General features: G+C 40.7%; 1 protein-coding gene across 1 annotated transcript in view; it reads left to right on the plus strand.

Moving 5' to 3' along the window:
• Window positions 1-71,696: 71,696 nt before the first annotated feature.
• LOC127300713 (bidirectional sugar transporter SWEET13) overlaps window positions 71,697-72,089 on the plus strand; it is a 1,932-nt gene continuing 1,539 nt past the window's right edge. Inside the window, exon 1 of the mRNA XM_051330870.2 lies at window positions 71,697-71,910. Within this exon, the coding sequence (XP_051186830.1) occupies window positions 71,859-71,910 (52 nt within the window). The 5' untranslated portion in view covers window positions 71,697-71,858. The remainder of the gene's footprint in view (window positions 71,911-72,089) is intronic.

A 72,089-nucleotide genomic window follows, 5' to 3' on the forward strand; every position in this document is an offset into this window, starting at 1 on the left:
TCGTCATAAGACAGAGTTTAGGGGTTAGGGGTAGATACATGATTTGTCTAGCTAGTTTGAATATGTCCAGACCTTGTTTATCAACTTTAATGCTTACTATATGACATATAAGAAGACTATGTGCGCTTTGGTTTTTCATTTTTCTGTTTTTTTATTTTATGCCCATTTGAATCTTGGTCAAATCCTAGAGATTGACTTCACAAGACATAGTTTAGGGTTAGGGGTAGATATACACATGATTTTTCTGGTTTGAATATGTCTAGACCTTGTTTATCAACTTGAGTGTTTACTATATGACATAATTAAGAAGGCTATGTGCTTTTGTTTTTCATTCTTTAGATTTTTTGTCTGAATTTTTATGCCCATTTGAATCTTGGTCAAATCCTAGCTAGGTTTGACCAAGATTTAAATAAGTTTAAAACAAGGAAATGAAAAGGTAAGCATCGATCCTTCTTAGTCGCTCTAAAATGAAGCTGAATTTTGGGAGGTTTTTGAAATTTCCATGTTTGAAACCCAAAACCACTTCTCTTCATGCTTGACTTCATAAGACGAAGTTTAGGGTCGATAGGGGGTAGATACATGATTTGTCTGGTTAATTTGGATATATCTAGACCTTGTTTATCAACTTGAATGCTTACGATATGACATAAGAACACTATGTGCTTTTTTTTATTTTTTGTGCCCATTTGAATCTTGGTCAAATCGTACGTTTGACCAAGATTTAAACAAGTATAGAACATGAAAATGAAAAGGGAAGCCTGTATCCTTCTTAGTCACCCTAAAATGAAGTTTTGGGAGGTTTTTGAAATTTCCATGTTTGAAACCCAAAACCACTTCTCTTCATTCTTGACTTCTTAAGACATAGTTTAGGGGTTAGCGGGTAGATACATGATTTGTATGGTTTGAATATGTCTAGACCTTGTTTATCAACTTTAATGCTTACTACATGACATAAGAAGACTATGTGCATTGGTTTTTCATTTTTCTGTTTTTTTTTTAATTTTCTGCCAATTTTGTTTGACCAAGATTTAGACAAGTTTTACACGTGAAAACGAATAAGTAAGCCTGGATCCTTCTTAGTCACTCCAAAATGTACCAATTGATAGGTGCGTTAACTTTGCTTCATGGAAAAAATAATGTCATGTAAATGAGTTAACTTGGATTTCCTACCCTTGAATCCATAGGAAACTTTGTTCTAATGCACTATAATAATCAACCGAGTTTTTACACCAACAGGTCTGTCACTTACGTGTGGTGCCCATGCGTGAGGTCCCACACTTCAGTGAGCACAAGTCACGTGCAATAGGTACGCAAACTCCCAGACATTTTCTTTGTCAAGAGAAGACGCATCAGGATGCGTATTGGAAGTCTGTGGGTCCTTCTGGATCCTTCGGTCGTCCCTCTCAAAAAAAAACAAATCTCTCTCATTCTCGGCCTCGCTCGACTCGCTCGCTCGCTCGCTCGCTCGCACCTCCTGCTCACTGACAAACCCTGCACAAAAGTCAACATCATCACCCGAAAAAGGGGAGACACCATAATTCTCTCCCTTCTTCTCTCCTTCCGAGTGATCCCTCTTCCTCCGAGTTTCACTCGACGGGCAAACACACATGTGCTGCATAGTAATAATAAAAAGGTAGAAAAATCGACCTACGAATCTATAATTAAATAGGTTAAACTAGGGCTTTGCCCAAGATTACAGATCAAGGTTCAAAAAATCCAACTACGGGGTTCGAACAACCCCATTTCTAATCCAAGATTTTTTTCGACCTCATCCAATGGCCTCAAACTATAGGCCGGGTTAGCATCTAGTGCAGTATGTGTGAGAATGTATGCACTATGTGTGCTATAACTTGTGTGTCTTTCAAATTTGAACCAAATTTGAATAAGTTTGAAATATTTGAAATGGGGCTTTTGGCTTAAACGTTTGAAACCCAAAACGACTTCTCCTCATGCTAGACTTCATAAGACCGAGTTTAGGGTTAGGGGTAGATACATGATTTGTCTGGTTTGAATATGTCTAAACCTTGTTTATCAACTTGAATGCTTACTATATGACATAAGAAGACCATGTGCTTTTGTTTTTCATTTTTCTATTTTTTTTAAAGAATTTTATGCACATTTGATTCTGGTCAAATCCTAGGTTCAACCAAGATTTAAACAAGTTTCAAGCATGAAAATGAAAACGTAAGCCAAGATCCTTCTTAATTAGTCACTCTAAAATATATGAAGCTTTTGGGACGTACTTGAAATTTCCATGTTTGAAACCCAAAACCAATTCTCTTCATGATTGACTTCATAAGACAGAGTTTAGGGTTAGGGGTAGATATACACATGATTTTTCTGGTTTGAATATGTCTAGACCTAGCTTGTTTATCAACTTGAGTGTTTACTATATGACATAATTAAGAAGGCTATATATGTGCTTTGGTTTTTCATTCTTTAGATTTTTTGTCTGAATTTTTATGCCCATTTGAATCTTGGTCAAATCCTAGCTAGGTTTGACCAAGATTTAAATAAGTTTAAAACATGGAAATGAAAAGGTAAGCATCGATCCTTCTTAGTCGCTCTAAAATGAAGCTGAATTTTGGGAGGTTTTTGAAATTTCCATGTTTGAAACCCAAAACCACTTCTCTTCATGCTTGACTTCATAAGACGAAGTTTAGGGTCGATAGGGGGTAGATACATGATTTGTCTTGTTTGAATATGTCTAGACCTTGTTTATCAACTTGAATGCTTACTTTATGACTTAAGAGGACTATGTGCATTGGTATTTCATTTTTTGATTTTTATGCCCATTTGAGAATCTTGGTAAAATCCTAGGTTTGTTGAGCAAGATTTAAACAAGTTTAACATGTGAAAATGATAAGGTAATTAAGTCAGGATCTTTCTCTTAGTAACTCTAAAATGAAGCTTTTGGGAGGTTCTTGAATTTACCATGTTTGAAACCCAAAACCACCGTACTTCTGTTCATGCTTGACTTCATAAGACAGAGTTTAGGGTTAGGGGTAGATACATGATTTTTCTGGTTTGAATATGTCTAGACCATGTTTATCAATTTGAATGCTTACTATATGACATAAGAAGGCTATGTGCTTTTGTTTTTCATTCTTTCGATTTTTTACGAATTTTTATGCCCATTTGAATCTTGGTCAAATCCTAGGTTCGACCAAGATTTAAACAAGTTTAAAACATGACAATGAAAAGGTAATTAATCATGGATCCTTCTTAATTAACCAGCCGGTCTAATTAAAATGAAGCTTTTTGGGAGGTTTTTGAAATTTCCATGTTTGAAACCCAAAACCACACTTCTCTACTTCATGCTTGACTTCATATATAATTAAGACAAAGTTTAGGATTAGGGGGTACATGATTTGTCTGGTTTGAATATGTCTAGACCTTGTTTATGAACTTTTGAATGCTTACTCTATGACATAAGAAGAATATGTGCTTTGGTTTTTTATTTTATCTATTTTTTTATTTTATGCCCATTTGAATATTGGTCAAATCCTAGGTTTGACCAAGATTTAAACAAGTTTAAAACATGAAAATGAAAAGGTAAGCCTGGATCCTTCTTAACTAGTCACTCTAAAACGAAGCTTTAATTTTGGGAGGTTTTTGAAATTTCCATGTTTGAAACCAAAAACCACTTCTCTTCATGCTTGACTTCATAAGACAGAGTTATTTATGGTTTTAGAGGGGTAGATACATGATTTGTCTTATTTGAATATGTCTAGCTAGACCTTGTTTATCAACTTTTGAATGCTTACTATATATATGTATGTGACATAAGAAAACTATGTGCTTTGGTTTTTCATTTTTCTGATTTTTTTTGGAATTTTGATGCACATTTGAATCTTGGTCAAATCCTAGGTTTGACCAAGATTTAAACAAGTATAGATCATGAAAATGAAAATGGAAGCCTGTATCCTTCTTAGTCACCCTAAAATGAAGTTTTTGGGAGGTTTTTGAAATTTCCATGTTTGAAACCCAAAACCACTTATCTTCATGCTTGACTTCGTCATAAGACAGAGTTTAGGGGTTAGGGGGTAGATACATGATTTGTCTAGCTAGTTTGAATATGTCCAGGACCTTGTTTATCAACTTTAATGCTTACTATATGACATATAAGAAGACTATGTGCGCTTTGGTTTTTCATTTTTCTGTTTTTTTATTTTATGCCCATTTGAATCTTTGTCAAATCCTAGAGATTGACTTCACAAGACAGAGTTTAGGGTTAGGGGTAGATATACACATGATTTTTCTGGTTTGAATATGTCTAGACCTTGTTTATCAACTTGAGTGTTTACTATATGACATAATTAAGAAGGCTATGTGCTTTGGTTTTTCATTCTTTAGATTTTTTGTCTGAATTTTTATGCCCATTTGAATCTTGGTCAAATCCTAACTAGGTTTGACCAAGATTTAAATAAGTTTAAAACATGGAAATGAAAAGGTAAGCATCGATCCTTCTTAGTCGCTCTAAAATGAAGCTGAATTTTGGGAGGTTTTTGAAATTTCCATGTTTGAAACCCAAAACCACTTCTCTTCATGCTTGACTTCATAAGACGAAGTTTAGGGTCGATAGGGGGTAGATATATCTAGACCTTGTTTATCAACTTGAATGCTTACGATATGACATAAGAACACTATGTGCTTTTTTTTATTTTTTTGTGCCCATTTGAATCTTGGTCAAATCATAGGTTTGACCAAGATTTAAACAAGTATAGAACATGAAAATGAAAAGGGAAGCCTGTATCCTTCTTAGTCACCCTAAAATGAAGTTTTGGGAGGTTTTTGAAATTTCCATGTTTGAAACCCAAAACCACTTCTCTTCATTCTTGACTTCTTAAAACATAGTTTAGGGGTTAGCGGGTAGATACATGATTTGTATGGTTTGAATATGTCTAGACCTTGTTTATCAACTTTAATGCTTACTACATGACATAAGAAGACTATGTGCTTTGGTTTTTCATTTTTCTGTTTTTTTTTTGAATTTTCTGCCAATTTTGTTTGACCAAGATTTAGACAAGTTTTACACGTGAAAACGAATAAGTAAGCCTGGATCCTTCTTAGTCACTCCAAAATGTACCAATTGATAGGTGCGTTAACTTTGCTTCATGGAAAAAATAATGTCATGTAAATGAGTTAACTTGGATTTCCTACCCTTGAATCCATAGGAAACTTTGTTCTAATGCACTATAATAATCAACCGAGTTTTTACACCAACAGGTCTGTCACTTACGTGTGGTGCCCATGCGTGAGGTCCCACACTTCAGTGAGCACAAGTCACGTGCAATAGGTACGCAAACTCCCAGACATTTTCTTTGTCAAGAGAAGACGCATCAGGATGCGTATTGGAAGTCTGTGGGTCCTTCTGGATCCTTCGGTCGTCCCTCTCAAAAAAAAAACAAATCTCTCTCATTCTCGGCCTCGCTCGACTCGCTCGCTCGCTCGCTCGCTCGCACCTCCTGCTCACTGACAAACCCTGCACAAAAGTCAACATCATCACCCGAAAAAGGGGAGACACCATAATTCTCTCCCTTCTTCTCTCCTTCCGAGTGATCCCTCTTCCTCCGAGTTTCGCTCGACGGGCAAACACACATGTGCTGCATAGTAATAATAAAAAGGTAGAAAAATCGACCTACGAATCTATAATTAAATAGGTTAAACTAGGGCTTTGCCCAGTACTACAGATCAAGGTTCAAAAAATCCAACTACGGGGTTCGAACAACCCCATTTCTAATCCAAGATTTTTTTCGACCTCATCCAATGGCCTCAAACTATAGGCCGGGTTAGCATCTAGTGCCGTATGTGTGAGAATGTATGCACTATGTGTGCTATAACTTGTGTGTCTTTCAAATTTGAACCAAATTTGAATAAGTTTGAAATACTTGAAATGGGGCTTTTGGCTTAAACGTTTGAAACCCAAAACGACTTCTCCTCATGCTAGACTTCATAAGACCGAGTTTAGGGTTAGGGGGTAGATACATGATTTGTCTGGTTTGAATATGTCTAAACCTTGTTTATCAACTTGAATGCTTACTATATGACATAAGAAGACCATGTGCTTTTGTTTTTCATTTTTCTATTTTTTTTAAAGAATTTTATGCACATTTGATTCTGGTCAAATCCTAGGTTCAACCAAGATTTAAACAAGTTTCAAGCATGAAAATGAAAACGTAAGCCAAGATCCTTCTTAATTAGTCACTCTAAAATATATGAAGCTTTTGGGACGTACTTGAAATTTCCATGTTTGAAACCCAAAACCAATTCTCTTCATGATTGACTTCATAAGACAGAGTTTAGGGTTAGGGGTAGATATACACATGATTTTTCTGGTTTGAATATGTCTAGACCTAGCTTGTTTATCAACTTGAGTGTTTACTATATGACATAATTAAGAAGGCTATATATGTGCTTTGGTTTTTCATTCTTTAGATTTTTTGTCTGAATTTTTATGCCCATTTGAATCTTGGTCAAATCCTAGCTAGGTTTGACCAAGATTTAAATAAGTTTAAAACATGGAAATGAAAAGGTAAGCATCGATCCTTCTTAGTCGCTCTAAAATGAAGCTGAATTTTGGGAGGTTTTTGAAATTTCCATGTTTGAAACCCAAAACCACTTCTCTTCATGCTTGACTTCATAAGACGAAGTTTAGGGTCGATAGGGGGTAGATACATGATTTGTCTTGTTTGAATATGTCTAGACCTTGTTTATCAACTTGAATGCTTACTTTATGACTTAAGAGGACTATGTGCATTGGTATTTCATTTTTTGATTTTTATGCCCATTTGAGAATCTTGGTAAAATCCTAGGTTTGTTGAGCAAGATTTAAACAAGTTTAACATGTGAAAATGATAAGGTAATTAAGTCTGGATCTTTCTCTTAGTAACTCTAAAATGAAGCTTTTGGGAGGTTCTTGAATTTACCATGTTTGAAACCCAAAACCACCGTACTTCTGTTCATGCTTGACTTCATAAGACAGAGTTTAGGGTTAGGGGTAGATACATGATTTTTCTGGTTTGAATATGTCTAGACCATGTTTATCAATTTGAATTAATGCTTACTATATGACATAAGAAGGCTATGTGCTTTTGTTTTTCATTCTTTCGATTTTTTTCTGAATTGTTATGCCCATTTGAATCTTGGTCAAATCCTAGGTTCGACCAAGATTTAAACAAGTTTAAAACATGACAATGAAAAGGTAATTAATCATGGATCCTTCTTAATTAACCAGCCGGTCTAATTAAAATGAAGCTTTTTGGGAGGTTTTTGAAATTTCCATGTTTGAAACCCAAAACCACACTTCTCTGCTTCATGCTTGACTTCATATATAATTAAGACAAAGTTTAGGGTTAGGGGGTACATGATTTGTCTGGTTTGAATATGTCTAGACCTTGTTTATGAACTTTTGAATGCTTACTATATGACATAAGAAGAATATGTGCTTTGGTTTTTTATTTTATCTATTTTTTTATTTTATGCCCATTTGAATATTGGTCAAATCCTAGGTTTGACCAAGATTTAAACAAGTTTAAAACATGAAAATGAAAAGGTAAGCCTGGATCCTTCTTAACTAGTCACTCTAAAACGAAGCTTTAATTTTGGGAGGTTTTTGAAATTTCCATGTTTGAAACCAAAAACCACTTCTGTTCATGCTTGACTTCATAAGACAGAGTTATTTATGGTTTTAGAGGGGTAGATACATGATTTGTCTTATTTGAATATGTCTAGCTAGACCTTGTTTATCAACTTTTGAATGCTTACTATATATATGTATGTGACATAAGAAAACTATGTGCTTTGGTTTTTCATTTTTCTGATTTTTTTTGGAATTTTGATGCACATTTGAATCTTGATCAAATCCTAGGTTTGACCAAGATTTAAACAAGTATAGATCATGAAAATGAAAATGGAAGCATGTATCCTTCTTAGTCACCCTAAAATGAAGTTTTTGGGAGGTTTTTGAAATTTCCATGTTTGAAACCCAAAACCACTTATCTTCATGCTTGACTTCATAAGACAGAGTTTAGGGGTTAGGGGGTATATACATGATTTGTCTTATTTGAATATGTCTAGCTAGACCTTGTTTATCAACTTTTGAATGCTTACTATATATATATGTGACATAAGAAGACTATGTGCTTTTGTTTTTCATTTTTCCGATTTTTTAATTTTATGCCCATTTAAATCTTGGTCAAATCCTAGGTTTGACAATGATTTAAACAAGTTTCAAATATGAAAATGAAAAGGCAAGCATGGATCCTTCTTAGTCACTCTAAAATGAAGCTTTTGATAGGTTTTTGAAATTTCCATATTTGAAACCCAAAACCACTTCTCTTCATGCTTGACTACATAAGACAAAGTTTAGGGTTAGGGGGTAGATACATGATTTTTCTTGTTTGAATATGTCTAGACCCTTGTTTATCAACTTTAATGCTTACTATATGACATAAGAAAACTATGTGCTTTGGTTTTTCATTTTTCTGATTTTTTTTGGAATTTTGATGCACATTTGAATCTTGGTTAAATCCTAGGTTTGACCAAGATTTAAACAAGTATAGATCATGAAAATGAAAATGGAAGCCTGTATCCTTCTTAGTCACCCTAAAATGAAGTTTTTGGGAGGTTTTTGAAATTTCCATGTTTGAAACCCAAAACCACTTATCTTCATGCTTGACTTCGTCATAAGACAGAGTTTAGGGGTTAGGGGGTAGATACATGATTTGTCTAGCTAGTTTGAATATGTCCAGACCTTGTTTATCAACTTTAATGCTTACTATATGACATATAAGAAGACTATGTGCGCTTTGGTTTTTCATTTTTCTGTTTTTTTATTTTATGCCCATTTGAATCTTGGTCAAATCCTAGAGATTGACTTCACAAGACAGAGTTTAGGGTTAGGGGTAGATATACACATGATTTTTCTGGTTTGAATATGTCTAGACCTTGTTTATCAACTTGAGTGTTTACTATATGACATAATTAAGAAGGCTATGTGCTTTGGTTTTTCATTCTTTAGATTTTTTGTCTGAATTTTTATGCCCATTTGAATCTTGGTCAAATCCTAGCTAGGTTTGACCAAGATTTAAATAAGTTTAAAACAAGGAAATGAAAAGGTAAGCATCGATCCTTCTTAGTCGCTCTAAAATGAAGCTGAATTTTGGGAGGTTTTTGAAATTTCCATGTTTGAAACCCAAAACCACTTCTCTTCATGCTTGACTTCATAAGACGAAGTTTAGGGTCGATAGGGGGTAGATACATGATTTGTCTGGTTAATTTGGATATATCTAGACCTTGTTTATCAACTTGAATGCTTACGATATGACATAAGAACACTATGTGCTTTTTATTTTATTTTTTGTGCCCATTTGAATCTTGGTCAAATCATAGGTTTGACCAAGATTTAAACAAGTATAGAACATGAAAATGAAAAGGGAAGCCTGTATCCTTCTTAGTCAACCTAAAATGAAGTTTTGGGAGGTTTTTGAAATTTCCATGTTTGAAACCCAAAACCACTTCTCTTCATTCTTGACTTCTTAAGACATAGTTTAGGGGTTAGCGGGTAGATACATGATTTGTATGGTTTGAATATGTCTAGACCTTGTTTATCAACTTTAATGCTTACTACATGACATAAGAAGACTATGTGCTTTGGTTTTTCATTTTTCTGATTTTTTTTTTTGAATTTTCTGCCAATTTTGTTTGACCAAGATTTAGACAAGTTTTACACGTGAAAACGAATAAGTAAGCCTGGATCCTTCTTAGTCACTCCAAAATGTACCAATTGATAGGTGCGTTAACTTTGCTTCATGGAAAAAATAATGTCATGTAAATGAGTTAACTTGGATTTCCTACCCTTGAATCCATAGGAAACTTTGTTCTAATGCACTATAATAATCAACCGAGTTTTTACACCAACAGGTTTGTCACTTACGTGTGGTGCCCATGCGTGAGGTCCCACACTTCAGTGAGCACAAGTCACGTGCAATAGGTACGCAAACTCCCAGACATTTTCTTTGTCAAGAGAAGACGCATCAGGATGCGTATTGGAAGTCTGTGGGTCCTTCTGGATCCTTCGGTCGTCCCTCTAAAAAAAAAACAAATCTCTCTCATTGTCGGCCTCGCTCGACTCGCTCGCTCGCTCGCTCGCACCTCCTGCTCACTGACAAACCCTGCACAAAAGTCAACATCATCACCCGAAAAAGGGGAGACACCATAATTCTCTCCCTTCTTCTCTCCTTCCGAGTGATCCCTCTTCCTCCGAGTTTCACTCGACGGGCAAACACACATGTGCTGCATAGTAATAATAAAAAGGTAGAAAAATCGACCTACGAATCTATAATTAAATAGGTTAAACTAGGGCTTTGCCCAAGATTACAGATCAAGGTTCAAAAAATCCAACTACGGGGTTCGAACAACCCCATTTCTAATCCAAGATTTTTTTCGACCTCATCCAATGGCCTCAAACTATAGGCCGGGTTAGCATCTAGTGCAGTATGTGTGAGAATGTATGCACTATGTGTGCTATAACTTGTGTGTCTTTCAAATTTGAACCAAATTTGAATAAGTTTGAAATATTTGAAATGGGGCTTTTGGCTTAAACGTTTGAAACCCAAAACGACTTCTCCTCATGCTAGACTTCATAAGACCGAGTTTAGGGTTAGGGGGTAGATACATGATTTGTCTGGTTTGAATATGTCTAAACCTTGTTTATCAACTTGAATGCTTACTATATGACATAAGAAGACCATGTGCTTTTGTTTTTCATTTTTCTATTTTTTTTAAAGAATTTTATGCACATTTGATTCTGGTCAAATCCTAGGTTCAACCAAGATTTAAACAAGTTTCAAGCATGAAAATGAAAACGTAAGCCAAGATCCTTCTTAATTAGTCACTCTAAAATATATGAAGCTTTTGGGACGTACTTGAAATTTCCATGTTTGAAACCCAAAACCAATTCTCTTCATGATTGACTTCATAAGACAGAGTTTAGGGTTAGGGGTAGATATACACATGATTTTTCTGGTTTGAATATGTCTAGACCTAGCTTGTTTATCAACTTGAGTGTTTACTATATGACATAATTAAGAAGGCTATATATGTGCTTTGGTTTTTCATTCTTTAGATTTTTTGTCTGAATTTTTATGCCCATTTGAATCTTGGTCAAATCCTAGCTAGGTTTGACCAAGATTTAAATAAGTTTAAAACATGGAAATGAAAAGGTAAGCATCGATCCTTCTTAGTCGCTCTAAAATGAAGCTGAATTTTGGGAGGTTTTTGAAATTTCCATGTTTGAAACCCAAAACCACTTCTCTTCATGCTTGACTTCATAAGACGAAGTTTAGGGTCGATAGGGGTAGATACATGATTTGTCTTGTTTGAATATGTCTAGACCTTGTTTATCAACTTGAATGCTTACTTTATGACTTAAGAGGACTATGTGCATTGGTATTTCATTTTTTGATTTTTATGCCCATTTGAGAATCTTGGTAAAATCCTAGGTTTGTTGAGCAAGATTTAAACAAGTTTAACATGTGAAAATGATAAGGTAATTAAGTCCGGATCTTTCTCTTAGTAACTCTAAAATGAAGCTTTTGGGAGGTTCTTGAATTTACCATGTTTGAAACCCAAAACCACCGTACTTGCTCATGCTTGACTTCATAAGACAGAGTTTAGGGTTAGGGTAGATACATGATTTTTCTGGTTTGAATATGTCTAGACCATGTTTATCAATTTGAATGCTTACTATATGACATAAGAAGGCTATGTGCTTTTGTTTTTCATTCTTTCGATTTTTTTCTGAATTGTTATGCCCATTTGAATCTTGGTCAAATCCTAGGTTCGACCAAGATTTAAACAAGTTTAAAACATGACAATGAAAAGGTAATTAATCATGGATCCTTCTTAATTAACCAGCCAGTCTAATTAAAATGAAGCTTTTTGGGAGGTTTTTGAAATTTCCATGTTTGAAACCCAAAACCACACTTCTCTGCTTCATGCTTGACTTCATATATAATTAAGACAAAGTTTAGGGTTAGGGGGTACATGATTTGTCTGGTTTGAATATGTCTAGACCTTGTTTATGAACTTTTGAATGCTTACTATATGACATAAGAAGAATATGTGCTTTGGTTTTTTATTTTATCTATTTTTTTATTTTATGCCCATTTGAATATTGGTCAAATCCTAGGTTTGACCAAGATTTAAACAAGTTTAAAACATGAAAATGAAAAGGTAAGCCTGGATCCTTCTTAACTAGTCACTCTAAAACGAAGCTTTAATTTTGGGAGGTTTTTGAAATTTCCATGTTTGAAACCAAAAACCACTTCTCTTCATGCTTGACTTCATAAGACAGAGTTATTTATGGTTTTAGAGGGGTAGATACATGATTTGTCTTATTTGAATATGTCTAGCTAGACCTTGTTTATCAACTTTTGAATGCTTACTATATATATGTATGTGACATAAGAAAACTATGTGCTTTGGTTTTTCATTTTTCTGATTTTTTTTGGAATTTTGATGCACATTTGTATCTTGGTCAAATCCTAGGTTTGACCAAGATTTAAACAAGTTTAAAACATGAAAATGAAAAGGGAAACATGTATCCTTCTTAGTCACTCTAAAATGAAGTTTTTGGGAGGTTTTTGAAATTTCCATGTTTGAAACCTAAAACCACTTCTCTTCATGCTTGACTTCATAAGACAGAGTTTAGGGTTAGAGGGGTAGATACATGATTTGTCTTATTTGAATATGTCTAGCTAGACCTTGTTTATCAACTTTTGAATGCTTACTATATATATATGTGACATAAGAAGACTATGTGCTTTTGTTTTTCATTTTTCCGATTTTTTAATTTTATGCCCATTTAAATCTTGGTCAAATCCTAGGTTTGACAATGATTTAAACAAGTTTCAAATATGAAAATGAAAAGGCAAGCATGGATCCTTCTTAGTCACTCTAAAATGAAGCTTTTGATAGGTTTTTGAAATTTCCATATTTGAAACCCAAAACCACTTCTCTTCATGCTTGACTACATAAGACAAAGTTTAGGGTTAGGGGGTAGATACATGATTTTTCTTGTTTGAATATGTCTAGACCCTTGTTTATCAACTTTAATGCTTACTATATGACATAAGAAAACTATGTGCTTTGGTTTTTCATTTTTCTGATTTTTTTGGAATTTTGATGCACATTTGAATCTTGGTCAAATCGTAGGTTTGACCAAGATTTAAACAAGTATAGAACATGAAAATGAAAAGGGAAGCCTGTATCCTTCTTAGTCACCCTAAAATGAAGTTTTTGGGAGGTTTTCAAAATTTCCATGTTTGAAACCCAAAACCACTTAATCTTCATGCTTGACTTCGTCATAAGATAGAGTTTAGGGGTTAGGGGGTAGATACATGATTTGTCTAGTTTGAATATGTCTAGACCTTGTTTACCAACTTTAATGCTTACTATATGACATATAAGAAGACTATGTGCGCTTTGGTTTTTCATTTTTTCATTTTTTTATTTTATGCCCATTTGAATCTTGGTCAAATCTAGGATTTGACCAAGATTTAAACAAGTTTAAAATATGAAAATGGAAAGGTAAGCCTGGATCCTTCTTAGTCGCTCTAAAATGAAGCTTTTGGGATGATTTTGAAATTTCCATGTTTGAAACCCAAAACCAATTCTCTTCATGCATGCTTAACTTCATAAGACAGAGTTTAGGGTTAGGGGGTTAGATACATTATTTGTCTAGTTTGAATATGTCTAGACTTTGTATATCAACTTGAATATATTATTGTACCATGTCTCCACACAGCCCAAAATGCACATATTTTCAAAAGTTTTCATGCATGAGTACTTGTAACTAGTAAAAATAGAAAGTAAAAATAGGAACCCATGTATGAAGGATACTAAAAAGAACTCTTTCACATTTTTTTGGTATAGATTATGAGTTTGCTTGGCTTCATACACAAGTGAGTACATGTCATGCAAAAATTAACACGAAATTTAGTTATCATGACCCATTTTTGGCAGGCATTGTGCATATCGCCTTGAGAAACATCTTTGCGAGCTAGTGTATTAAACGTTTATTCACATATAATGGATTTTTTACTTTATTAGTGCACACAATGACAGAATCGGCCAAATGTGTATGATTTTTGTGAAGGTGCTAGAAAAACAAGATGCACTACGATGAAGCATGAAAGGAGGCAAGGGGAGGGATAGTGAAGAGGTGGGAGAGACCGAGAGATGAACCGCAAGGTAATTAAAAAATTGGGGCCAAAACGATTCCAACTTCCTAGGCATTGACCAACTTTGCCCCTCTTAACCCAACGTGGCAGTGAACCCGTATAAGCAACAACTTCCTCTTACTCCGCTTCTCCGAAATGGTAAGAGAACCTCTCCAGCTTAAGTGACCAATCGACATATCTATGGCCTTCCGACTTGGCTCTGGTCGCCGCGCGCGTAGTCCTACCACCGACGAGGAAGCGGAGCATCAGCGCCGCCTTCGCTTCGTCCATCGCGCACCAAGGCATAACCCGCCCGCTGCACCTGGCCGGTTGTTCAGCCCGCGGCGGCGGCGCTGGCCGTGGAGCCCCTCGCCAGCCGCTTCCCGTGCGGGCCGATGGATGCAGAGGCAGGGATCTCCCACGCAACCCCGCATGCGACGCCCGCTCGGCCCTGGCCGGCTTTTCCGCCCGCGCATGCCGCATGGTTTTCTTTGCCAGCAGGTGAGATCCCCTTCCCGGCCGGCGCGAACGATGCGGAGGCGAGGGAGCTCCCGTGGCCAGCCGCCTAATCCGACCGCACTTCAGGCGGTGCCGGCCGTGGAGCCAGGCCGTTCTTTCGAAGCGCATCACGGCGACGCCCTTTGCAGGAGCAACACCGCCAAGGAGCTCGTATATAACGTGATGTTCCCGACACTCTATAGATGCCGGGATGCTCTGCAAGCTTTCGTGCAGGCTAAGAATGCGGCGGCTGCAAATCCCAGGGACGCAGCATTGCAGCGGCGCGCCGATGAGGCTAAGGTGGCGCACGCTTTCCACCAGGCGTGCCTCGACAGGCTTAACATCCAGCACGGCTTCGTGCAACCGCCAAACGCCGCTCCAGCTAAGATCCAAAAATACTCCGGTGAGCATATCACTCCGGAGTAGAACAATCCAATTTCTAGTACTGTAGGAGTACTTTATTAGTGCACAAACCTGGCGAAATTAAAGGTGTGTTCTTTGTGTGTGATGTAAATCTAAAAATTTGAAGGTTCTAGCAAAAACATTTCTTCAGAAATATTCGATGTGTTTGCTTGGCCTTATCTATATATCCGGTGAGCATATATGGATGCCAAATCCTTTACAAACTTTATATTTTTTAAGTGATCGATGTGCATGCATCTATCTCGCCATGGTAAATTAATGAAACAAGTTGCATATTTGCCAGAATTCCAAACTTCGTGAGCAGTATAGAGATCGAGACCTTAATTAATTATTATGAGTAGGATGCATGCATGCATGGCCATTTTCTAGGGTTTTAAAGGATACTAGAGCTTTTCTAGGTTAATTTGAAACTATATGTATATATGTTTTCTAGTTCTGGGCTGATCATTAAACTCAAGTTGAGTTGTAGATTATGTGAAATTAGTACATGCCATAAAATATAGTATAATTTTTTATGTACCCTACGAGGCAGTACGTGTGGTGTACCCTTAATTATTAATTGGTAGACATGTACCGTTGGCATGTTTGAAGAAAATTTGAATTTGGAAGAAGTTTTTAAAGTAAAATTAACGCAAGCACAAAATCATGTGTGATGGTGAAATTTCTTGAACAAATTAATACAAACCTAGTAATATGAGTTTGTTTGGCTTTCTTCCCACAAGTGAGTATTGTGCGCATGTACTTTGATGCAAAATCCCGCCATATAAAACTTTTTAGTTATCATATGACCTCAAGTTTGGAAGAGATCGTATTTTAAGCAACTTCACAAACAAGAGATTCTAACAATTATATGCATGCATGAAAGAATGATTTCCCTTTTTTATTACTGTACAAAAATGGCTAGATGTGTGTTAATTGTGAAGGAGGGCTACCAAATTTTAACAGTTGCACATTATTGTCATAATTCCACCTTTTGGAAGCAGTAGGGTAGACATGCTTTCCGCTTGGTAGGATGTGTTAGTGCCATCAATTTTGTAGATATAGGTTCAAGGATTTGTTCATCTTAATCTGGAACTATATATGGATTTTTAAGCTTTTGCCTAGTAATTAAACTCATAATTGAAATAATGTAGGTTATTTAACTACATACATGCCATAAATTCTGACAGGAAATACTTGGACGTGCCTTGCGAGGGTGGTAACAAACAAGAACACAATGACCAAACTTCAAATGCCAATCCACCCACCAAGCTATACGATTGGCATGTACAATCGATCGACTCCTTCTAATCAAATTTGAATACAATAGAAGAAGTTTTAAAAAATTTCAAAATGAGATCAACTTGTGCATTGAGTCATCCTTTGTTATTTATTTGCTTGTAAAAATAGAAACATAGGCATATGAATGTATTCGAAACACTTCACTTTTCAACGGGGAAGGGACCCGAAGGTCCCAGAAAAACAAAAAAAAGATTACAATAGTAGTACTCCTTTGAGAAGGCAGTAGAAGAAGGATCCTCGAAGAGCCAAATGCTTTTATTATCCACAGCTGTTCGGCTCTTTTCCTTCTCGTGTAAGCTATCGCGCAATGATTATACTAGGCTGCTCGATTATACTAATGGTCGGATGGTAGTACAACCATTTTCGCAAACTTCTGCGCCCTTCGTCATGTCAGCATCGTATCCCAGTGTGCAAGCAGTCTGCTCGAATGAAATACTCCTAAGTACGTACGGTATTCCCTCCAAAGACACACCACACGGTATTCCCTCCAAAGACGCACCGTCGCCCCGATCTGCTCGAATGAAATACTCCAAAATACTTCTGCGCCCTTCGTCATGTCAGCATTGTATCCCAGTGTGCAAGCAGTCTCCTATGAAATGGAGACGACATTTTGTTGAAAAGTGTCGGTGCATGCTATATATACCACACTAGTATGAGAGTTTTTACAGCATTATTCCGATTTCCACAGAATGCATTAAATTTGGACGCGATGCCACACTGACAAGAGTGGTTTAAACAAGGCCATTATTTTTATTATGTTATATTACTACAATACTCCAAGGTAGCCCTAGTAGCCTTCGGTTGTACTCTGCCGGTCGCGCTGCCTCATTCGACCAGACTTTATTCTTCTTCTCATATATATATACAAAACACTGTCTGCCGAGGTTCGATGACCGCACCGTCGCCCCTCTCCGCGCCGCCGTCTTGGGCCGCGCCACCATTCTCCCCGCCGAGTTCTCCCCCGTCCCCGACGCACCACCGTCAAGCACCACCGGACCGATCTTCGCAGGTATGTACATCTCCAACCTCCGGCGAGTACAGAGGTTCATCGGTCATTGTGTTCGATATAACCTTAATTTGGGGATTGCAATGTGAGTAACTTACTGGGTTTTCTAGGAAATGAAAACGGCGTTGCTCGATGCCTACACTGCGTCGGCGGATACATGGAAAGCGGAGACGGATGCTCTGCATGCATCGGCGGAGACATGTAAAGCGGATGCGGAGGCAAAGGCGAAGGCGGTGGCTAGGACGGGCCCGGGCGCTGTGGCGCTGGCAAATGCTCGTATCGAAGCTGCATTTTGTTGGAAAGTCTTGGCGCGTGCTTCGAGAGTTTTGGCGGCGCAGCCGGGAGAACCGTCGGAGGCTTCGAAGCTGGCTGCTTTGAACGCGTCGAGAGCTTGGATGGTGACTTCATCTAAGGCGGCGCTTGTTGCATATGATCGTGACTCGTCAACCCCTTTGTAAGTTCTACCTTCCCCAACTGCAATGAGGTTAGATCTGGTGGATTGGGGTTTTTTGCCCAAACCAGACGTGATGATGCATTGAGATGTTTTTGTATTTTTGATGATGCATTCTGCTTCTTTTGTAATTTGGGTGATTCATTATGCTTTTTAGGTAGTAATTTTTCTGATGCACTCACCTCTTCAGGAATTTTTCATGGTTTTTTTTGTTTTTGTTTTTCTGTCAACTTAGCTAATGCTCTCTGCTGTTTAGCCAAAAGTTGGATGATGCATTGTACTGTTTACATATATTTTACTCTGATGATGCATTTTGCTCTTTTAGCCTTTTAGGTAATTTTTCTGATTCCTTGAACAGTGTGGGAAATTTCGATGAAGAATTTTGCTGTCAACTTAGATGATGTATTGTGCTGTTTACATTTTATTACCTATATCAAAGCTAACCCCATCTGATGTTACCACAGCGTTTTGGGTCCTGTAGAGGTCTCTTTTTCCTCCAATCGTGTTGACACGTTAGCAATTATTACTGTATATGCGAGATTGCCTTCCGTTGGTGCGTCCTATTTTTGTGGTGTTTTTTTTTGCAAATTAAGGGCTTCATTGATTATGCAACAGGATTACAATTGCATTGTCCTGTTTACAATATTTTGATTTTGCTGATGCATTGTGCTGTTCACATTATTTTGATTTTGCTGATGCATTGTCCTGTTTACATTATTTTGATTTTGCTGATGCATTGTGCTGTTTACACTATTTTGATTTTGTCGATGCACCGTGCGCTTTAGGAAACTTTGATGATGAATTAGATGATGCATTTTGCTGCTTAGTCAAATTAGATGTTGCATTTTGTTTTAAAAAATAGATGATGCAGTGTGCTGTTTACATAATTTTGACGATGCATCGTGCGATTTGCATAATCCTACCAGCTTCAGTCGAAGGACACCCACAACAATCAACGATCTGCCTGGAGATGTAGTCTCTCAGATTCTTGTCAGGCTTCCTCCCCATCCAACCTGCTTACTAGCTGCATCAGGCACCAAGAAAGCATGGAGGCAATGTATGGGAAGCAATTATTTCAGAAAGCTAACTGTGTCACACAACGGAGGAAACCCGTTGCTAGGGTTTTTCACCAACAACTCCGAGGACAATCGATTCATCACAGAGCATGATCTTCACCCGGCCATCTTGAAGATGCTGGCAATCCCGTCTCAAGTGAACGGTCCCAAAATCTATGTCCTGGGATGCCGCGATGGTATGGTGCTACTCCATTCTAATGTATCCAGAGGGTATATATCAGTCTGGGATCCAATTAGGCAAGTTCTCACAGCGATACCAGAACCACCATTGTGGCGCAATCACACAATTGAAAGCAGCGGCTCAATTCTCTGTTCGAGAAACAACTCTGAACCGTTTACACATTGTGGCAAGTTCTCGGTTGTTTGGATAACAACTAAACGTTACGATGCACAGGCTCATATCTACTCACCAGATTCAAAAGAATGGGAGTTTCTAGCTCGATCAACTCCGATCTTTGTCGAGAGATTGACCGTAGACCGGCAACTCTCATAGGGGTATTTTGTATCGGCCAACGAAGTCTAGATATATCATTGAGCTTGACCATGCAAAGAAGACTCTGAAATATATTCAGTGCCCTCATGAGACGCATGATATATTCATGCTTAACATTCACATCTTCAAGGGACATAATGGAGATGTTGCCCTTGCTGTTATAAGAGACTTCACCCTACAAACATGGACCAGTACAAGATCATCAACAGGCGATCACGAGTCATGGACATGTCATATAAATTTTGAATTGGATACTTTTTTTGGCCTTGACACATCATTTCCATACAATTGGAAACATGCAGTAAGGTTACGCTGCGTATTTGAGGACAAAAATGAGCTGGTTGTACGGGCAAAGGAGGGAGTATTCCAATTAGATATGAGCAACTGGCAGTGGAGAAAGTACAATTCTGCTAGACGTTGGTGCACTTTACATCCCTACTCAGTTAGACCGGGTTAGTCATTCATATGTAACCTTTGCATTCATTTACATATGACTTTTGCTGATCAATTTGTTCATTTCCTGACAAGAACCGACCTGATCCGTAGTGCAACATCAAGGACACGAAAAAGAACGCGCTGTCAGAACCCATCTAATTCAAAGTTCAACATCCATAAGAGAAAAGGAAGTCGCATATGAAGGAGCAAGGCTTGTTTGGGCAAGAAGTGATAGCCCAGCTTTTGTTTGGTCCGATGTCTTTTAGTTTTCGTTACGGTGGAAATGTCGCTGCACCATTTGTTTGTACCGCAGCTCCATAGTGCTAGCTGCTAGTACGTTGGCGCTGTCTTACGTCTCGTTTGTTTTGGGGGCATAAATATGCCACGAAACCTTTGTTTTATGTGATCAAACGGTCATTTCTGCATGTATATGTTCGGGTTACGATGAAACCTTTTTTGTGATCTGTACATATATTTGAGTCAGTCTGTGTTTTGTTTTATGATGGGCAGGAGTATTTGTTTTACTACACCATTGTTTATCCGAATTGTATTACTCACTCTATTCAAAAAGTTAGCGGCTCACCTTTTTCCTTCAAGATACGGATGTATCTACACACTAAAAACATATATAGATGAAACATCTTCAGACAAAGTTTAGTCACTTATGTATGGACGGGGGTAGTATTATTTATGTTGTGCTCCCAAACAAGCAGACATCGGACAACGCCTGTTTAAAGTTCATATGTGTAATCTTATTCCCTTTGGAAGTTAAGCATTAAACTCTACTAGTACAACGGTGGTGGTCTTGTGATGTAGTACTCTTTTGATGCATTTGTGATGTAGTAGTACAGTACTTTTTTTTGAACTGGTATAGTACTATCTAAGAAGAGTACTCCCTCCGATTCACATTCATTTTACACCAATAAATATGGATCGGAGCGAGGGAGTAAATTAAACATGGCATCTCGTGCATGAAGCTTGACAGATCGATCAGGTTGGCTAGAATGGCAATACAATGCTCCTCATTAGGCAAATGCATGCCATGTACGATAGTATACATCCAGTAAAGAAGTCTATACTGACATAAAAAAGACTACATTGGGGATGAGAGTTAATTGGGGAATCTACAATACATAAAATCTTGCTCGTAGCTGATTTTGGCTAAGAGGGTTTTACTCACATTACACGTGCCACTTTCCTTGTCTGCAAAACAAGTTCCAATAAAGGAAGAGGAAAGAAGAGGACAATGTGGGCGAGATTGAACACCTTTTTATGTGTTAAGCTGAGGCCTTGTTTAGCTGAGGATTTCGACTTAGGCCTAACAGCTCAGCACACCCAGAAATAAATTTCCTTGCGCGCACCACTGTCAGCAAAAATAACAAAATTAGCACGCAAGATTAAGAACGAAGTGAATTTAAGTAACTTGGTTAGCTTTTCAAGCAATATATTCAGAGAAAGAGCACACATGTCCGGCAAATAATCGTAAGAGAAGAACAATAAATCTAAGGCATTCCACTTCATATGCAGAAGGGACGCGACAGCGCATGGATTCATACCTTGAGTCGACTCTGGCTCGTAGAAGGGCGGTCGCGCCTCGAGGATGCCGGCGACGTCTCCACCTCGATCTCACATATGACTGCTTCTCGGTGGGCGGTGCGCCACGCCATGTAGAAGATCTATCAAAAGAGGAGAGCCCGATGACGCTACCGACGCCTCAACCTTGATAGCACCGGCTTGTTGCTCCGCACCGAGATGCGCCACGTGCAAGATTTAGCGGATGCGCCAATTTTAGAGATATGTCATGATCGTTGTAACAAATTTCAACATGATGATGATTTGATCCTGCACTCGGCCTTGAACATAAGTACTAGTACAGTCTCACAATTTTTTTTATCATTATACTTTGCGAGATTTAGCGGATGCGCCAAATTCAGAGATAGATCGTGATCATGGTAACACACTTTTCAATGTAATGATGATTTGATGTTGCACTCGACCTTGAACATAAGTACTAGTACGGTCTCACAATTTTGTATCATTATACTTTGCAAGTTTTAGCGGATGCGCCCATTTTCAGAGGTAGATCATGATCATGGTAACAAATTTTCAACGTGATGATGATTTAATGTTGCACTCGAACTTGAACAGAAGTACTAGTATGGTCTCACAATTTTTATTACTCCTATAATTATACTTTGAAAGATATAGCGGATGCGCCAATTTCAGAGATAGATCATGATCATGGTAACAAATTTTCAACGTGATGATGATTTGATGTTGCACTCGAACTTGAACAGAAGTACTAGTACAGTCTCACAATTTTTTTATCATTATACTTTGCGAGATTTAGCGGATGCGCCAAATTCAGAGATAGATCGTGATCATGGTAACACAATTTTCAATATAATGATGATTTGATGTTGCACTCGACCTTGAACATAAGTACTAGTACGGTCTCACAAATTTGTATCATTATACTTTGCAAGTTTTAGTGGATGCGCCCATTTTCAGAGGTAGATCATGATCATGGTAAGTTGGTAACAAATTTTCAAGGTGATGATGATTTGATTTTGCACTCGGCCTTGAACAGAGGTACTAGTACGGTCTCACAATTTTTTATCATTATACTTGGACGGTGGCCAAATTCAAAATCTCATAGCGGCAAAACTTCCCGCCCACAAATTACAAAAATTTCACACGCTTCCAAATTCCCATTCTACCCCTGTGGAGATGGCAGCAAAGTCGGTTGGTGGGGGGGTCTGCCCGTCATTTTTTGGATCACCACCTCCCTAGCCCGGAAACCCTCCCAAAAAAAATTCATTTCCCTCAGACCACCCACCGGAACTTCCCAAGTCCCTCTCTCCCACCTCCACGACCACCGCACCGGAACATCCCCGCCGGACTTCCCTGGCCTACCCGAGGCCTCGCGATCCTCGTCATCCGGCTGCCTGCCGGAGCCGCTTCATCGACGCCGTCATCAACCGGACCGGATCATCCCCGCCGAACCTCGAAACCATATGCTCATCCAGCAGTCTACCGCAGTCGCTTCAGCTGCGGTATCGTCCACCTCACGGAGCCGCTTCGCCGGATCCATCGTCCACCGCATCGGATCTTGCTCACCGACACCACCGTGCATGAACCGGATCTGCTTCACCGGCGCAAAGGCATGATCTAAACTCTTCTACTGTCGCTTTTCTATTGCTTGCCTGCAAGTTCTTGTTTAATCTTGGGGGAACCTGTTTGTGCTAACGACGCGCCGTTACGTTTTTGCAGATGAGATGAGTAACCATGAAGTGTAATGGCCGTCTCTCCAACCCCAAGTAGCACATGTAGCGTACTTCATCACCGGATCTATCAACCCCAGGAAGATCTGCTGTGACTCCCACAGAGTGCTTCTCCTAATGTAAGTCCCTTGTTTTAGCGCCATGTTCTGGGTTCAGATTCTTGTTTGTCTGAAGCTCTTTTAGTTCATTCCTAGCTATGACCGTAACACGTTGCTATTTTCTACTTCATTGCTAACTTTAAGCGATTGAACATTTTGGTTTGCATTCCCTGCTCTGTAGATGTAGCCATCATAACTTCTATCTTGCTCAGTCGTTGTTACAAAAATTATAGGTATTATAGTAACATCCTGCTATTATTTAGTTCATGGCCAATTTTAAGTAATTGCACATGTTGGTTCGCATTCCCTGCTCTATAGCTTTTGGCATCGTAACTTCTATATTTGGTTTACATTCCCTGCTCTGTAGATCTAGCCATCATAACTTTATCTTGCTCTGTCGTTGTTACAAAAATTATGGCCTGCTACTATGTTGTTTGTGCCAATTTTTTACTCCATGAACATGTTGGCTTGCATTCCCTGTACTACAGGTGATGCCATTGTTTTGTATCTAGTTCATTGTAAGCTAACAAAGTAAGGACTTAGTTTGGCATGCTATCACTCTGCTATCTAGCCTGTAGTACAAATAAACTTGTCATACTACTAGATAATAATTTTGCGTGCCATCTTGTTCTTCAAAAGCTGCATTATTGACTTGTTTCTCTCGACTTGGCATGACGCTCACATATGGAAAGCTGAACATATTGGTTTGCATTCCCTCTTATACAAGTTCACAGTGATCCCACTATATTATGTATCTGGTCCATCCTAAGCTCCAAAGATCAACTATCCTCTATGTGTTGCTCATTACAAGTTTATATCCCGAAACATCTTGATTTGCATCCCCTTCACTATAAGTTCAGGAGTATTATTTAGTTCACGGCCAAAATGAAGTAATTGCACTTGGCACATGTTGGTTCACATTCCCTCCTCTTTAGCTTTTGCCATCGTAACTTCTATTTTTTGGTTTACATTCCCTGCTCTGTAGATGTAGCCATCATAACTTCATCTTGCTCAGTCGTTGTTACAAAATTTATAGCCTGCTACTCTGTTGTTCATGCCAATTTTGTACTCCCTGAACATGTTGGTTTGCATGGGACTCGACAGGTAGTAAGTCTATTTGTTTCATTCTAACATGCTCCGTTATATTGGCTGTTGGTATGCGGCATGCACTCTTTGTTTGCTTATTGTGCGCATTACAATGATCTTGTTATAACGACGAAATGATGAGTTCCAAATTCTTTGGCAAACAATATTGTAGTGTCTTTGCCTTTCCATTGTTGCTGTCTTAACTTGTAATGTCTTTGTTTCAGATATAGGTGCTGCATGGACAACTTAAAAGATTGCCGGATCGCTTCATTGTATTGCTAGGTTTAATTACCATTCAATTTCTCTGGGTTCTGTAATATTTTTTTCAATGCCTTGCAGCTGATGTAATATTTAGTTAGTTTTTATAGTTCTTTCGCGCATTTTTTCTTTGGTGCTTGTGGTAAGTGAGGCTATCCGACAGAAATCAATGCTGCGTAAATATTCTCAGCATCTAAATCACGAATTCCCATCCCTTAAACGACCCAATTAAGCGAAATCACATATGTGCCTGCCCGCAAAATCCTAAAGCGCATATTATGCCGGCATATAAACATCAACTAAACGGGCTGGCCCACTTACTTTTTGGGCCAGCCCATTTGATTTACGGTGGACCCCACACACTAATTGGGCTGGCCCACTTGCTTTAAGGTGGACCCCACCAACTACTGGGCCGGCCCACTAATTAGTTGGGCCAGCCCATTTGCTTTTTTGGAGGACCCCACATAATAAATGGGCCGGCCCTTTAAGAGGAAAGTGGGACCCACCTGTGTTTTTGGCCCGGCCCACTATCTTGTTGGGCCGGCCCACTTGCTATATGGTGGACCCCACATACTAGTTGGGCCGGCCCTTTAACAGGAAAGTGGGGCCCACCTGTGCTTATTGGGCCGGCCCACTATCTTGTTGGGCCGGCCCACTTGCTCTATGGTGGTCCCACATGGTAAATGGGCCGGCCCACTATTTTGTTGGGCCGGCCCATTTTGTATGGTGGACCCCACATACCAAATGGGCTGGCCCATTAACAGGAATGTGGGACCCACCTGTGTTTTTGGCCCGGCCCACTATCTTGTTGGGCCAGCCCACTGGCTATATGGTGGGCCCCACATACTAAATGGGCCGGCCCTTTAACAGGAAAGTGGGGCCCACCTGTGTTTTTGGCCCGGCCCACTATTTTGTTGGGCCGGCCCACTTGCTATATGGTGGACCCCACAAACTAAATGGGCCGATCCTTTAACTGGAAAGTGGGACCCACCTGTGTTTTTGGCCCGGCCCACTAGCTTGTTGGGCCAGCCCACTTGCTATACGGTGGACCCCACACACTAAATGGGCCGGCCTTTTAACAGGAAAGTGGGACCCACCTGTGTTTTTGGCCCGGCCCACTTGCTTCTTGGGCCGGCCCAGTTGCTGTAAGGTGGACCCCACATGTTAAATGGGCCGGCCCATTTAAGTTTTGACCAGTCAACCTTAGAGGTTAGGCCCGGCCCACTTAACTAATGGACCAGCCCAGCTGTATAGTTGACCGGTCAAACTATGTCATCTGGCCCGGCCCGCTTAAGACGTGGCAGGCCTCGTGTGGGCCTACCATCTACCACGAGGTTTCAGCCGGTTAACGCCGTTAACTGGCAGTTAACGGCGTCTGCCACGTGTCAGTTTGCATGACGTCAGCAGTCAACGGGCTCCCGGAAACACTTCCGCAACGGTCCGATTTTCCGTGGCGGAAGGGCGCCCAAGCGCGACGGACCGAAAAAATCGTCGTTGGACTTTGCCTGACGCAGTTTCGACAACGGAACCCATATCGTCGGGTTAGGCCCATAGGCGACGAAAAATGCCCCTTAGTTGACGATTTTGGGACGTTGTCTATCAGAACTTTTCTTGTAGTGATAGTATTCCATATTCATCGGATCCCAACAAACACAACATGTAGCATTACAAATAGATGATCCTGATCATGATAGGCAACTCACAAGATCTAAACATGATAGCACAAGAGGAGAAGACAACCATCTAGCTACTGCTATGGACCCGTAGTCCAAGGATGAACTACTCACGCATCAGTGCGGAGGCGGGCATGTTGATGTAGAGCCCTCCGGTGATGATTCCCCTCTTCGGCAGGGTGCTGGAGGTGATCTTCTGAACCCCCCGAGATGGGGTTGACGGCGGCGGCGTCTCTCGAACTTTTTCCGTATCGTGCTCTCGGTACTAGGGTTTTCGCGATGGAAAGAATAAATAGGCGAAGGGGCAGCGTCGGGGGGCGCCTGAGGAGCCCACTGATGTCTACTCACGCTTCTTTTTGTAGACAGTGTTGGGCCTCCAAGAGCAGAGGTTTGTAGAACAGCAGCAAGTTTTCCCTTAAGTGGATCACCCAAGGTTTATCGAACTCAGGGAGGAAGAGGTCAAAGATATCCCTCTCAAGCAACCCTGCAATCACGATACAAGAAGTCTCTTGTGTCCCCAACACACCTAATACACTTGTCAGATGTATAGGTGCACTAGTTCGGCGAAGAGATAGTGAAATACAAGTAGTATGGATGTATATGAGTGGTAATAGTAATCTGAATAAAATATGGAAGCGAGTAAACATGCAGTAGAACAGTAAGTAAACGGTGTTTGCAGTATTGGAAACAAGGCCTAGGGATCATACTTTCACTAGTGGACACTCTCAACATTGATCGCATAATAAATAACTTCTTCTCATATGTGCTACATACACTCTTTTGTTGGATGACAAACACCAGTCGTTGTGTAGGGCTACGAGAGCACCTCAATGCCGGAGTTAACAAGCTCCACAACATTCGACATTGATATTCAAGTAACCTTAGAGCATAATAGATCATTGCAAAATAAACCAAGAACTAACATAGCGCACACACTGTCCACATTACACTATGAAGGAGGAATAGATCACATCAATACTATCATAATGATAATTAACTCCACAATCTACAAGAGATCATGATCATAACCTACGACAAGAACCACACGGTGCACACACTAGTCACCTTTACACCATGCAGGAGGAATAGACTACTTTAATAACATCACATGAGTAGCACATAACTAGTAGCGATACAAAGCTCATATGAATCTCAATCATGTAAAGCAGCTCATGAGATCATTGTATTGAAGTACATAGGAGAGAGATTAACCACATAGCTACCGATACAGCCCTTAGCCTCGATGGAGAACTACTCCCTCCTCATGGGAGACAGCAGCGGTGATGAAGATGGCGGTGGTGTCGATGGAGGAGCCTTCCGGGGGCACTTCCCCGTCCCGGCGGCGTGCCAGAACAGAGACTCCTGTCCACCAGATCTTGGCTTCGCGATGGCGGCGGCTCTGGAACTTTTCTCGTATCGTGGCTTATTCGTCTCGATGTTTTAGGTCAGGGACCTTTATATAGGCGAAGAGGCGGAGTCGGAAGGTCGACGAGGCGGTGACACAACAGGGGGGCGCGGCCCACACCCTGGCCGCGCCAGCCTGGTGTGTGGGGCCCCCAGGGCTCCCCTCTGGCGGCTCTCGGGTGTTCTGGAAGCTTCGTGGGAAAATAGGATGCTGGGCGTTGATTTCGTCCGATTCCGAGAATATTTCCTTACTAGGATTTCTGAAACCAAAAACAGCAGAAAACAGGAACTGGCACTTCGGCATCACGTCAATAGGTTAGTTCCGGAAAATGCATCAAAACGATATAAAGTGTGAACAAAACATGTAGGTATTGTCATAAAACAAGCATGGAACATAAGAAATTATAGATACGTTGGAGACGTATCAGCATCCCCAAGCTTAGTTCCTACTCGCCCTCGAGTAGGTAAACGATAACACAAATAATTTCTGAAGTGACATGCTACCATCATAATCTTGATCAACATTATTGTAAAGCATATGACATGAATGGAGTGATTCAAAGCAATGATCTATAGTTTGCTAACAAATAGATAACATATAGCAAAACTTTTTATGAATAGTACTTTCAAGACAAGCATCAATAAGTCTTGCATAAGAGTTAACTCATAAAGCAATAAATTCAAAGTAAAGGCATCGAAGCAACACAAAGGAAGATATAAGTTTCAGCAGTTGCTTTCAACTTTCAACATGCATATCTCATGGATAATTGTCAACACAGAGTAATATGATGAATGCAAATAAGCAAGTATGTAAGAATCAATGCACAGTTGACACAAGTGTTTGCTTCTAAGTTGGAAGGAAGTGGGTAAACTGACTCAACATAAAGTAAAAGATAGGCCCTTCGCAGAGGGAAGCAGGGATTAAATCATGTGCTAGAGCTTTTCAAGTTTTGAAATCATATAGAGAGCATAAAAATAAAATTTGGAGAGGTGTTTGTTGTTGTCAACGAATGGTAATGGGTACTCTAACTACCTTATCAACTAGACTTTCAAGAGCGGCTCCCATGAAGGACGTTATCTCTACCAGCAAGGTAGATCATCCCTCTTCTCTTTTGTTTACACATGTACTTTAGTTTTATTTATTAGATGACACTCCCCCCAACCTTTGCTTTCAGAAGCCATGGCTAACCGAATCCTCGGGTGCCTTCCAACATTCACATACCATGGAGGAGTGTCTATTTGCAAATTTAAGTTGCTTACTGATAAATCAGAGCAAAACATGTGAAGAGAATTATTAATGCAAGTTAATTAATTGGGGCTGGGAACCCCATTGCCAGCTCTTTTTGCAAAATTATTTGATAAGCGGATGAGCCACTAGTCCATTGTGAAAGTCTGTCAAAAGTAAATGACAAGATTGAAAGATAAAACACCACATACTTCCTCATGAGCTATAAAACATTGACACAAATAAGAGATAATAACTTTTGAATTGTTTAAAGCTAGCACATGAAGTATTTACTTGGAATGGCAAGAAATACCACATAGTAGGTAGATATGGTGGACACAAATGGCATAGGTTTTGGCTCAAGGTTTTGGATGCACGAGAAGTATTCCCTCTCAGTACAAGGCTTTAGCTAGCAAGGTTATTCGAAGCAAACACAAGTATAAACCGGTACATCAAAACTTACATAAGAAAATATTGCAAGCATTATAAGACTCTACACTGTCTTCCTTGTTGCTCAAACACTCTTACCAGAAAATATCTAGACCTTAGAGAGACCAATCATGCAAACCAAATTTCAACAAGCTCTACGGTAGTTCTCCACCAATAGATTAAACTACATGATGCAAGAGCTTAAACATGATTTATGAGAGCTCAAAAAAATTGCCAAGTATCAAATTATTCAAGACCATATGAAGCATTTTCTGATTCCAACCAAATAGCAACAAGTGAAGCGATCAACTTTCGCCCTTGAACATTAAAAGCAAAAATGAAGAACACTAGTGTTCATATGAAAAAACGGAGCGTGTCTCTCTCCCACACAAGGATGAATTTATTCAGAGAATGAAAATAATAAAACAAAAATAAAAGCACACGGACTCTCCAAGTAAAGTACATAAGATGTGACGGAATAAAAATATAGTTTCACTAGAAGTGACCTGATAAGTTGTCGATGAAGAAGGGGATGCCTTGGGCATCGCCAAGCTTAGATGCTTGAGTCTTCTTAATATATGCAGGGATGAACCACCGGGGCATCCCCAAGCTTAGACCTTTCACTCTTCTTGATCATAGTATATCATCCTCTTCTCTTGACCCTGGAAAACTTCCTCCACACCAAACTTCAAGCAAACTCATTAGAGGGTTAGTGCATAATCAAAATTCACACATTCAGAGATGACACAATCATTCTTAACACTTCTGGACATTGCACAAAGCTTCTGAAAGTTAATGGAGCAAAGAAACTCATTCAACATAGCAAAAGCGCCAACGCGAAATAAAAGGTAGAATCTGTCAAAAACAGAACAGTCCGTAAAGATGAATCTGGCAGGGGCACTTAACTTGCTCAAATGGAAAAACTCAAAACTAATGAAAGTTGCGCACATATCTGAGGATCACACACGTAAATTTGCAGATTTTTGTGAGTTACCTACAGAGACTTCTGCGCAAATTCGTGACAGACAACAAATCTGTTTCTGCGCAGTAATCCAAATCTAGTATCAACTTTACCATAGAGATTTTACTTGGCACAAAAACATGATAAGGAGAGGTTGCTACAGTAGTAAACAACTTCCAAGACTCAACAAAACAAAAATTGCTGTAGTAAAATAAACACATGGGGTATCTCCCAAGAAGTTCTTTCTTTATAGCCATTAAGATGGGCTCAGTAATTTTAATGATACTCTCGCAAGGAAAAAGAGTTGAAGCAAAAGAGAACATCAAAAAGCAAATTTAAAACACATTTAAGCCTAACGCACTTCCTATGAAAAGGAATCTTGTACACAAATAAATTCATGAAGAACAAAGTGACAAGCATAGGAAGGCAACACAAGCGCAATTTCAAGATTCTCAACATAAAGAGGGGAAACTTAATATTATTAAGATGCATATAACCATGTTTCCCTCTCTCATAATAACTTTCAGTAGCATCATGAACAAATTCAACAATATAACTATCACATAAAACATTCTTGTCATGATCCACATGCATGAAATTATTACTCTCCACATAAGCATAATCAATTTTATTAGTTGTAGTGGGAGCAAATTCAACAAAGTAGCTATCATTATTATTCTCATCAATTGTAGGAGGCATAGTATAATCATAATAAAATTTACTCTCCATAGTAGGCGGCACCAAAAGACCACTATCATTATAATCATCATAAATAGGAGGCAAAGTATCATCAAAGAAAATTTTCTCCTCAATGCTTGGGGGACTAAAAATATCATGCTCAGCAAAACCAGCTTCCCCAAGCTTAGAATTTTCCATATCATTAGCAACAATGGTGTTCAAAGCGTTCATACTAATATCATTGCTACTAGCATGCAAATAAGATTCCATAGGTTTTTTAATTTTCGCAGCAAACAATCCATGTCTTAACTCAGGAAATAGAAATAAAAGCTCACTGTTGCTTTCCATTATGCCTAACTAGTGTAAACAAGAAACCAAAATATGCAATTGCAGGATCTAAAGGAAATAGCTTCGAGCACTTACAACGGCAACCCAAAATAACTTAGTTACCTGGTACCGGAGTATGAGTGCCTTTTACCTTTCCTCCCCGGCAACGGCGCCAGAAAATTACTTGATGTCTACTCACGCTTCTTTTCCTGTAGACAGTGTTGGGCCTCCAAGAGCAGAGGTTTGTAGAACAGCAGCAAGTTTTCCCTTAAGTGGATCACCCAAGGTTTATCGAACTCAGGGAGGAAGAGGTCAAAGATATCCCTCTCAAGCAACCCTGCAATCACGATACAAGAAGTCTCTTGTGTCCCCAACACACCTAATACACTTGTCAGATGTATAGGTGCACTAGTTCGGCGAAGAGATAGTGAAATACAAGTAGTATGGATGTATATGAGTGGTAATAGTAATCTGAATAAGATATGGCAGCGAGTAAACATGCAGTAGAACAGTAAGTAAACGGTGTTTGCAGTATTGGAAACAAGGCCTAGGGATCATACTTTCACTAGTGGACACTATCAACATTGATCGCATTATAAATAACTTCTTCTCATATGTGCTACATACACTCTTTTGTTGGATGACAAACACCAGTCGTTGTGTAGGGCTACGAGAGCACCTCAATGCCGGAGTTAACAAGCTCCACAACATTCGACATTGATATTCAAGTAACCTTAGAGCATAATAGATCATTGCAAAATAAACCAAGAACTAACATAGCGCACACACTGTCCACATTACACTATGAAGGAGGAATAGATCACATCAATACTATCATAATGATAATTAACTCCACAATCTACAAGAGATCATGATCATAACCTACGACAAGAACCACACGGTGCACACACTAGTCACCTTTACACCATGCAGGAGGAATAGACTACTTTAATAACATCACATGAGTAGCACATAACTAGTAGCGATACAAAGCTCATATGAATCTCAATCATGTAAAGCAGCTCATGAGATCATTGTATTGAAGTACATATGAGATAGATTAACCACATAGCTACCGGTACAGCCCTTAGCCTCGATGGAGAACTACTCCCTCCTCATGGGAGACAGCAGCGGTGATGAAGATGGCGGTGGTGTCGATGGAGGAGCCTTCCGGGGGCACTTCCCCGTCCCGGCGGCGTGCCGGAACAGAGACTCCTGTCCCCCAGATCTTGGCTTCGCGATGGCAGCGGCTCTGGAACTTTTCTCGTACTATGGCTTATTCGTCTCGATGTTTTAGGTCTGGGACCTTTATATAGGCGAAGAGGCGGAGTCGGAAGGTCGACGAGGCGGTGACACAACAGGGGGCGCGGCCCACACCCTGGCCGCGCCAGCCTGGTGTGTGGGGCCCCCAGGGCTCCCCTCTGGCGGCTCTCGGGTGTTCTGGAAGCTTCGTGGGAAAATAGGATGCTGGGCGTTGATTTCGTCCGATTCCGAGAATATTTCCTTACTAGGATTTCTGAAACCAAAAACAGCAGAAAATAGGAACTGGCACTTCGGCATCTCGTCAATAGGTTAGTTCCGGAAAATGCATCAAAACGATATAAAGTGTGAACAAAACATGTAGGTATTGTCATAAAACAAGCATGGAACATAAGAAATTATAGATACGTTGGAGACGTATCACCCACCCCATAGGCCGGCGCGGCCAGAGGTGGGGCCGCGCCGCCCTATGGGGTGGCCGCCTCGTGGCCCCTCTCCGTCTCCTCTTCGGTGTTCTGGAAGCCTCCGTGGAAAATAGGACCGTGGGCTTTTGTTTCGTCCAATTCCGAGAATATTCGTAAACTAACTTTTCTGAAATAAAAAACAGTAGAAAACAGGAACTGGCACTGCGACATCTTGTTAATAGGTTAGTCTCGGAAAATGCATAAAAACTTTATAAAGTATGACTAAAACATGTTGGTATTGTCATAAAACTAGCATGAAACATAAGAAATTATAGATACGTTGGAGACGTATCATATCTCCAGGGTTGGAAATGCTTCCAATCCCCACATGCGTCCTCCGCTACCTTGGCACCGTCCCTAGGACGATCATCGTGAAGATGAACACCGGTTGCTCTAGGATGGTGAAGCCAAGGGACAACAAACGCACTGTCTGCCTGTATCAAGGCTGGCCTAGATTTGCCATTGCTGATCAGGTCAAGATAGCCTACTTCTTGAACTTCAAGGTGCTCAGGGGCGATGTATTCAAGGTGGCCATTTTTTACTACACCATGACATAGGTGGTCCAGAGGTGCCCGCAGCATCTTCCAGCCCTTTCCATGATCAACGACTGATTTCTGTTCGTATTTATGTCTCGTACTAAGTTTAATTCTGTGATGAACTATGTCTGCTAACTGTTGAACAATGTCTGATATGTGGTAGTGAACAATGTCTTCTATGTCGTCCGGAAGAATGCCTTGTATGTGGTACTGAAGAATGTGTGCTATGTTGATGCTGGAAAGGGGTGGTATATATCCTCACCATTTAGGAAAGAGGTTATCATAATCCTCGTTCTGCACATAACCAATTACGTTGTTTTGTTTCTTCCAAGCGCAAAACAGCATACCAATCGAACTTCCTCTCGTTTCCCCCACTCAAGCCCAAGCGAAATCACTAGAATAAAAACATAGTGACAAAGCTGGCCCAAGTTAAGTTTGTACTCATATGATAGTTGTTGGGCCAAGTTGCATGCGAGGGGACGAAACCGAAAAATCGATGCGGGCAACCAATTAGGCCCTCGGTGCATGTACATAGGTTGCTATGGGCAACCTAAGAGCATCTCCAGCCGCATCCTCCAAAGCGTCCCCCTAATGGATTTGGGGCGCGCCAGACAAAAAATCATTCCCACACTAGTAGGAAAACCATTATAGGTAGAAATGACATATGTGGCGCACCTAAAAAATATGCTCCACAAAAATTATTTCTGTGGCGCACCAAAAATATGCGCCACAGAAAGTCCACATTCTGTGGCGCATGGATGGACTGGTGCGCCACAGAATGTCGACTTTCTGTGGCGCATGTGGCTGGATGCGTCACAGAATTTCCATGGGCCCACGCGGGGTCCAGCACTGCACATGGGCGAAGAGAATTCTGTGGCGCATGGTGGCGTGTGCGCCACAGAAGTTCAAAATTCTGTGGCGCATGGTGGCATGTGCGCCACAGAAGGTTCATATTTCTGTGGCGCACCAAAAATATGCGCCACAGAATTCTGCATGATTTTTTCTCCCCATGCAACTCCACCCCCCCGTGGATCGCCTTTTTTACCTTTGTAAAAAATAAAAGAAATAGATAGAAATTTCAAAAAATAAAATCCTTCGAGATTCCCAAATATTATGTCATCTAGCACCACTAAAATTTAACAAACATGAATTTTGACCTTTTTTGCAAAATTGCGTGGGAAAATCATCAAACTGGATTTTTGGTTGCATACGAACTCGAAAAAAAACGCACAATATATCAAAATGTTCCCACTGAAATTCTACATCCGAATTCACCGGGGCCGGTTGGACAATTTTTAGAATCTCAAAATTCGAAAAGGGTAAAAAGTTACGGCCAGTTAAAGATTTTTTCCTGCAAAATACAAAAAAAGAAAAAAAAATCTGTGGCGCATCTTGTCCCCCATGCGCCACAGAAGTTTTGGCCGAAATTTTGAAATTCGGAGGCGCCACCACCACCTAGCCTCCTACTACTCCACTTCTCCTCCACCACCTCCTCTCACTTGTCCATCTCCTCTCCTCACTTCTCCTCCTCCACCACCACCACCACCACCACCTCATCCCTTCTTCTCCACCACCTCCACCACCACCACCTCCTCCTCCATTCTTCTCCGGCGACCACCACCACCTCCTCCGGCGACCGGCGACCACCACCACCACCACCACCTCCGGCCACCACCATCACCATCACCACCACCACCACCACCACCACCTCCTCCTCCTCCTCCGGCCACCACCATCACCACCACCACCACCACCACCTCCTCCTCCTCCGGCCACCACCACCACCACCTCCTCCTCCTCCTCCTCCTCCGGCCAACACCACCACCACCACCTCCTCCTCCTCCGGCCAACACCACCACCACCTCCTCCTCCTCCTCCTCCACCACCACCACCACCACCACCACCACCACCACCTTCCGGCGAGATTCGAAAAAAATCGGCGAAACTCCGGCGGCCCCAGATCTAGATCTAGATCTGGCCGCCACTTTTTTTTGAAATTCGAAAAAAAATTCTGTGGCGCGTATTGGCATGGTGCGCCACAGAAGTTTGACAGACAATTCTGTGGCGCATATTGGCATGGTGCGCCACAGAAGTTTCAAAATTCTGTGGCGCACGTACATATGCGCCACAGAAGTTTCAATACTAGTCGCGTGGTAACTGTGGCGACCTGGATATGCGCCACAGAATTTGATTTTGGTGCGCCACAAATAGCCTTTTTTCCACTAGTGCCAGCCACGCGCCCCAAAGGCCCTTTTTGTCCGGCACGGCCCAATACGGTGTCCGGCGCCCCGAGCCTGTCCGCGCTACACATGGGACGCTTCGAGCACGCCGGACACAACGAAATGAGAGGCGAGGAGTGATACGTCTCCAAAGTATCTATAATTTCTTATGTTCCATGCTACTTTTATGACAATACTCACATGTTTTATACATACTTTACATCATTATTATGCATTTTCTGGCACTAACCTATTAACAAGATGCCGAAGCGCCAGTTGCTGGTTTCTGCTGTTTTTGGTTTCAGAAATCCTACAAAGGAAATATTCTCGGAATTGGACGAAATCAACGCCCAGGGTCTTATTTTTCCACGGAGCTTCCAGAAGACCGAAGAGCATACGAAGTGGGGCCACGAGGGGCCGACACCATAGGGCGGCGCGGCCTGCATGGGGCCCGCGCTGGCCTATGGTGTGGGGCCCCTGTGCCCCCTCCAACGCTGCCCTTCCGCCTACTTATACCCTCCGTCGTGAAAACCCTATTACCGAGAGCCATGATACGGAAATACTTCCAGAGATGCCGCCGCCGCCAATCCCATCTCGGGGGATTCAGGAGATCACCTCCGGCACCCTGCCGGAGAGGGGAATCATCACCGGAGGGCTCTACATCACCATGCCCGCCTCCAGATTGATGCGTGAGTAGTTCATCCTTGGACTATGGGTCCATAGCAGTAGAGGCTCTCCGTTGCTAGTAGAGGCTCTGGCCAAGTTGATACTTGTAACTCCAAGAGGGAGTATTTATGCTCGATAGTGGGTTCATGCCTCCATTGAATCTGGGACAGTGACAGAAAGTTCTAAGGTTGTGGATGTGCTGTTACTACTAGGGATAAAACATCAATGCTTTGTCTAAGGATATTTGTGTTGATTACATTATGCACCATACTTAATGCAATTGTCTGTTGTTTGCAACTTAATACTGGAAGGGGTGCGGATGCTAACCTGAAGGTGGACTATTTAGGCATAGATGCATGCTGGATGGCGGTCTATGTTCTTTGTCGTAATGCCCTGATTAAATCTCATAGTGATCATCATGATATGTATTGAATCTTTATTTGTCAATTGCCCACCTGTAATTTGTTCACCCAGCATGCTATTTATCTTATTGGAGAGACACCACTAGTGAACTGTGGACCCCGGTCCATTTTTTACATCTGAAATACAATCTACTGCAATCTCTGTTCTTTGTTGTTCTTCGCAAACAAACATCATTCTCCACACCATACGTTTAATCCTTTGTTTTCAGCAAGCCGGTGAGATTGACAACCTCACTGTTACGTTGGGGCAAATTATTTTGATTGTGTTGTGCAGGTTCCACGTTGGCCCCGGAATCACTGGTGTTGTGATACGTCGCAAACGTATCTATAATTTCTTATGTTCCATGCTACTTTTATTACAATACTTGAATGTTTTATACATACTTTACAGCATTATTATACATTTTCCGGCACTAACCTATTAACAAGATGCCGAAGTGCCAGTTGTTGTTTTCTGCTGTTTTTGGTTTCAGAAATCCTAGTAAGGAAATATTCTCGGAATTGGACGAAATCAACGCCCAGGGGCCTATTTTTACACGAAGCTTCCAGAAGACCGAAAGGGAGACGAAGTGGGGCCACGAGGTGGCGACACACCAGGGCGGCGCGGCCTGGCCCTTGGCGACGCGGCCCTGTTGTGTGGGCCCCTCGTGACGCCCTTTGACCTACCCTTCCGCCTACAAATAGCCTTCGTCGCGAAATCCCCTGTACCGAGAGCCACGATACGGAAAACCTTCCAGAGACGCCGCCGTCGCGAGTCCCATCTCGGGGGATCCAGGAGATCGCCTCCGGCACCCTGCCGGAGAGGAGAATCATCACCGGAGGGGCTCTACATCATCATGCCCGCATCCGGATTGATGCGTGAGTAGTTCATCCTTGGACTATGGGTCCATAGCAGTAGCTAGATGGTTGTCTTCTCCGCTTGTGCTATCATTGTTTAGATCTTGTGAGCTGCCTAACATGATCAAGATCATCTATTTGTAATGCTACATGTTGTGTTAGGCGGGATCCGATGAATATAGAATATTATGTTAAGTTGATTATCAATCTATCATATATGTGTTGTTTATGTTCTTGCATGCTCTCCGTTGCTAGTAGAGGCTCTGGCCAAGTTGATACTTGTAACTCCAAGAGGGAGTAATTATGCTCGATAGTGGGTTCATGCCTCCATTGAATCTGGGACAGTGACAGAAAGTTCTAAGGTTGTGGATGTGCTGTTGCTACTAGGGATAAAACATTGATGCTTTGTCTAAGGATATTTGTGTTGATTACATTACGCACCATACTTAATGCAATTATCTGTTGTTTACAACTTAATACCGGAAGGGGTTCGGATGATAACCTGAAGGTGGATTATTTAGGCATAGATGCATGCTGTATAGCGGTCTATGTACTTTGTCGTAATGCCCTGATTAAATCACATAGTAATCATCGTTGATATGTATTGAATCTTTATTTGTCAATTGCCCGCCTGTAATTTGTTCACCCAGCATGTTAGTTATCTTATTGGAGAGACACCTCTAGTGAACTGTGGACCCCGGTCCATTCTTTTACATCTAAATACATTCTACTGCAATCTCTGTTTTTACTGTTCTTTGCAAACAAACACCATCTTCCACTCGATACGTTTAATCCTTTGTTTTCAGCAAGCCGGTGAGATTGACAACCTCACTGTTACGTTGGGGCAAAGTACTTTGATTGTGTTGTGCAGGTTCCACGTTGGCGCCGGTTTCACTGGTGTTGCGCCGCACTACATTCCTCCACCAACAACCTTCACGTGCTTCTTGGCTCCTACTGGTTCGATAACCGTGGTTTCTTTCTGAGGGAAAACTTGCTGCTGTGCGCATCACACCTTCCTCTTGGGGTTCCCAACGGACGTGTACATCTACGCGCATCAAGCACTTTTTCTGGCGCCGTTGCCGGGATCTGAAGAAAAGTTACGCCACAAAGATTTCTATCTCCCACGTCAACTGCACGCCAGCAGACTTTTTCTGGCGCCGTTGCCGGGGAGATCAAGACACGCTGCAAGGGGAGTCTCCACTTCCAATCTCTTTACTTTGTTTTTGTCTTGCTTTACTTTATTTTATTTACTGTCTTGTTTGCTTCATATTAAAAACACAAAAAATTAGTTACTTTACTTACTGTCTTATTTACTAGCTCTATATCAAAACACAAAAAAATTAGTTACTTGTCTTTACTTTATTTGCCTAGTTTACTTTACTACTGTTATAATGGGTACTCCTGAAAATACTAAGTTGTGTGATTTCACTAGCACAAATAATAATGATTTTATATGAACTCCTATTGCTCCACCTGCTACTGCAGCAGAATTCTATGAAATTAAACCTGCTTTACTGAATCTTGTTATGAGAGAGCTATTTTCTGGTGTTAGTACTGATGATGCTGCTGCCCATCTCAATAATTTTGTTGAACTTTGTGAAATGCAAAAGTATAAGGATATACATGGTGATATTATAAAACTGAAATTGTTTCCTTTCTCATTAAGAGGAAGAGCTAAAGATTGGTTGCTTTCTTTGCCTAAGAATAGTATTGATTCATGGACTAAATGTAAAGATGCTTTTATTAGTAAATATTATCCTCCTGCTAAGATTATATCTTTGAGAAGTATGATACGTCCAAAACGTATTCCCGAACACTTTTGCTATTGTTTTGCCTCTAATTTGTGTATTTTGGATACAACTAACACGGACTAACGCTGTTTTCAGCAGAACTGCTCTGGTGTCTCGTTTTTGTGCAGAAATCCAACTTTCGGGAAAATCCTCGGAATTTATGCAGAAGGCCCTATTTTACCAGAATATTGACGGAGCCAGAAGGGCAAGAGAGGTGGAGGCCCGAGGGCCCCACACCATATGGCGGCGCGGCCCAGGGGGGGCCGCGCGGCCATGTGGTGTGGCCCCCTCGGCCGGCCTCCGACGCCCCCCTTTGGACTACTTATTGGTTTCGACCTAAAAACGCACGGGGAGAAGTCGAAGTCGCCAGAAACCCTCCAGAGAGCCGCCACATCGCGAAACTCCGTCGCGGGAGCCAGAAGTCTCCGTTCTGGCACTCCGCCGGGACGGGGAATTGGAGGAGATCTTCACCGCCATCACCGCCAACGCCTCTCCATCGACCAGCCATGTTTCCCCCATCCATGTGTGAGTAATTCCCCCGCTGTAGGCTGAAGGGGATGGTAGGGATCGGATGAGATTGGTCATGTAATAGTCATAAGATTGTTAGGGCATAGTGCCTAGTATCCGTAGATGTCACTTTTATGATATTGTTGCAACTTGTTATGCTTAATGCTTGTCACTAGGGCCCGAGTGCCATGATCTCAGATCTGAACATGTTATTGATTCATGAAGATATTCGTTGTTTATGATCTTACCTGCAAGTTGTATACACATGTCGCTGTCCGGAACCAATGGCCCCGAAGTGACAGAAATCGGGACAACCGGAGGGGATGGTAGTGATGTGAGGATCACATGTGTTCACGAAGTGTTAATGCTTTGCTCCGGTACTCTATTAAAAGGAGTACCTTAATTTCCAGTAGTTTCCCTAGAGGCCCGGCTGCCACCGGCTGGTGGGACAAAAGATGTTGTGCAAGTTTCTCATTGCGAGCACGTACGACTAAATATGGAACACATGCCTATTGATTGATTAGTACTTGGATACCATTTTATTATTATCTGCAAATGCCCATGCTTTGACTGTTACATGAGTTTCTCTCATCCATGCAACGCCCGTTAAATCCGTCCCTGTGCCTACAGTATTTTAGTCCTGCTGTTTACTATAATCACTACTACTGTCTTTATTTCACCGCTGCTGTTATTTCACTATTCCTACTGCCATAAAACTGTTACTACTGATAAACTCTTGCGAGCAAGTCTGTTTCCAGGTGCAGCTGAATTGACAACTCCGCTGTTAAGGCTTACAAGTATTCTTTGTCTCCCCTTGTGTCGAATCAATAAATTGGGTAATACTTCCCTCGAAGACTGTTGCGATCCCCTATACTTGTGGGTCATCAAGACTATTTTCTGGCGCCGTTGCCGGGGAGCATAGCTTTATTTGGAAGTTCACTTGGATTGATATTGTTCGCTGCAAATTCTCCATCATGGGTAAATCTCGCGATACTAAGATCGCCATATTACCATCCACTACAAGAAAAGGTACAACTCTTAGTACCTCTGCTGCTCTTGATTCACCATCTGTGATAAGTAAACTTGTTTCACCACCACAAACTTCAAATGCTGGTACTTCTGCTGAATCTGAAATTTCTTCTCATAATATTGATAATGTTTCTGCTGTGCTTGATGATAGTGGTTCATTGGGATCTTTTCTAGATGCTACAATTGCTAGGTCTAGACAAATTGAAAATACTGAAACTCCTAATGCTACTACACCTGTTAATTCACCTGAACTTGATTATTCTAGTGATGATCCTGATGAAGATTATGTGGAGCTTAATGATGATTTTATTGAAAAATGCAATGCTACTACTGATGCAAGAAAAATTAAAAAGTTGCTTGCAGAACATGCTGTTAGATATAAACCATCTCCTGATCCTAAATTTGCCACATCTCCTATAAACATTAGGGATAAAGATTATGATTTTTCTCTTGATCTATCTCATATAGCTATTGTTGAGAAAACACCCTTTTGTGGTACTGAAAAAGAAAGTGCTGTTGAACACATGACTGAGTTATCTACTCTTAGTGGCGTGTTTTCTGATGATGTCAAGATGCGTACTTATTTTGTCGCTAAAATTTTTCCTTTCTCATTAAAGGATGATGCTAAAACTTGGTATAATAATTTGCCTCCTGGTTCTATTAAAAGTCCAATTGACTTGCGTGATGTTTTCTTTCGAAAATACTTTCCTGCTAGTGCTCAACATGCTGCTTTGCAGAGAATTTATAATTTTGACCAGGAAGATGGAGAGAAATTGCCTGAGGCTTGGGCGAGATTTTGTTCTCTTATTAGAGCTCAGCCTGACCATGATTTGGAAAAGCATGATTTACTTGATATATTTTATAGTGGAATAACCATTGAGTCTAGGGCATACCTGGATAGTTGTGCTGGTTGTGTTTTCAGGAAAAGAACTCCAGACGACGCTGAAGAATTATTGGCTAAAATAGGCCGGAATCATGATGATTGGTCTACACCTGAACCAACCCCGACACCGATAGTGAAGAAGAGGGGTATGATTAAATTAAATGATGAAGATATGAGGGAAGCCAAGAAGTCTCTTAAAGAGAAGGGTATTAAACCTGAAGATGTGAAGAATTTACCTCCTATAGAAGATATATGTGAGACGATTCCCCCTTCATCCATGATTGAGGTACACTCTCTTCAATGCTTTACTAGGGAAGATATTCCGTATTCAAAATCTCCTGCTCAATGCTTAGATGAATTTGATAATTATATTGTTAAGCAAGAAAACTTTAATATGAGAGTAGAGAATCATTTAATGGAAAATTCTCGAGCTATTAGTGAATTGCATGGTATTGTGGAGAGAACCTCCAATGATGTTAAGATACTGGTTAAACATTTTCAAATGGTTCAAACTCAAATTGATCAACTTACTAAAGTGCAAAATGACTTGTTGGGAAATAATTCTAAAGAAAAACATGCTTATGAAGTAACAACTAGAGGTGGTGCTTCTACCCAGGATCCTCTATATCCTGAAGGGCATCCTAAAAGAATTGAACAAGATTCTCAACTAATTAAAACTAGTGCTCCATCTAAGAAAAAGAAAAAGAAACATAAGAATGTTGTAGAATCCTCTGAACCTGTTAATGATCCTAATAGTATTTCTATTTCTGATGCTGAAACTGAAAGTGGTAATGAACATGAGGAAGATAATGATAAGAATGATACTCCTGATAAAGAAGAAATTGAAAAGGAACCTGAAAAGCCTGTTAAAAATAAAAAGTACACTAAAGAAGATTTTATTACTGAGAAACATGGTAATGAAAGAGAACCTTGGGTTCAAAAGCAAATGCCTTTTCCTGCTAAGAAACTAAAATCAAAGGAGGAGGAACATTATAATAAATTTTGTGATTGGATGAAACCTTTATTTCTGCAAATCCCTTTGACTGATGCTATTAAATTGCCTCCTTATTCAAAGTATATGAAAGATATTGTTACTAACAAAAGGAAAATCCCCAATGAGGAAATTTCCACTATGCTCGCTAATTACTCCTTCAATGGTAAGATTCCAAAGAAGTTGGGCGATCCAGGTATACCTACTATTCCTTGTTCCATCAAGAATAATTATGTTAGAACTGCTCTATGTGATTTAGGAGCAGGTGTGAGTGTGATGCCTTTTTCTCTTTATAAGAGACTTGATTTAGATAAATTGATACCAACTGATATATCTTTGCAAATGGCTGATAAATCTACTGCTATTCCTGTTGGTTTATGTGAAAATGTTCCTGTGCAAGTTACTCAGCATTGCTTGATATTAACTGATTTTGTTGTGTTGGAAATGCCTGAAGATGATAATATGTCCATTATTCTTGGAAGACCCTTTCTTAATACTGCAGGGGCTGTTATTGATTGCAATAAAGGCATGGTTACTTTCAATGTTGATGATAAGGAACACACTGTCTATTTGCCCAAGAGGATTGATAAAGTATGTGGAGTCAATACAATTTTTAATGTGAAAACTATCAAAGTGGGATCCATTGATTGTCCTATATATGAGCCTAAAGAGGAAAATCAAACTCTTGTGATTGGATCCATATCAATTCAATATAAGGTAACATGATTGATTTGAGGTTTATTTCTTCTTATGTCATATAAAATTTATTTGGTAGCAAGACTTGATCAACCTTGTTAACAAGTATATTTTAATGCATAAGAGAGCTAAACAACATTTCTTTCTTTCTTTCTCCCTCCACTTATTTTACTTGCTGTAGCACTTTTTGTTTTGCAATATGCTTTAGTCATTTAAGATTTTAGAAATCATTTTCCTGCGCAGTAATCATTAATTTAATACCCAGAAATGTGCATTTTTCGAAGTTCTCTAAAAATTACAAAAATTACACCGTTGGTCCTATTTTTCGACGAGGCACCTGGGAGCACCAGAGGATGACCTGTGGGGCACCAGGGGGTGCCACACCACAGGCCGGCGCGGCCAGCAAGGGGGCCGCGCCACCTTGTGGTGTGGGCCACCCCTTGCCCCACTACATCATCTCTTCCTCCCAGCATCTTCTCTCTCCCGAAAAAACTCGTACCAAGTTTCTCTCACTCGTGTTTCTGCTCAAGAACTCGCGATTTTTCGATCTCCTTGCTCAGCCCAGATTTTTGTTTGAAATTTGGCACATTTACTCCTTGGTATGTGACTCCTTTGATTGTCCAATTAGAATTTCATTTGGTTGAGTATATCTTGAATATTTTGCTGCTGTAGATAACATGTTTAGTGAGCTTGCATCCTTGTTCTAAGTGGAAGAAATTAGTTTTGATGCATGTTTAGTACTCTAGCAAGTTCCTATAGTAGTTCCCTTCAATTACATACCTTGAAATCAAATTTTATAATGATTGTTGAAAAATTTCAGAAAATGGAGGGAAGTATGCACCAACTTAACCAAGAAGAGTTGGAGGTACAGCAAGTCATGAGAGTTCATCGTGAAGAGGGAGTATACCCCTCTTATTACCCATGCACGGACTTTATGCGGAATGCATGTAGGAATCCTGCAAGACGTTCAAACACTAATTTCCAATGCAGGATTGGGAGATTTTACTGTTGGTGAACCTCAACAATATGCTAAACTAACGGTGTCGGTTGTGCAGGATTTCGAATTTCACCGGTCTCAAACTGACCCCATGGTCCGGTATAAGATTTATAACAAAACTATCGACTTGCCTTTCAGTGATTTTTGTACAGCGATTAGAGTGCCGCGGTGGGGATCCTGCGAGAAGATCAGGGGAACACCGCGGGATCTCTCAAATCTTTATACAAGGATTTGTAATGGGAGGAGCTTCTCCAATGATAGTGGTAAGATTAGTAGCATTCAACAGCCAGCCATCCGCTACTTTGCCTATTTCATTACAAAGTGTGTTCTTGCGAGAAGGTCTGGAGGTAAATTATCTATCCAAGATTTGGCTTTCTTAGCTGCTGCTTTGCAACATTATAGGACTTATAATTTGGGTGCTTTAATAGCTTGTAGACTTGCTACTAACCGTGAGAAAGGAGGAATTTGTGGAGGTCTTATCGCCTCTCGCTTATTAGCTATGCATGGTGTAGGACCTCACCATTTAGATATTCCACTTTCTATAGAGAAACTTGATGTTGTCTCCATGATCAGACATGAGTTTATTTCAGATGCATCTAATTTGAACAACCTGCATTATAGGATAACTTTGTATAAGAAAAGTTGGAGTATAACTAAGAAAATTGAAAAACTAGTACGCTTGCCTGCACCTGCTTTGTTTAACCTTGATGCCAGGGACGGGTGGTCGATCACAGAAAATGAACTAAATGCATACATAGAAAGGGAAAGCCGTCGTGCAAGGGAAGATGTGGAGGAGGCCGAGGAGCACCCCGACTCTTCATCCGATGCAGCGAGCTCCTCATATCAACATCATGGGCATGTGGAACCTCCACGATATTCTTCTGCACAGGGGCCCTATTACCACTCCATGTATGATCCACCGGCGTGGAACTCCGACCCTCGTTGGGAATGAACTCCACTTAGGCCAAAAGCCTAAGCTTGGGGGGAGGTATACCGGCATCACTCATCCTTTGCATATTATGGTTGCTGGATACTTGTACATACTTGTTTAGTCTCTAGAGTGGTTTTCTAATGAGAGGGAGATGATATTTGGGGAAGTGCTGTCCAAAAACAGATTCTGTGCTGTTACCAAAAAAATTCGTACGCACAGCCAGAACGTTATTTTGAGTTGCCAATTTTTGAGCATGTTCCCCAGGTTGTTATCTAACTTTCATTAGTTGAACACTTTTTGGTCTGAGCAATGGAAGATTTTTTTTAATTTCGATTTCTGTACTGCTGTCAGGATTTGGCAGATTTCTGTCATCCTGCTTTTCTGTGTTTCTGTTAGTTTTCATTCTTTTGTTTTCGCCTTGTTTCTTTCCTAAAACACAAAAAGACCAAAAATATTTCTGTTGTCTCTCTTCACCATTTGTTTATTTGGTTCCTTGCTCTTAGTTTATTTTATTTGCTATCGTTGGTTTGCTATGAGAAAACCCAAAAAGATTTTACTTTGTTTGCTTGTTTTCTTTCGTTCTTGTTTCTAATTCGAAAACACCAAAAATATTTGCTGTTCTTCTTTGGTTTGTAAATTTCATCATGAGTTCAATGGTCTTCGGTGGCTGGAGCGTGGTTTTCATTTCATATTATCCAAGCTACACAAGTGAAAAGGCAATAATGACGATCTACGACAATCTGATTGTGGTGAGAGGCTGGTATGAACTCTATTTGCTTTCATTTTTGTACATATACTCATCCATATGAGCATGCTTAGTTGGTTCATGTGAGGTATATGTTATTTGAGAAAGTCTAGTAGTTCATGATCTCTCATGTTTAGTTCCAATTTATTAATATGAGTAGCATGTCATGGATGTTTGCTTGCATTGTTTTATTCATAAGTAAGTATGGCATTGTGGTATCCTCCTCTGAATAATTCATTTATATCGACTTGGCACATGCTCACGCATGCATATGACTGAACAAAAGTCAATTAGGCCTCGATGATTTATATTGCTTCAGAGTTCTTGTATCACTTTTATGCCTCCGTTAATTTATTTTGCCGCAAGCATGATTATGACAGTTACTGCTCTCTTGATTTGTCGCTCCCTAGTCTTTTGCTAGCCTTCACTTGTACTGAGCGGGAACGCCGCTCGTGCCTCCAAACACCTGAAAACCAAGTTGTTCCAAAAGTGTCCACCATAAATACCTATGCATGGCATTTCAAACCATTCCAAGTAAATTCTCATGCGCTACCTTTAAAACTTTCAAAATGCTTCTCAATTTGTGTTAATGTTTCATAGCTCATGAGGAAGTATGTGGTGTTTAGCTTTCAACCTTGTCATTTACTTTTGACGGATTCTCATATGGACTAGTGGCACATCCGCTTATCCAATAATTTTGCAAAAAGAGCTGGCAATGGGATTCCCAGTCCCAAATTAATTAACTTAAATAGACACTCCTCCATGGTTTGTGATTGTTGGACGGCACCCGAAGGATTCGGTTAGCCATGGCTTGTGTGAGCAAAGGTTGGGGGGGAGTGTCATCATCATAATAAAACTTAAATAAAAGGCACTCCTTCATGGTATGTGATTGTTGGCAGGCACCCGAGGATTCGGTTAGCCATGGTTTGTGAAAGAAAGGTTGGAAGGAGTGCCAACCAAAAATAAATAAAATGGGAGCCGCTCTTGTGAGTCCGGTTGATGAGGTAGTTAGTGTACCCATTACCATTCGTTGACAACAACAAACACCTCTCAAAATAATTTTACTCCTGCTTTACAAATGAAAAGCTCTAGCGCATGTTAATCCCTGCTTCCCTCTGCGAAGGGTCAATCTTTTACTTTTTATGTTGTGTCTCCATTCTTTCTTCGAGCACTATCTTGAGAGCACAACTGTCATTCTTAGTATAATATGCTTGTCTCAAAATATGATTGATTGTGGTATAACTTTTTTACTTTTATCTTTGACAATCACTACTTCTAGTCTTTCTATGAACTCCAGAGGTGCCTCGGCATTTATGTTTTGCCGATCGAATACGGGCAAGCGAGATACCACTTTATCATATTCTCTTATGAACATTGCAATCCTGCTTATATACATGATTCATGGTGCTTATTATTAATTGTTGGTACCTCTCCATGATTGACATAGCTGTTGGATGATCTTATTTGCATGTATCTCATTATGAACTGCTTAAGTATTAGCCATAGCATGAGAATATATACATCATATGAGCAAATGTGTTCGTGAAAGTTCTTTTATCGCTCAGTTGTTAACTGAATTGCTTGAGGACAAGCAATAAGCTAAGCTTGGGGGGAGTTGATACGTCCAAAACGTATCTACTTTCCCGAACACTTTTGCTATTGTTTTGCCTCTAATTTGTGTATTTTGGATACAACTAACACGGACTAACGCTGTTTTCAGCAGAACTGCTCTGGTGTCTCGTTTTTGTGCAGAAATCCAACTTTCGGGAAAATCCTCGGAATTTATGCAGAAGGCCCTATTTTACCAGAATATTGACGGAGCCAGAAGGGCAAGAGAGGTGGAGGCCCGAGGGCCCCACACCATATGGCGGCGCGGCCCAGGGGGGGCCCGCGCGGCCATGTGGTGTGGCCCCCTCGGCCGGCCTCCGACGCCCCCCTTCGGACTACTTATTGGTTTCGACCTGAAAACGCACGGGGAGAAGTCGAAGTCGCCAGAAACCCTCCAGAGAGCCGCCACATCGCGAAACTCCGTCGCGGGAGCCAGAAGTCTCCGTTCTGGCACTCCGCCGGGACGGGGAATTGGAGGAGATCTTCACCGCCATCACCGCCAACGCCTCTCCATCGACCAGCCATGTTTCCCCCATCCATGTGTGAGTAATTCCCCCGCTGTAGGCTGAAGGGGATGGTAGGGATCGGATGAGATTGGTCATGTAATAGTCATAAGATTGTTAGGGCATAGTGCCTAGTATCCGTAGATGTCACTTTTATGATATTGTTGCAACTTGTTATGCTTAATGCTTGTCACTAGGGCCCGAGTGCCATGATCTCAGATCTGAACATGTTATTGATTCATGAAGATATTCGTTGTTTATGATCTTACCTGCAAGTTGTATACACATGTCGCTGTCCGGAACCAATGGCCCCGAAGTGACAGAAATCGGGACAACCGGAGGGGATGGTAGTGATGTGAGGATCACATGTGTTCACGGAGTGTTAATGCTTTGCTCCGGTACTCTATTAAAAGGAGTACCTTAATTTCCAGTAGTTTCCCTAGAGGCCCGGCTGCCACCGGCTGGTAGGACAAAAGATGCTGTGCAACTTTCTCATTGCGAGCACGTACGACTAAATATGGAACACATGCCTATTGATTGATTAGTACTTGGATACCGTTTTATTATTATCTGCAAATGCCCATGCTTTGACTGTTACATGAGTTTCTCTCATCCATGCAACGCCCGTTAAATCCGTCCCTGTGCCTACAGTATTTTAATCCTGCTATTTACTATAATCACTACTGCTGTCTTTATTTCACCGCTGCTGTTATTTCACTATTCCTACTGCCATAAAACTGTTACTACTGATAAACTCTTGCGAGCAAGTCTGTTTCCAGGTGCAGCTGAATTGACAACTCCGCTGTTAAGGCTTACAAGTATTCTTTGTCTCCCCTTGTGTCGAATCAATAAATTGGGTAATACTTCCCTCGAAGACTGTTGCGATCCCCTATACTTGTGGGTCATCAAAGTAGCATAATGAATTTTAAACAATTTGATAATGAACATGTTGCTCAAGCATGGGAGAGAATGAAATCTTTGGTAAAGAATTGCCCAACCCATGGACTGACTACTTTGATGATCATCCAAACCTTTTATGCAGGATTGAATTTTTCCTCAAGGAACTTATTGGATTCAGCTGCTGGAGGTACTTTTATGTCCATCACCTTGGGCGCCGCAACTAAATTACTTGATGATATGATGATCAATTACTCTGAATGGCACACTGAAAGAACTCCTCAAGGTAAGAAGGTAAATTCTGTTGAAGAAACCTCTTCTTTGGGTGATAAGATTGATGCTATTATGTCTATGCTTGCAAATGGTAGATCTCATATTGATCCTAATAATGTTCCTTTAGCTTCATTGGTTGCTCAAGAAGAAAATGTTGACGTGAATTTCATTAAGAATAATAATTTCAACAACAATGCTTATAGGAATAATTATGGTAACAACAACTATAGGCCATATCCTTCTAATAATGGTAATGGTTATGGTAATTCTTATGGTAATTCTTACAACAATAATAAGAGTGTACCCTCTGGTCTTGAAGTGATTCTTAAAGAATTTATTAGTACACAAACTGCTTTCAATAAAATTGTTGAAGAAAAGCTTGGTAAAATTGATGTTCTTGCTTCTAAGGTTGATAGTCTTGCTCTTGATGTTGATCTTTTAAAATTGAAAGTTATGCATGAGAAAGTTGAAGATGCTAGGTTTGCTAAAACAAATGCCATCCAAGTTAGAATTAATGATAATATTAGATTGTTGGCTGAATTGCATGCTAGGTGGGATAGAGAAGAAAAAGAAAAACTTGCTAAAGAAAATAATGTAGCTAAAGTATGGACTATTACCACCACTAGTAATGTTGATTCTTCACATGTTGCTGCACCTCCTACTATCAGTGGTAAAATAATTGGTGTTGGCAATGTTTCTACTCCTAGTGCAAAGCGTACGAAATTGCCTGAAACTGCTGAACTGCTGTTTGTGATAAAACTGCTGAAATGTTTCAAAATATTGGTGACAATGATTCCATTGCTGTAGAATATAATGGTTTAGACTTTGATGATTGTCATATTACTGAAGTTATAAAGTTCTTACAAAAACTTGCTAGAAGTCCCAATGCTAGTGCTATAAATTTAGCCTTTACAAAACATATTACAAATGCTCTCATTAAAGCTAGGGAAGAGAAATTAAAACTTGAAGCTTCTATTCCTAGGAAGTTAGAAGATGGTTGGGAGCCCATCATTAAAATGAAATTCAATGACTTTGAATGTAATGCTTTATGTGATCTTGGTGCAAGTATTTCTGTTATGCCTAAAAAGATTTATGATATGCTTGACTTGCCACCATTGAAGAATTGTTATTTGGATGTTAATCTCGCCGATAATGTTAAAAAGAAACCTTTGGGGAGGATTGATAATGTGCGCATTACGGTTAACAATAACCTTGTCCCCGTTGATTTTGTTGTCTTGGATATCAAATGCAATGCATCTTGTCCTATTGTGTTGGGAAGACCTTTTCTTCGAACCGTTGGTGCTGTTATTGATATGAAGGAAGGTAATATTAAATATCAATTTCCTCTCAAGAAAGGTTTGGAACACTTCCCTAGAAAGAGAATGAAGTTGCCTTTTGATTCTATTATTAGAACAAGCTATGATGTTGATGCTTCTTCTCTTGATGTTACTTGATTTGCACTTTCTGCGCCTAGCTGAAAGGCGTTAAAGAAAAGCACTTCTTGGGAGATAACCCAAGTTTCATTTTATTTACTGTATTGTTGAGTCTTGGAAGTTGTTTACTACTGTAGCAACCTCTCCTTATCATGTTTTTGTGCCAAGTAAAGTTTTTATGTTAAAGTTGATGATAGATTTGGATCGCTGCGTAGAAACAGCATTGCTGTCTGTCACGAATTCTCGCAGAAGTCTCTGTAAAAAAATCGAAAAAATCTGAAAATTTACGAGCATGATCCTCATATATGTACGCAACTTTCATTAGTTTTGAGTTTTTCCATTTGAGCAAGTTAAGTTCCCCTGCCAGATTCATCTTTACGGACTGTTCTGTTTTTTACAGATTCTGTCTTTTATTTCGCATTGCCGCTTTTGCTATGTTGAATGAGTTTCTTTGTTCCATTAACTTTCAGAAGCTTTGTGCAATGTGCAGAAGTGTTAAGAATGATTGTGTTACCTCTGAATATGTGAATTTTTGGTTATGCACTAACCCTCTAATGAGTTTGCTTGAAGTTTGTGTGAAGGAAGTTTTCAAGGGTCAAGAGAAGATGATGATATACTATGATCAAGAAGAGTGAAAGGTCTAAGCTTGGGGATGCCCCGGTGGTTCATCCCTGCATATTTTAAGAAGACTCAAGCATCTAAGCTTCGGGATGCCCAAGGCATCCCCTTCTTCATCGACAACATTATCAGGTCACTTCTAGTGAAACTATATTTTTATTCCATCACATCCTATGTTCTTTAGAGCGTCGGTTTGCTTTTTGTTTTTTGTTTTGAATAAAGTTGGATCGCACCATTCTTATATTGGAGATATTACGCTCCGCTTTTTCATATGGAACACTTGTGTTCTTAATTGTGCTTTAATGTTCATGGCGAAGTCTGAAATTGCTTCGTTAAATTGCTATTTGGTTGGAATCGGAAAATGCTGCATATGGTTTGGAAATTTGGCAATTGTTTGAGCTCTCATTAGATCATGTTTAAGCTCTTGCATCATGTAGTTTAATCTATTAATGAAGAACTACCGTAGAGCTTGTTTAATTTGGTTTGCATGATTGGTCTCTCTAAGTCTAGATATTTTCGGGTAAAGTGTTTGAACAACAAGGAAGACAGTGTAGAGCCTTATAATGCTTCGAATATGTTCTTGTGTGAGTTTTGCTGTACCTGTTCATACTTGTGTTTGCTTCAAACAACCTTGCTAGCCCAAACCTTGTACTGAGAGGAAATGCTTCTCGTGCATCCAAACACCTTGAGCCAAAACCCATGCCATTTGTGTCCACCATATCTACCTACTATGTGGTATTTTTCTGCCATTCCAAAGTAAATTACTTGAGTGCTACCTTTAAAATTTCATTCCTTTACCTCTACAATATATAGCTCATGGGACAAATAGCTTAAAAACTATTGTGGTGATGAATATGTAGTTATGTGTCTTAATTCTTATAAGTTGCTTGTTGAGCGGTAACCATGTTTCTGGGGACGCCATTAACTTTTTATCTTTGTTGGATATCATGTGAGATGCTATGCATGTTCGTCTTGTCTGAAGTAAGTGCGATTTCATGATCAAATGGTTTGAGTATGCATATGTTAGAGAAGAACATTGGGCCGCTAACTAAAGCCATGTATCATGCTGGAAGTTTCAGTTTGGACATACAACCTCAATCTCTTATGAGAATATTAACTGTTGTTGAATGCTTAAGCATTAAAAGAGGAGTCCATTATCTGTTGTCTATGTTGTCCCGGTATGGATGTCTAAGTTGAGAATAACCAAAAGCGAGAAATCCAATGCGTGCTTTCTCCTTAGACACTTGTACAGGCGGCATAGAGGTACCCCTTTGCGACACTTGGTTGAAACATATGTTATGCGATGATAATCCGTGTCTTCCGAGCTAAGTAGGACAAGGTGCGAGCACTATTAGTACTCTATGCATGAGACATGCAACTTGTAGGAAGTATTATGCATAGCACATATGAATTATTACTACCGTTGACAAAATTGTTTCTATGTTTTCAAAACAAAAGCTCTAGCACAAAAATAGTAATCCATGCTTCCCTCTGCGAAGGGCCAATCTTTTACTTTATGTTGAGTCAGTTTACCCACTTCTTTCTATCTTAGAAGCAAACACTTGTGTTAACTGTGTGCATTGATTCTTACATGTTTACTTATTGCACCTGTTATATTACTCTATGTTGACAAATATCCATGAGATATACATGTTACAAGTTGAAAGCAATTGCTGAAACTTAATCATCCTTTGTGTTGCTTCAATGCATTCTACTTTGAATTTATTGCTTATGAGTTAGCTCTTATGCAACTCTTATTGATACTTGTCTTGAAAGTACTATTCATGAAAAGTTTTGCTATATGATTCATTTGCTTAGTCATTATCTTTGTTAGCAATCTTTTATTCAGATCACTCCATTCATCTCATATGCTTTACAATAATGTTGATCAAGATTATGTTGGTAGCATGTCACTTCAGAAATTATTTGTGTTATCGTTTACCTACTCGAGGACGAGTAGGAACTAAGCTTGGGGATGCTTGATACGTCGCAAACGTATCTATAATTTCTTATGTTCCATGCTACTTTTATTACAATACTTGAATGTTTTATACATACTTTACAACATTATTATACATTTTCCGGCACTAACCTATTAACAAGATGCCGAAGTGCCAGTTGCTGTTTTCTGCTGTTTTTGGTTTCAGAAATCCTAGTAAGGAAATATTCTCGGAATTGGACGATATCAACGCCCAGGGACCTATTTTTACACGAAGCTTCCAGAAGACCGAAAGGGAGACAAAGTGGGGCCACGAGGTGGCGACACACCAGGGCGGCGCGGCCTGGCCCTTGGCCGCGCGGCCCTGTTGTGTGGGCCCCTCGTGACGCCCTTTGACCTACCCTTCCGCCTACAAATAGCCTTCGTCGCGAAACCCCCTGTACCGAGAGCCACGATATGGAAAACCTTCCAGAGACGCCGCCGTCGCGAATCCCATCTCGGGGGATTCAGGAGATCGCCTCCGGCACCCTGCCGGAGAGGAGAATCATCACCGGAGGGGCTCTACATCATCATGCCCGCCTCCGGATTGATGCGTGAGTAGTTCATCCTTGGACTATGGGTCCATAGCAGTAGCTAGATGGTTGTCTTCTCCGCTTGTGCTATCATTGTTTAGATCTTGTGAGCTGCCTAACATGATCAAGATCATCTATTTGTAATGCTACATGTTGTGTTTGGCGGGATCAGATGAATATAGAATATTATGTTAAGTTGATTATCAATCTATCATATATGTGTTGTTTATGTTCTTGCATGCTCTCCGTTGCTAGTAGAGGCTCTGGCCAAGTTGATACTTGTAACTCCAAGAGGGAGTAATTATGCTCGATAGTGGGGTCATGCCTCCATTGAATGCAGGACATGCTGAGAAAGTTCTAAGGTTGTGGATGTGCTGTTGCTACTAGGGATAAAACATTGATGCTTTGTCTAAGGATATTTGTGTTGATTACATTACGCACCATACTTAATGCAATTATCTGTTGTTTACAACTTAATACCGGAAGGGGTTCGGATGATAACCTGAAGGTGGATTATTTAGGCATAGATGCATGCTGGATAGCGGTCTATGTACTTTGTCGTAATGCCCTGATTAAATCACATAGTAATCATCGTTGATATGTATTGAATCTTTGTTTGTCAATTGCCCGCCTGTAATTTGTTCACCCAGCATGTTAGTTATCTTATTGGAGAGACACCTCTAGTGAACTGTGGACCCCGGTCCATTCTTTTACATCTAAATACATTCTACTGCAATCTTTGTTTTTACTGTTCTTTGCAAACAAACACCATCTTCCACGTTTAATCCTTTGTTTTCAGCAAGCCGGTGAGATTGACAACCTCACTGTTACGTTGGGGCAAAGTACTTTGATTGTGTTGTGCAGGTTCCACGTTGGCGCCGGTTTCACTGGTGTTGCGCCGCACTACATTCCTCCACCAACACTTCACGTGCTTCTTGGCTCCTACTGGTTCGATAACCTTGGTTTCTTTCTGAGGGAAAACTTGCTGCTGTGCGCATCAAACCTTCCTCTTGGGGTTCCCAACGGACGTGTACATCTACGCGCATCATGTTGCGCCGCACTACACTCCTCCACCAACAACCTTCATGTGGTCCTTGACTCCTACTGGTTCGATAACCTTGGTTTCATACTGAGGGAAACTTGCTTCTATACGCATCACACCTTCCACTTGGGGTTCCCAACGGACGTGTGCTTCACGCGTTATCAAGCTAAATTTCTGGCGCCGTTGCCGGGGAGATCAAGACACGCTGCAAGGGGAGTCTTCCACATCCAATCTTTTTTACTTTGTTTTTTTCTTGCTTTACTTTACTTTATTTACTGTCTTGTTTGCTCCATATCAAAAACACAAAAAAATTAGTTGCTTTACTTTACTTTATTTACTGTCTTGTTATTTCTATATCAAAAACACAAAAAAATTAGTTGCTTACTTTCTGTCTTGTTTACTTGCTCTATATCAAAAACACAAAAAAAATTAGTTACTTGCATTTAATTTATTTACCTTTTGTTTATTTCATCATGCTTCCTCCTAAGTTCACTCTGAAAGATATACCGGTAGGGCAAGGGCCTATCATTGGAAGATATAATATAGAAGAATTTTTCACTCATGTTAGTATAGTTGAAGATTTTGAAGATAGATCCTTGGTAGAACTTGCTCCTAATTATGAAATTGCTACTGCCTCTTTAGTACACCTGTTGGAGGCTAGATTTGTTAATCTTAATCCAATAATGCAACATATGTTTCTTACACTCTCTGATATGGAAATGGGAGAAAAGAGGGATTTTGTTTTAGAGGTCATTCTTAGAGAATTTGGTGATATAGCTAAAGAAGCTAGAAAAGTTTTTATTAAGCATAAGAGGCTTGGCTTTTATACCGATTTTGCAAAAACACTTGAAAAGAAGGACATGGATAGATTAAAGTACACTAATAATGTCAATGGTGAGGGGGAGATTAATGTACCAATACCTAGTAAGCTCCTAGGGATGCATGAAGCTCTAGAAAATAACTATGCTTGGCTTGTTCCTGAAAATTTGTTGATGAGAATAGTAAGCCTAAGAGCAATGAAAGAGGAGTTACTTACATAGACCAGATACAATGCATTGTTGAGAAAACTCCCAACTCCCGAGGTAATGATGTTGATGCTTCTTCTCTAGATAATACTTGATTTGCACTTTCTGCGCCTAGCTGAAAGGCGTTAAAGAAAATCACTTCCTGGGAGATAACCCATGTTTTTATTTTACTACTGTATTGTTGAGTCTTGGAAGTTGTTACTACTGTAGCAACCTCTCCTTATCATGTTTTTTGTGCCAAGTAAAGTCTCTATAGTAAAGTTGATACTAGATTTGGATTACTGCGCAGAAACAGAATTGCTGTCTGCCACGAATTTGCGTAGATCTCTCTGTAGAAAAATCAAAAAAATCTGCCAATTTACGTGCGTGATCCTCAGATATGTACGCATCTTACATTATTTTTGAGTTTTTCCGTCTGAGCAAGTTAAGTGCCTCTGAAAAATTCGTCTTTACGGATTGTTCTGTTTTGACAGATTCTGCCTTTTATTTCGCATTGCCTCTTTAGCTATGTTGAATGGATTTATTTGTTCTATTAACTTTCAGTAGCTTTGTGCAATGTCCAGAAGTGTTAAGAATGATTATGTCACCTCTGAATATATGATTTTTTGATTATGCACTAACCCTCTAATGAGTTTGCTTTAAGTTTGGTGTGGAGGAAGTTTTCAAGGGTCAAGAGAAGAGGATGATACAATATGATCAAGAAGAGTGAAAAGTCTAAGCTTGGGGATGCCCCGGTGGATCATCCCTGAATATTTTAAGAAGACTCAAGCATCTAAGCTTGGGGATGCCCAAGGCATCCCCTTCTTCATCGACAACTTATCAGGTCACTTCTAGTGAAACTATATTTTTATTCCATCACATCTTATGTTCTTTACTTGGAGCGTCTTTTTCTTTTGTTTTTGTTTTGGTTTGAATAAAGTTGGATCCCACAATCCTTGTATTGGAGATATTACGCTCCGCTTTTTCATATGGAACACTTGTGTTCTTGGTTATGCTTTAATGTTCATGGCGAAGGCTGAAAATTGCTTCGTTGATTGCTATTTTTTTGGAATCAGAAAATGTTTCATATGGTTTTGAATAACTTGATACTTGGCAATTGTTTTGAGCTCTCATAGATCATGTTTAAGCTCTTGCATCATGTAGTTTAAATCTATTAGTGGAGAACTACCGTAGAGCTTGTTGAAATTTGGTTTGCATGATTGGTCTCTCTAAGGTCTAGATATTTTCTGGTAAAAGTGTTTGAACAACAAGGAAGACAGTGTAGAGTCTTATAATGCTTGCAATATGTTCTTGTGTAAGTTTTGCTGTACCTATTCATACTTGTGTTTGCTTCAAACAACCTTGCCAGCCAAAAGCCTTGTACTGAGAGGAAATGCTTCTCGTGCATCCAAACACCTTGAGCCAAAACCCATGCCATTTGTGTCCACCATATCTACCTACTATGTGGTATTTTTCTACCATTCCAAAGTAAATTACTTGAGTGCTACCTTTAAAATTTCATTTCTTTGTCTTTGCAATATATAGCTCATGGGAAAATAGCTTAACAACTATTGTGGTGATGAATATGTAGCTATATGTTTTAGTTCTTATAAGTTGCTTGTTGAGCGGTAACCATGTTTCTGGGGACGCCATCAACTTTTTACACCTTTTTTTGAATATCATGTGAGTTGCTATGCATGTTCGTCTTGTCTGAAGTAAGGGTGATTTATCATGATCAAATGGTTTGAGTATGGATATGTTAGAGAAGAACATTGGGCCGCTAACCAAAGCCATGTATCATGGTGGAAGTTTTCAGTTTGGACATTCATCCTCAATCTCTTATGAGAATATTATCTGTTGTTGAATGCTTTTGCATTAAAGAGGAGTCCATTATCTGTTTTCTATGTTGTCCCGGTATGGATGTCCTAAGTTGAGATCTATTAAAAACGAGAAATCAAATGCGATTTATCTCCTTGGACCTTTGTACAGGCGGCATAGAGGTACCCCTTTGTGACACTTGGTTGAAACATATGTTATGCAATGATAATCCATGTAAATCCAAGATAATTAGGATAAGGTGCGGGCACTATTGGTATTCTATGCATGAGGCTTGCAACTTGTAGGAAGTATTACGCATAACACATATGAATTATTACTACCGTTGACAAAATTGTTTCTATGTTTTCAAAATAAAAGCTCTAGCACAAAAATAGTAATCCATGCTTCCCTCTGCGAAGGGCCTTTCTTTTACTTTATGTTGAGTCAGTTTACCTACTTCTTTCTATCGTAGAAGCAAACACTTGTGTTAACTGTGTGCATTTATTCTTACATGTTTACTTATTGCACTTGTTATATTACTTTATGTTGACAATTATCCATGAGATATACATGTTACAAGTTGAAAGCAATTGCTGAAACTTAATCATCCTTTGTGTTGCTTCAATGTCTTCTACTTTGAATCTATTGCTTTATGAGTTAGCTCTTATGCAAGTCTTTTTGATACTTGTCTTGAAAGTACTATTCATGAAAAGTTTTGCTATATGATTCAGTTGTTTAGTCATTATCTATTTGTTAACAATCTATTGTTTTGAATCACTCCATTCATCTCATATGCTTTACAATAATGTTGATCAAGATTATGTTGGTAGCATGTCACTTCAAAAATTATTGTTGTTATCGTTTACCTACTCGAGGGCGAGTAGAAACTAAGCTTGGGGATGCTTGATACGTCTCCAACGTATCTATAATTTCTTATGTTCCATTCTACTTTTATGACAATACTCACATGTTTTATACATACTTTACATCATTATTATGCATTTTACGGCACTAACCTATTAACAAGATGCCGAAGCGCCAGTTGCTGTTTTCTGCTGTTTTTGGTTTCAGAAATCCTACAAAGGAAATATTCTCGGAATTGGACGAAATCAACGCACAGGGTCTTATTTTTTTCACGGAGCTTCCAGAAGACCGAAGAGCATACGAAGTGGGGCCACGAGGGGCCGACACCATAGGCGCATTGTTGGCCGCTAGCCACCGCGTGTCGTTGTCCCTTAGGTGTCGAACTACGACGTTGAATGTTGCTCGCTGCCGCGGCGCCTCCTTTCCCATGTGGGCCAGGTTTCCAGAGGTTACCGCCTGACGCATAGAATCACAATCTTAATTCCCCTCTGGCGCCACAGTGACTTATTGGTAGCTCCTCCATCCCCACGCCCCACCCCTGTGACGACGTGGGCGACGACTCCTACTCCAGCTTCTACGGCGTGACTCTCACGGCTGCAGAGAGGGAGCGTCGTGAATTGTAGATGGCCCGGTGCTGCTACCTCGCAAGCGTCATCTCTTACGTCTAGTGCCGCAAGCGCTACCGCAAGGAGGAAAAAGCGGACTCGCTGAGGCCCGGCCTCGCTCCATTTCAGATGAAGCCTAGTCCCAATGATTTCTTTGTCATCGACTACAACAACACCGACGAGTGATGTCATCGGCACCATCACCACCGCCTCGTAGATGCCCTGGTGAGCTATATTCTAGGAGTAAGCTAGTCGGTCTAGGGTTAGGGTTATCTAGATGATTGACAAGATAAGTGTCCAGTTTTCTGCCTTTGCATCTAGATAAATGTTTACGTCATTTTGTATGCATGAACTTAATGAACTCGTTTGTGATCGTTGTAAATATCTGGCGCCAAGTTTTTTTTAGTTTGCAGTATGTTTTTCACCGTATCTAATCTAACAGAACAACCCACAAGAATGGTTTGCAGTAAATGGCAAAACCACTTTCGTTGTACCGAGATTCACGGTATCTGCCAGAGTTGCTCTAGTGCATGTTGGCACAGTGAAGCTAGCACCAGGGTTTTGAGGAGTAAGGAGATGTTGATTTGAAGGGTGAGACCTAGAAGTTCAACTTAGTTGGCAAAAAAAAAATCAGCTTGCTAACTGAACCGCAAACTCCCCGAACAATAAAAACAATGGATCACTAATTAATGAACGGTGACGAACAATGGAAATGATAGATTTCCACTTTACGGGGAATGTGCTAAAGCAATATGGGTCTTGGTCAGAGGAATCTTCTTAACTGGTCTACGGAGAGTGGAATGATTAAGCTAGCAGTGCATGCTAAAAAAATGGAGTGATCTAGGCAAATGGTTAACTTCTTGTCAAGGCAAGATTCATTCAACCTAGCTACTGAATCGTAAAAGGTTCCTTTTGTTGCTATTCAATGCGGCAGCAAACAAATTCTGTTTGACCGCATGCAAGGCGATAACAACCATACATGCATATGACGTCGTTGCATATGTGCAGAGCCTTTCTCCTGGTACGAGAAAATCTCTGAAGGAGCTCCGTTTTCGTTTTTTGGCGACATGAAATAGTACTTCCCATGTGATGGAAAAGCAAATGTGTGCGGTGCGTGTGAATCACTTGCAAAGCTTTGGTCCAAAGGCGTCTTGATTTGCATCTAGGGTTGGAATATTCGGGTTTAAACATTCACGGGACGTCCAAGCGCTGCACGGGGCACCATCCGTTGGTCTTGGTGGAGGACAACCAAGCTAGTCTTCAGAAAAAACAAAAGACAATTCTGTCCTTCCTGCCCCACTACTCTCTCGCCGTCCGTTGCTGCCGGCTTGACCTCTCGTAGCCGCTAGTGACCCTCTTCGTGTTCGCCTTTCCAACTATAGATTTGACGGTTTTCTTTGGCATCAAGTGTCGATCGGCACACCCGGAGCCTTCCGAACACCATGCTCAACAACAACAACGATATATTGATCCAGGAATTTCGTAAAGATAGGTGTACTACCGCAAAACTCCATGCAATCAAGAGAGTGGAGATTGTCCCGTGCATGCATGGGAGGTCCCGTGCATGTGATTGCCGATGGATTCACACTGTTTATTGTATTGCGATTCTTGCTGGGAAATATCATGAAGTTTCAAAAATAGCAGACGTATTGATACGCAATAAAACATAGTGGTTTCCTGCGCGGGATGTCCCTTGCACGGGACTAAGTCATTTCTCATGGAATCTATACATAAGTTTTTGGAACAAAGGAGCCCTCGGGTGAGGTTGAAAGGAGACACTCAGCTCTTTCCAGGTCCAGCCGGGCAAATAAAATAGTCACTCCATTATATAATTATTGTCGTGGTTTCAGTCTAAATTTGAACTAAACCATGACAAAAAAAATTATGGAACGGAGAGATTTTGAGATAACACAACATTCCAAAAAAAAACCATACCATGCATGTGTAGGTGGTAACATATCAGTAATACCCATCTAATGTGACGTTCAGAAAAGAAGTTTATTGGTTCTTGGCTTGCATCATGAAATGTCTTCTGCAATCGTTTGGCTTCAATCCAGTTGATGCAAAAGACTGATTTTTTTTGAGACTTTTTATGGTAGGGACAGACAATTACTGGCCGTTTAAACCAACTAATCAAACGGTTCAGATTAACCAATACTTGTCAATTAAAGCAGTAGTATTTTCTCAGCAAAGGGCAAAATCGGCAGATGAAAAACAAAATCCGGCAACGCAGCAATTTGGACTCGCTAGCTTCCGTAATATATGGACACCTTCCGTGGGAATTACAAAGGAGCTCATGGGTGCTACCATCCCCCATGTCTTTGCCTGACATCTGTCCTGGGACCACTAAATTATTTGGCGTATTGATCATTAGCATGGTTTCTTGAGGCTCGTATTTTTTCCTGGCCTCCGTACCACTTGGACCAGAGTTTTCAATGCTCTTTGCTCCTCATGGATGAAAAAGTCAATAGAGCTGTTGGAGGCTCAAGTTCTTTTTCATCAAGGGGCTAGGTTGTTCGACTTCACCAGACAGCCAGACAGGAGTCAAGGGATATGATGAACCCTGTGTCCGATTTTGAAGTCGTTAATTGTGATTTGCACCCTAATCTAGCTATACTAAGGTTAGAACATTATTACTACTTCCAGGATTGTTCAACAAAAAAAGTTTCTCGGTTAACTTTAAGAAGAAGAGAAAAACCACAACACATATTCCAAGGAATTTAAAGATATTACTCCAACGAAAATATTTTTAAATCTAATTAATTACATGTTCCAGCCTTCGAGGGACTTACCTTGAGCATCTTTACTAAGTAAATTTTTTGATTATCATCTAGACTAGATTAGCGACATATGAAGAAACCATACCCTCGGTTAATCATAAATCCGTGACACTTCCAAGTGAGCATTTGAAACCCAAGAAAAGAACTAGGAACAAAGTTGCACATTTAACAGTGCTAAAAAATGATTTCCATTCTAGACCGGACAAATAAATTATCTGATAGTTGAGCTGAGCGATGGAGCAACTTAAATGCTCATGATTAAAACTTGGGTGGGCACAGGTAGGGAGGCACAGGTGCTGGATTGAATCGTGTAGTACACGTTCTGAGTCGCAGGCAGTTAATTAGGAGGCAGGTCTTAAATGCTAGCTCCCGTATATGTTCAAGTGTTCGCCTGTATTGCTAAAAAGAAATTTGGTGGCCATTTAATTTCTTTACAGTAAACTCAATCTCAAAGCAATCTTGCACGGTGGATCTATGGGTGGGCGTGGCTCCCATGAGCCAAAAGTCCGCGTCGCACCTTCCGTATGCTAGTTTCTTTAATCTGTCAAAATAACTTTCCTCTTTTAATTTTACTTACACTTTACAAAAATAAGTGGATGCATGCATTGCTAGCAAATCTGAGCAGCACCGATACAAATTCGCAAGGAAAAGAAAAAGATCTATAGATTTCATTAGAGCAACTCCAACATGCGCCGCATAATGCCGCGCACTAAAAGTGTTTTGCACCGCTTGTATTGCTCTTTTAGCTAAATTTTGCAGCACTGCAAAGTGCGTTCACTAGGCGTGCTAAAAATAATTTTTTGTACTCGAACAACATCAAATATAGATCAAATACAGTAAAAAAATAGACGCAAAATAAACTTAATATTAACATAGATAAGATACCACAGTTTGAAATACAACGAAACATACATACTAGTAACTACTAATCTGAAAGTCGAAATCCGAGTCATCCTCCCTCGAGGAATCCAACGGTGATGACAAGAACTGGTCGAGCCAACGATCGTCATTGTCGTCAATCATCTGCGGGCCGGCAATATACGCCTCGGTGAATGCCCAACAACGCGCCTTGTCGGCCCTCCTCGCCGCGCTATCCGCCTTGCACTGCTCCTTCCTCCACGCGTAGAAGGCGACCTCGACGGCGACGTCCTTCGGGAAGCAGGATTTCCACTCTGCCCTCACACACTCTCTTCCTCGGAGTGGTAGAGGCATCGCAGACGCGTGCAGTGGAGATGCTTCTCCTCGTCAGCGACGAGATGCGGCGGTGGTGCGAGCATCTCGGTCTGCTCACGCATTTGCACATCGTCGAAGTTCATCTCTCGGTGCATAAGTCCGAGACACCACGCCGCCGCGTCGAACGTGCGCGGTCTCGAATGTGCCGAGGAAGATGCGGTCGATGCTCGCGCAAATCTCGGAGGTAGCTGCCATACGCGAGTTGGATGAGTTCGATCGGCGTGGCGCCATCTCAAAGCAGGGCGCTCGACGGGCGGCGAGAAGGCAAGCGGTGGGTAAAAGGGGGAGGGAGAGGGTGGAACTTACAACGCCGGATGGTGTGTGCGCGCCCGCTTTTTAACCCGCACGAGTTGGCGCGTGCGGCAAAAGTTTTCCCGTGTTCTCTATTTTCGTGCGTTTGTTGGAGCTCGTCGACCGCCCGCGTGCGTGCTAAATTAGCTATTATTTTTTACCGCGTGGGCACGTTTTAGGGCGTCGGTTAGCTCTTATCTAGGTGGATAGTGTGATGAACTTGTGGTTAGTAAATTCTATTTTTTCATGTTAAAACGTATCAAGTACATATCTAATTGATCTATACCCACAAATATTATTACCAAATCGTCTAGCAGGACAATTGTATCCTTGAGTTTGTCAGTTCGTGATTTGTTTTTGTCCCTTATCATCAGATGGCAATATATATACTGTTCCAATAAATGCGGTTTATAAATTTTGTCCAAACTCCACTTTCTATTAACTGATGTTGTAGATAAAAATATAAATATCTACAATACCAAAATTAATATTACTCAGCTAATATATTTTAATAATATACTTGTATCATGTTATAGATATTTTTTATTTAATCACACACTTTTTAAATTTTGATTTGTAGCTAAATTTATAAACCTATTTTTTCAAGTTCAAGCGCACAGGTACATTCACCCCGGCCCTTATCATGATTTTAACTTCCATTCAGTGGGTTACAAGATAGTAGGTCTACACTTTGGTGGACCGGGCTCATGATTACCAGAGTTGTAGTTAAATATCGTCCAGATTTTGGGGAAGAATACCAAAATATTAGTTACCCAGAATACCATGGTTGAATACTACTAGCTCAGGTGACAAGTAAATTGCACCGTAAAACAGCCCTTTTTTTTAGTAGAATCTACATGAGAATGGTAAATTATTGGTGAAATCTATATATAGAGCTTTAATACACCCAGAGATGCTATTCATAATAACAAAAAAAAATAGAAAATGAAGACCCTGCGAAAGCCTAAGATTTTTTGCATGATATCATCGTAGAGGAGTAATAGTCACCAAAGACAACTCTTTAAAATGCAATTGGCACGGAAGTAAGTGTGTATCTTGTCATCTTGATGAGTTTATTAAACACCTATTTTTTCGAATGCAAATTTGCTAGATCTATATGGCAGTGATCCAAGTTTATAACTCCGTGGTCAAATATTTTTTAAAATGCAAATGCGTCTATGCAGTTTCCTTGAGGATACATGTAGTATGTTGCCTTTTATTTTTAAACAGTTGTTTATCTGGACTTAAGCGGGTATATGCACTCTAGTTATCATAGATGTTGGATATAGTGCTCAAATATTTGAAGTAAAAAAGCTTTCTTCATAAAAAAAAAGTATACCCTCTGAAACGGTACCCGAACATGAACTCATATTATACTGGTAAGTTCAAGGATTGTGGCCTCACCGCCTCGATATGCATACAGACAACACTAGTACAGAACAAACCTTCACACGAGGCTGAAATGGTCGTCAAACAATGTTTACCCAACCGTTTGTAGGAACCATTGGCACTAAGGTCCGCACATTCCCAACTAAGTGCGAGCCATGGCCGTACCCGGGGTTGCTGCAGGGGAGCCGTGAATAATGTGCGGTCTTGCTTCCCTCCTTCGATAGGTCAGCCTCAAGACATGCGTTAGGAGTAGTTATGAGCATCACCTGCCGCCTGCTGGGGGAAGGGGGGCCTTGTCGAGAAACTAGGTATCTGCCCCTTTACCTGGGGGCTCCCCGGGCCATACATCAGGTGAAGATGTCATAACCTCTACGCCATTGGGGCGGGTGCACTGCCTCCTCAGCGCGATCATCATGGATATCGCAAGAGAGATATGATGGAGTGAGACATCCCATCTTGGCGTTCTATATTCCGCGGATCACCTTACGCGACGCGCCAGCACCCTTTAAAGATGTTGCCACACTACGCGTGCCTGGAGACGCGCAGATGGACACATATACCGAGATATCACCTCCACCTCACCGACCTTCCATTATAAAAGGCGGTGCATGTCAATGAGAAAGTGGGTTGGACCCTGGAGCAAATGGAGGCTAAGGAGAGAGTCTTCTCACCTTATTTCAACCAGAGCTAAAGGAAGAGCATGTTGGGCTCTCCCCGGAATGTCAAGTTCTTCGTTTTAAACACTAAAATCCATGATAAATTCAGACAAGCAAGACATAGGGCCGTTAGCTCACAAGAGCGGCCTAAACCTACGTAAAATCACAGTGTTCTTTCCGTGCTTGTGCGAGATTGTTCGGAATGTCTAGCCGCCCCTCACCAAACCTAAAAGGGGGTGGTCTCACCCCTGGTGTCCGTGAACGCAACCGCAATACCGTCACTATGCAATGAAAGGGTTGGCAATCGGTCTATGCATATCACATGGTTTTATAAACCGTTTGCGAAGGGTTCTCTTTTGGCACATGTTCACTTCCCAAAAAAATTATGATTAGGAGGTCCATCACAAATGATTAGTTATACTCGATCGTCAGTGGATTGTAAGATTGCAAACGAACGAAGTTGGACAAGGTATATGTTTCAACTCAGATGGGAAATGTTTGTTTCAACCAGCACGGTTTCTGTAAGCATCACAAACGTTTATATATGCAACAAACAATAGCATATGTGCTCTGTACCCTATAACTCAACATTGTACGCAAATACGTACGTTAGCAAAACACATTTCTGTTTGATTGCACATTTCATACGCCACATGTTTACTTGTATTTCAACATAGTTTTCATTTCTAGCTATATAAATGAGATATTTTAAAAAATAGTTCTTGGTCACATCGCTGTCTCAATGAAAAGGTTTCACTAGCAATGATGTTCGACATTGCTTCTGGTAATACACACCTTGGTTGAGAACCTTTAGTCTAGTCTTCTCGTCACATGTGCGATTTTTTGCTAAAACTGCATAAGGCACTTTTTACTTAAAAAGAGTATTTTATATGGAGCTAAAATGTATAAAATAGCAACGGTTGGAGGCATAGCACGTGGATTGCAATCCATCTCACCTTTTTACGTACAAATAAGGAAGTGAATCAGTGCAATGATTAGAGCAAAATAGATTTTTCGTACATCAGGATAGATACTTACTAGTTTTCTTAGGGATATTGCATAATTAAAAATCCTTATAGCAAAGGATTTCGTCCAAATCATTAAAATGATGCACAAACATATCTTTGGAGTTAAAATCTAAACATACAAAACATATGATGGCTAGATGTATACTAGTTAAGTACAAATGTTTTGTACTCTTACTTGGGGAGGGGAGCATACTTGACTCCATGGGCCTCAATCTTCGAATCAAATTCTTATGTAGTGTGACTAAAATACCAACCTTCTTATAAGAAGATAGCTAGGTGATCTGTATTCCGGCGTGACAGGGCTCTAGAAGCTAGCTAGCTTCCGCCTTGCCGACCTATTGACTCCAGGGGGAGGGGAGGGCAACATGTGTATTGCGTGCTCCTAAATACGGAATTTTGGCTGTCATGGAGTGATACCGGACGGCGATCCTCCAGTTCTTATATATTCTAAAAAGATGGTAGGGTTGTGTCTAGGGCCCAGTTTCGGACACGGTGATTCCGTACCAGATCGTGTGCATTGTTCCGGCAACACACATTGTTTACATATGGAAAGAAGTGCGTTAGTGAAAATAGGTGCACAAACTACCGCATGCACTCTATTAGCTCATTATTGTTGTTTTCCTTGTCTGCAACTGTTTGAGAATAAAAAGGAGAAAATTGGATGCAAATGGCATATAGTTTATGTTGAAGAACAATTCTTAATATATTTTTTTCTAGTCCTGAAGGATGCCAACCAAACATGGTTGTCCTTCCTTATACAAAAGACAGTAAATAATATTTGGGCATCAGTCAGAAGGGCACCAATCAAACATGGTTGCCCTTCCGGTTACAAAAAGACCGCAAACTTCACATTATATACATTAATAGGCCCTTCCCGGTAATAACTATACTAAATGCCCTCCTCGTCATCAGAGGACACGTTGATGATGGCATTGTCGAAGCCAACGCCCTTCCCGGTGTCTGATGCACCCGCATCATCGATGACTACGCCCTCTCCGGAGCCTAATGCTTCAGCATCGCTGGTGAAATGCCTGCTCGAGCCTACCGACTTTTCCATTTCCCGAGCATCCCAGAAGGCCCTATGCTGCCAACGGAGCCATCCAACTCTCATCAAGCTTTTCATCGGATATTGTGGAACACCCGCTACGTGGCCTACCTTATTATCTTTCTTCTTGGCATGTAGTCATGCATGCAGTCGGTCATTGCGGAGAGTCTTTAAGGAGTCATCCACCACATGATGCACCGCTGCTTCCTCACGCCGTGCCGATGCGATGGACTCCTCCACCACCATATGCTCCTGCAAGTCCTCTTCATGCATCCCTTCCGGCTCCACCTCTTTTGGAGCATGCTCCTCCTCCTCTTGACGTTGCTCCTCCTTTGAATCAGACCTCGTGAGGTCGATGACACTTCCCCCAAGACAATGATGTGAGGAGTGCTCCTCCGCATCTGACGATGCAAGGTCGATGTAGCCTAGAGTGGGTTCGCATGGAGGCATGGTGCAGATGTGGGAAAGGATATGTGTTTTATAGGCGAGTATCTAAATGGCGCGAAGATTCTGAGGAGTTCGCATTTCGAACAAATTTTAAAGTTGCGCATAGCTTTAACGAACCTATTATTCACAAATAATTTTATAGATATGGCTCGTTTCTGATGTGTGTCTTAAATCGTGAGTCATATTTCGAATCCCAAATGGTTATTCTAGTAATAAACATTTGCAATTTGTACGAAAAACGGTGCGATATTTTTGATCCAATACAGTTTCTAACAGGAAAGTGTTGGCGATATGAAAACAAATGATCTTTTGCATAAACGATCTTGTTTCTCCATAGATACATGTTTATAATTTTAGGACAACAAACGAACATATACAACATTTTACTACTATCGTTTCTACGTTTTCTCATCGCCGGAGCAGAGATGTAGATGATCTCCTCGTTGCTGGTAGATGAGCTTGCCTCAGCATCGTTGGCAGCTACGACACTAGCGACCATTGTAGAGCGCTCTCTTTGTTATTCTTATTTGTACGTGAAGGATGCCAGTAGCACCTCCCGCTCCTCGAGCATCTCCTCCTCCTCGGACTGTCGCTCAGCCACCTCCCACCATTCGAGCTGCGGTTACTCGTCTTCCTCAACCACATACATTGCTTCCTCATCATCCCTCCAAATTCCGTTCACATTCTATGTCAAAGGAGGACTACCTACAGTACGAGGGGGGGGGGGCTTGGTGGTCTGTCGGTAGGAGGGACTGCTCCTCCTCCCTTTTTGGAGATGCTTGCTCCTCCTTCGCCACCTGAGATACCTGGTCAACACGGCGATGTTCTTCCGGTGGGCACTGCCAGGCACAAGAGAGGATAACGATCTTCTTTCTGCGATCCGGTACAGTTCATGTGTTCCAAGAGGGTGGTGTTGTGAGGCTTTATGTAGCACGGCCGAGGAAGCTGCATCATGTCCGACGACGAATGTGGCACACGGGAGGAAGACGAAGAGGCTATATGCGTCGGGAACATTCTATACATGACTTTTTATTTATTACTGTTTAAGATGAGTACAAAAAAAAGAAATAGAGGATTTAAAGCCAACAGGGCAAACAATTCGCACACAAATACTCTTGGAAGAAACATGTGCTATGGCGGGCAACTATGCTGATGATTTTTTACTTCTCCAGACGTGTGTGATGTATTTGTCAGGGTATCGAGAGGCTTTCCATGTGTGTTGTTCCCGCTAAGGAGAGTGTCACATGGTCGAATTTTTAGATATCATCGTTCTTTCGCACCGCACATGAAAAATGGCCTTCCGTAGTTCCGTGTGCCATGGAGGGGCTTAAAAGGCCCGATTTTTTCTAGCAGAAACAAAATATGTTTAGCATCATATTTTTTCGAAATGGAGGTTGAACCCAGACCTCTCCATCAAAATGATGTTTACCATCATATGGAACACACTTGCGCAATCAACGTGCATGCATCATCTTTGTGTAGCTCATGGCAAAGGTGATCAAATTTCAGTGGACCAGATCACTTCTGGCTCGCCTTTTCTAAAAGAGAGGGACACTTTAGCCGTTCTTTGCTTCCTTAGCCCGCTATCCCTATTCCTAATCTACCGCTTGGATACGTTGCTCCAGTAGATCATGGGGCCGGGGTCGATTAGTCAAATTGACGCACAAGTTTCTCGAGAAGTTAATTGTGCCGGAATATTACCAGTAACTCTGAGCACGGCCACGCAATTCTCGTCATGTATGATGTTACTATGTCCATGCTGCTGATGCTTGCTTTATGTGTAATCATCAAGTTGATTACAGAATTTTTTGTTTTGCGAATGAAGTTGATTATAGAAATTAAACGGTATAAAGCGGGAAAAGCTGGGACAAAGAACTCCACTAGCTACGCAGGTGGAGAAGAGGAGAACGATGAAAAGCAAAGACATCCCAAATCATACACGCTAGCTGAAACAGGGAGCCTACTGTATGTAGTTGAGCTACCTTGGCACGTATGTTGCACATGAAATTTGCTACCTGATTAAAAGGTGGATGGATACAACAGGAAAGGTAAGAAGCTTTTGTGTGCTGGAGGATGATCTAAGCCATTATTTGACTACAAAATTTGCTGCAATTAATCCGCGTACAAGAAATGCCTCTTCTAGTATATACTCAAGCAACAAACTACTCTGTTTGGGACAGAATTGCTCTGAGGTGTTAGAACCGTCTTATATTATTCCCTCCATCCCATGGGGATTGTCTAAATTTGGATGTATCTTGATACAAATTGTGTCTCGATACATCTGAATTTTGACAAACCTCTGACATGTTTCATGTAATGGAGGCAGTACATTATTTGAGAACGGTTGCACGGGAAAAGTTTTTAATTCATCATGATTACTTACTGCTCCATTCTTGTCCACTTGATTTTTGTAGAAAGTGTATAGCCAACAGTTCCGAAATTAACATTAAGAATGAACTTTCAAGTATTTTGTTTTGTACATGACAACTTAGATACTCATGCCGTCCCACGGAAGGTTGTCTGAGATTTGTTAAAATTTAGACAGACAACCTTTATGGGACCGAGGGAGTACATTGAATAAGGTGTTTTGCGAACTATTGCATGTTTGCCTTCTAAACGGTTTTCTAACCAATGTTTTTCTTCTCATCTATGTCCTTTCAACAGTTTTCTTCTCAACTGCGTCCTTTGGACTGTGTTTTACTTCTCATGGCGAGTCTGATTCTTAATTAGTGCATAGGAGGTATAGCCCCAGTTCCACTAATCACCCATATAGCATAGCTTGGTTATCTAGTATGTACTGAAAATGACGCTCTCAAATTTGTCACCAAATGACCGTACAAATAATCTTGTATTTTAAATAAAATACTGCGTATGTAATAATTACTAGGAAATGAAGAATTCAAAGTTGTACAAGATATTAATTATTTAATCTTAGGCCCGACACATTGACTGCGTAAATCGCAGTCAAAATTGGTCTAAACCGTCCCCTTGGTTGGAATATCTCATGTGATTTTCTGTTGTGCGGCAGCGATTACCACTCCCAAATACTAGAGTGGGAAGGTTAGACAGATCAGCGGGCAGCACAGGACAACTGGGAGTGTGCAACAATTCACCAACCGATGCATTATTATGCACTAAAGTTTGCAGAAAAGCTACATACTTTTTGGAATTTCCATGCTTATCTCTATTAAATATAGTACGTTAGATGATAGCGCCAAAAGCCAATAAAGAGTATTTTTCTAATTCATTCCCTGATTAGTTGTATGGCTGCATACGTGTATGGAGAGCTCTTGCACACACCGAGAGGCTTGCCACCATGTGCCTATATAAAGCCCCCCAATGCCTGCTTCTTCCTTCAAGAGTTTGAGCCAACACAGAGATACAACTCCTCCCCACAGCTCTCCCTTTCCCTCCTGAGGGGTCTAGGGTTAGAGACAGAGAGGGAGAAGTTCCAAACAGCAGCAAGCTCTCAGCTCAGTGCGTGTTGATTCATTTTAGCAAGCTTGAAGTTTGCAACTTTTGTATCGCAATGGCTGGCCTATCCCTGGAGCACCCCTGGGCATTTGCTTTTGGCCTCCTAGGTAACACTCAGCACAAATTTCAGATGCATGCAGTATGCCCATGAATTGCTAGTACCTTTTGTTTTCGTTTCACCACAAACATATGAATTCCTTTCTTACAGTTGGTGTATTATGTAGCTACTTAGTGGGGTTGCACTTTGCGTCATCGATCACAACCAGTGCTTTGCAACATCTCTCTA

This window comes from Lolium perenne, chromosome 5 (genome assembly GCF_019359855.2).
Source record: "Lolium perenne isolate Kyuss_39 chromosome 5, Kyuss_2.0, whole genome shotgun sequence".
Classification (NCBI taxonomy): Eukaryota; Viridiplantae; Streptophyta; class Magnoliopsida; order Poales; family Poaceae; genus Lolium; species Lolium perenne.